Genomic DNA, 72,089 nt, shown 5'->3' on the forward strand with positions numbered 1-72,089 from the left:
TCATCACATATCAGACTTATAATAGCGCTGATCGTGTCCCTCTGTGTTTGAAGCACAGCGTCAGTCAGGACTCTGCTGCTGCTGGAGCTGCAGCCGCGGTGAGTGGGCTTGCCACCCGTCCCTTGAAATACGGAATTGTTACGTAATTGGGAATTAAAAGTTGCGTTCCGTATTGAACCAATACGGAATGCAGTTTATTCCGTATTTCACAATTGTCCCATGCACGTCTGTCACACACGCACACACTAGTTATGTCACGGCTCAGACAGGACAGAGAACCCACATGCACAACACCAGGCAGAATCAGAGTCCAAGAGGCTTTATTCGGGTCCAAGGCAGGCAGGGGTCAAAACCGGGCAGACAGGCAGATCAGGCAAACAAGTCCAAGGGGACAGGCAAAAATCAAAAACCGAGAGTCATACCGGGAGTCATGCAGGGTTACAGGCAGGAACAGGACAGAAATCAGGAAGGCTGGAAAGCGGAGCAAAAGCACACGACAATCTGGCCACAGGTATGAGGGAATGGGCAGGTTTAAGAAGGGGAAACTGATGAGGGAAACCAGGTGTGGAGCTGGGCCAGGGAAGCACAGGTGAAGGGAATGAGGCTGATGAGGGTGGCAGGATCCAGATGACAGGAGAGTCAGTAACACAGCAAAAAAAACCATGAACTGTGATCATGACAGAACCCCCCCCTCAAGGGACAGATTCCAGATGTCCCAAAACCCCCCCACCCAGGGTGGGCGGAGGGGGTCCGGAGGAGGGCCCCGGCCAACACATGGCCAAAGCTCCGGGGGCCGTCCTCGGTGCCGGGCAGACCAGCGAGGCAGGTCTTCCGGGGGTCGGTCTGGGGACTTGGCAGGCGGATCCGGGGGTGGGTCTGGGGGTTTGGCAGGCGGGTCCGGGGGTCGGTCTGGGGGCTTGGCAGGCGGGTCCGGGGGTCGGTCTGGGGGCTTGGCAGGCGGGTCCGGGGGTCGGTCTGGGGGCTTGGCAGGCTGGTCCGGGGGTCGGTCTGGGGGCTTGGCAGGCTGGTCAGAGGGTCGGTCTGGGACTGCGGCAGGCTGGTCAGGGGGTCGGTCTGGGACTGCGGCAGGCTGGTCAGGGGGTCGGTCTGGGACTGCGGCAGGCTGGTCAGGGGGTCGGTCTGGGACTGCGGCAGGCTGGTCAGGGGGTCGGTCTGGGACTGCGGCAGGCTGGTCAGGGGGTCGGTCTGGGACTGCGGCAGGCTGGTCAGGGGGTCGGTCTGGGACTGCGGCAGGCTGGTCAGGGGGTCGGTCTGGGACTGCGGCAGGCTGGTCAGGGGGTCGGTCTGGGACTGCGGCAGACTGGTCAGGGGGTCGGTCTGGGACTGCGGCAGGCTGGTCAGGGGGTCGGTCTGGGACTGCGGCAGACTGGTCAGGGGGTCGGTCTGGGACTGCGGCAGGCTGGTCAGGGGGTCGGTCTGGGACTGCGGCAGGCTGGTCAGGGGGTCGGTCTGGGACTGCGGCAGGCTGGTCAGGGGGTCGGTCTGGGACTGCGGCAGGCTGGTCAGGGGGTCGGTCTGGGACTGCGGCAGACTGGTCAGGGGGTCGGTCTGGGACTGCGGCAGGCTGGTCAGGGGGTCGGTCTGGGACTGCGGCAGGCTGGTCAGGGGGTCGGTCTGGGACTGCGGCAGGCTGGTCAGGGGGTCGGTCTGGGACTGCGGCAGGCTGGTCAGGGGGTCGGTCTGGGACTGCGGCAGGCTGGTCAGGGGGTCGGTCTGGGACTGCGGCAGGCTGGTCAGGGGGTCGGTCTGGGACTGCGCCAGGCTGGTCAGGGGGTCGGTCTGGGACTGCGCCAGGCTGGTCAGGGGGTCGGTCTGGGACTGCGCCAGGCTGGTCAGGGGGTCGGTCTGGGACTGCGCAGATCCATCCAGGATCGCCTCAGGAAGGGGAACAGAGACCACCTCCAGAACAGAGACCGGCGGGACCGCCTCAGGAACCGAGGGCTGCGGGACCGCCTCAGGAACAAGAGTCGGGGCAGACAGGAGGCGGGGAGCCGGAGTCAGGGCAGACAGGAGGCGGGGAGCCGGAACCGGGGCAGACAGGAGGCGGGGGGCCGGAACCGGGGCAGACAGGAGGCGGGGGGCCGGAACCGGGGCAGACAGGAGGCGGGGGGCCGGAACCGGGGCAGACAGGAGGCGGGGGGCCGGAACCGGGGCAGACAGGAGGCGGGGGGCCGGAACCGGGGCAGACAGGAGGCGGGGGGCCGGAACCGGGGCAGACAGGATGCGGGGGGCCGGAACTGGGGCAGACAGGATGCGGGGGGCCGGAACCGGGGCAGACAGGATGCGGGGGGCCGGAACCGGGGCAGACAGGATGCGGGGGGCCGGAACAGGGGCAGACAGGAGGCGGGGGGCCGGAACAGGAGCAGACAAGAGGCGGGGGGCCGGAACAGGAGCAGACAGGATGCGGGGGGCCGGAACAGGAGCAGACAGGATGCGGGGGGCCGGAACAGGAGCAGACAGGATGCGGGGGGCCGGAACAGGAGCCGGAGCAGGAGCTGGAGCTGGAGCTGGAACAGGAGCCGGAGCAGGAGCTGGAGCTGGAACAGGAGCCGGAGCAGCAGCTGGAACAGGAGCCGGAGCAGCAGCTGGAACAGGAGCCGGAGCAGCAGCTGGAACAGGAGCTGGAGCAGGAGCAGGAGCCGGAGCCGGAGCAGGAACTGGAGCCGGAACAAGCTGGGGCTGGCGCTGTCGTCGTTGCCTGCCCTGAAGGCTCCTGGGCCCACCCAGAGCCAGGCGTGTTCCCCAAAAGGGGTCCCAATACTCCTCCTTGGCCCAGCGCATGTTATCAGCCGATTCTCGGGGAGCAGGAACAAGCTGGGGCTGGGGCCGACGCCGTCGTTGTCTCCCCTGAGCCTGCAGGCCTCTGGGCCCACCCAGAGCCAGGCGTGTTCCCCAGAAAGGGGGAAGAGACTGGGGTGTGTCCGGGGCCACCTCGGGAACAGCAACAGGCTGGAACTGGGGGCATGTCTCTGTCCCCTTCACCGTACGGTGGTAGAACGCCACTTGGTCCCCATAAAAAAAATCCCACAAATCCTCTTCCTTACGTGGTAGGTCCATGTTGGCTGGGTTCAGTCTTGGCCAGATTGTACTGTCACGGCTCAGACAGGACAGAGAACCCACATGCACAACACCAGGCAGAATCAGAGTCCAAGAGGCTTTATTCGGGTCCAAGGCAGGCAGGGGTCAAAACCGGGCAGACAGGCAGATCAGGCAAACAAGTCCAAGGGGACAGGCAAAAATCAAAAACCGAGAGTCATACCGGGAGTCATGCAGGGTTACAGGCAGGCAGGCAGGAACAGGACAGAAATCAGGAAGGCTGGAAAGCGGAGCAAAAGCACACGACAATCTGGCCACAGGTATGAGGGAATGGGCAGGTTTAAGAAGGGGAAACTGATGAGGGAAACCAGGTGTGGAGCTGGGCCAGGGAAGCACAGGTGAAGGGAATGAGGCTGATGAGGGTGGCAGGATCCAGATGACAGGAGAGTCAGTAACACAGCAAAAAAAACCATGAACTGTGATCATGACAAGTTAAGCCTAATTATGGTTCCACGTTAAATCGACGCAGAGCCTACGCCGTAGGGTACGTGGCGACGCGCACCTACGCCGTAGGCTCTGCGTTGGTGTGACGCGGAACCATAAATCAGCCTTGAGCAGCACTGAGAGGAGAGGAGAGGGGAGGAGGGGGAGCGGGGCTCCGTCCTGTCTTCGCACAGAGGGCCTGATTTACTAAAGGTTTGCGTGCGTAAAAACGTGTGCAAACTTGACATCACCCGCAAACCAATGTGCAAGCTGATCTACTAACAGCGTGCAAAGAGGACTGCGCCTCTCAAATGAGCAAAATAGCACACGCTTTTCATTTAGTACTTTTGCCCTGATGAATAATCAATATGGGGCGTACCCGCCAGAAATCGCTAAATACTGGGAGGGGAAAATGCAAATATGTCCATTTACCACGTGCAATGAGATTTACCAAGCCTGAAAGTTTTTGCGGGGATTGTGATTGCGTCTGTATTTAATACGTTCAAAAGGAAGGTGCTAATCTGCCCAGCATTACGCAGGGATGCTTGTTGGTGCCTGATTTGAGGACTGGGGTGGGGATGGCTCAACTTGTGGTGAGGATTCTCCACATGCAAAAGGAGAAATATTTTATTTGAATGTTAAATCGAGTATTATTCAGCAAAAGGTTGCCACAGGAGGCACATTCATTTTTTTATTTGTGATAATAAATAAATCACGTGTTTTCATGGAGAAAAAAGTGTTTCTTATTGTGCGCCTATAGGCTACTTGTTCTGCAGTTGTCATACCCCGGTGTTGTGCCGTATTCAGCACCCCTGCCGTGAAAAGCACCCCCTCGTCTGACAAAAATGATATTCTCATTCCGTGTCACGTTCTGTTTAGCGTCCAGTTTTGTGTTAATGATTCATGTTTAAATGCGCTCATAGATTCCACAATAGTCATACTTTCCCACAATCACAGTCACAGATAACAAAAATCGGGTAAATGGTTATTGATGTCATTAATTAATAGCCTGCTTACTGTGTTGTCTTCCATAATATTTGTAAATATATATAATATAAACCCCTAAGTATGTGTTTGTGTGAGTGTGTATATTTAAATATATTGAAGTGTCAGTGTGTTGTTTTTTTTCTTGGTCTACTTATCATTGAATATACAAGGGGGTGCTTTTCACGGCAGGGGTGCTGAATACGGCACAACAATTTGCCTCTTCCACTAATATCTCTAACTCCAACTCGTCAAATTTCATTTTGCGCTCGCAAACCGTAAGACACGCAACACCTCATTTAAATACTGCGGTTTGCACCTGTTATCAATTGCGCACGCAATCTTAGTTGATCACCCGCAAAACACACAACAACAGCACGTGCAAACTTTTTCAGTGCACACGCAATTTAGTACTCTTTATTTAGGATCTTAGTAAATCGGCCCCAGAGTGTCTTGATGATTTGTAATTACAGGCTGAGCCTACCGTTAGTTCTTAAACTGTAAAAAGTGGGGGGGACAAAAACATGAGTTTGAAAAGTGGGGGGGCATGTCCCCCCTCTTCCCAGTGGAAATTGCGACCTTGCGCCTCACAGCGTTTTATTTTCACTCGCTTTATTTAATACTATTTATATACTATTTATACTTTTACTGTGACCACCAAATAATGTAGTTTTCCTGGCCTCCACCTCATCCACAACATCTCGTTCCCACTTCCCAGTCTCCGTGAAATGTAGTGGCACGGTGGCTCGACACGTCTCATCATGCGTCTCATTCATCCTGACCCAAACAGGCTGCAGGAAGCCACTGCGCATGCTCAGCAGGCTCATTCATATGCAAATACTACTTTGCATTGCCCATTTATGGTCAAAAGTGGGCGTGTAGAGGGCGGGATATGAGGCGAATTCAGCTGCGCAACCTTCCAGCTGGACTGTGATTTATAAAGCGAACATTGCATGCAAGTGTGCGTGCACAGGGTTTTATAAATCCGGATTTTTTTTTTGCGTCCGCCATTTTCGGCTTTTGGCTTTACGTGCACTTTTAGTATGAATCCTACGCACTCTTTTATAAATGAGGCCCCAGAGCTTTATATAGTTCCCACACCAGAAGAGAAGCCACACCAATTCAAAATTGACTTATTTCAAGATGTATGCGAGAGTGTTTTCTGAGGTCAGAACTAGAACAGAGCTTCTGGTACTTATTGTAACAGAAGCTGTGATGAAAAGGAAAGAAAAAGGGACATTACTGTGTTTTTAAAAACTAACTCTTCTTTGTCATCCTAATTGGCTACAAATGGAGATGTATTATTTATCCAGTCATGTTGCATTAAGAAAATGTACATAAGAATTACACAATCCCGTGGACTGGTTTGATATTTCATTTTTGATTTCTCCTCCTGCTTTTCTTGGATCTCCTCTTTTTGTACTCCTGTACCTGTTCCTGTTTTTATTTTGATAGCCATGCCTGGTTTCTTAAGTTCCACATCGACATCCCTTGTTCCCATCTGTCCTGATTATTTGCACCTGTGTCCCGTCAGCCCCATCTATATCATATTGGGTTCTTTTCCTCGCCGCTGGTGCATCTGTTTGTCGTCCCGGTCTGCTTGGCTTCCTGACAGTGGTCCTCCTAGTCTGTCTGTTATTCTGGTTATTTTGGTGTTTCTTGAAGTTTGGAAGTGGAGGTTATAATGAGTTATATCCTGGATTACTGCCTGAGCAGTGCTTTGTTACAATATGGGACTCTTGTTTGTACTCCGGCCATTTCCATTTTCAGGATTTGGGTCCAACAACTAAATTTGTAACATTGATATACTACCAATTCACACCAAATATAATGACATGGCAGAAACTAAATTCCCAGCAGTCTAAATAAATACATTAAAAAAAAACTTCAATCATAGTGCAATTCATTACAATTCAATCCAATTTAAATTCATATAATGCCAATTCATTAAAAAAAATCATCCTAAAGAGGAATTGCAGTAGTCCAATCTTAAATCAACAAATACGTGGAATGTGCTTTCTACCTAACTTTAAGACAAGATGTTTCTTGTTTTGACAATATTATAAAAGTGAAAGAAGACAGTTTGGAAAACCCGTTAAACCGAAAGACAGATACTTGTCAAGAATGGATAACAGGATAACAGGCAGCTCTCTGCTGCGGACTCGGACTCGACATGCCTGGTTTTGAGCTGAATCAGCGGGACAATCCCATGTAACAAGTCGTCAAACGAAACAAAGGAAATGCAGAGATATCACCGCTGTTTCTAATCATCAGTTACTGCATCGGCAAGACGAACAAGGTCTCCAGTCTCCCGATGGCTCTGGTTGAGCGGCCTGACAAACCATTTTTGATCGCGCTGTTTTCTTTACCGGGATCACAAGAAAAGCAGAGCAGTGATCTCCTCTTCATCCCATGTTGCCATCTTGTTCATTTATCTTTATTCCACCAGCTGGTTTATTAAACCACTACGAAATATTTAATCAGTTTTCTAAGCGAACGGATGCGAACGCAGGCTCGAACAGCAAGTATATCCACCCCTTTAATCTGATTGGTTTATGAGTAAATCGTCCCCCACGTGGGGTGCGCTCTTATGATTGGCTGAAAAAAAGGGAGATATCTGATTGGTTGCAGATCCTTCCATGTTTAAAAAAAAAAGCATTTGTGGCTTGAGGCACGTCAGGGGAGTCTCAAAAGTCACCCACAAATGCAGCGCAGCCCACAGACAAAAAAACGTTTTTAAATCAGGTTATATTTGTGTGTGCATCAGAAATACATTTGTGTATCTTGTCCTACGCAAGTGTGAATTGTTCCATGCATTTGCAAATCATCCCGTGCATTTGTGACTCTTGTCCTGTGCATTTGTGAATCGGTCTGTGCATTTGTGACTGTTGTCCTGTGCATTTGTGGATCTGCGTGTGCATTTGTCACTTTTGAGACTGTTTTAGCTCCATAACTTTCACCCTTGATGCTAGACAGATGGAGCTGAAATTGTAACATTGCAAAATTAAATCCATCTCAAAGCTTATCATGGTGCACCAAACGTTTGGGGGCTTGTTGACAGAGAAAAGTACAGTGGTGTATGTACAGCAGCTTTGAAGGTTGCAAGCCTGTTTGGTTCAACCTATCTTTCAACCTATCAGGTTACACAGCAAAGATGGCCTTCACCATGGCCCTGCAAAACCTATTAATTCCTATGTGGCACATGAAAATAAATGCAGTACAACCAAAACCCCCTCAAACAGAACCAAAACCACTTCGAACATAACCAGAGCTGCCCTGAACACAACCAATACAAAAGAAAAAAAAAACAAAACACAGGCAGCAGCACAAGGGGATAAATGGGCAGTAGTGCATGCACATATCAAAATTTCCCGGAATTTTCTAGTTACTAATATATCTTGTCTTGTGTACTTTTGACAGTATATCTGTGTCTCTCCTCTCTCTGTTCTTCATAATCTCGCTCTGGTCTTAAGCAGTAGGGTCCCGTCTTGTGATCCATGTCATGCTTAAGGTTTTTTCCCTAATATAAGGGAGTTTTTACCTGCCAATAATTATGTAATAATTACTCGGGGGGGTCATGTTCTGGGTCTCTGGAAAGATCCTAGAGACAACTTGTATTGTAACAGACACCATATAAATAAAATTGAATTCAACACAGTCCAAACAAATGTGGCACTTCCAAATGTTCCCTCCTAAGAACGTGTAATAAGTGTCACCTTAGAAATTATGTTGCGTTAATGGGATATAAATGCTTTCCTTAGTCACTAATGAAGACAGTCTGGACTGACGGGCAGCTCATCAATTCCTTTTTCTCTGAATGTCAGAACTGCTGATAAGATAGGTTAAAGAGAATATACTAAACATACACTTGAAAAGTGGCAGACAGGTTTAGTGTGCTCAGAAACCTACAATTATGGCTGCATCTGAGTCATGTCTGATTTGTAACAAACACATATTTGCTGTGATATTTGGAATAGATAATTAACTTTAGTTATGAATGAATCATAACTTTGAACTTTGTTTAAGCCATTTTCCTGACTTTTCATCTAGTGACCACAAACTATCAAAGTTTATGTATGCATTTTCTCATCTGATGTGTCTTTTTTGCAGTAACCTTTGCCATGACATTTGAGACACATCTATTAAATTTGAAGCAGGTCAGCAAAAAGAAAATAAAAAGAAACCTGCTTTTCTTGAGATCATTGACCTGTTGCATGACCCTATCTCATTCAACCTAAGCAGTGCTGCCATGGTCTTTTTAGACAGAAACTCTTTCTCCTAAAAACCCTCCAGGCAAGTAAATATTCTCAAGTTTTTTTTCTAAATAGTACTGCCATGGTTTATCATGATTTTTGTATTTTTTTTTTCAAATCCTCTGAGGCTCACATACTCTGGTGAATTTGCTAAAATGTATTTCAAACTGATTTTAGTTTTTGTCACAATGATTGTTCACAAATTATTTTTTAGGTTTACAGCTGCAAATTAAATATTGTCATCCTGTCAAATTGGAAGTGCTGTGGTGATAATATGTTAGCAGATACAAAGAAGAAAACTGCATATAAAACTGAGGGTTCAACCTTTTAACATGTTCTGTTAATACAACATGTATAATATATAATATGTATAATTTAGACTATGTTTTTGTACCTTAAACTTAAATAGTGACAATTCAATCATTAAGCAGAGTTAAAGCAACATCAGTAATCGCTACGTGGGAACAATTCAAAAAATTTATTTTATCATGAAATATCTAGCATGGTTGATATATTAGAGCAGTCTTTGAGGGTGGAGTTGTATAGTTTGACGTCAAATTGATCTAAAGCCATTGGTTGCAAGAAACAGTGTGAAGAAACACAAGAGAGGACAAAGAAAAAAAAACGTATGCAAGGATTGCATAATTATTTCAGGAATGATAACACTTGTGCCTTCCCATCCTCTAATCAATCTGGGACATTTCAGCCTCTTAGATTATACAACCCTAATGGAAATGGTTTCAAAATTAAAGCCCACAACATGCTGTCTTGATATTAGAGAATGGATAGATAGTTTAATTTAGAAAGACATTACTTCAGATCTAGGGCTATATAGCTACAAGAAGATATGAAGTTACAGCACTCTAGAACCTCAGCTGCTATTAGCAGTCTGTAGCTGAAGTTATTTGTGTCTGGTGCTTAGTAGCTGCATTTTCTGAGGTAAACTAATCGCCCGAGTTGCCAATAACATTAGCTATTTTGAGGTACATTTTTGTTCCTTCTGCATAAATACCATAAAAGATGCAATTTCAGGATCTCTCATTGTTTTTCGTTGGAGCTGAATGGTACAGATGTCCATGTTCTGGTCCCTGTGGAACTGATGTTCAACAGCCATTTGTTTGAGGGTTGGGTCTTACCTACACCACCAAAAAGAGGAGGCCTCCACTCAATTCAAATACCAAAATCTGGTGTGGTGCTCCTTGTGAGAATGCCCCCCAAACAAAGATCGAAAGCGTAGAATTTTGGATGTTGAATTAAGCATGGACTTTTGTTACTGTAGGATTATCACAGAGTTTTATCACATAGTTCACAGTCTTGGATGGTTCATACTTCAAACACCTATACTGTTTTGCTGTGAGCCTTTAATGACCACAATTTGAAACTTAAGAGCAACCCCAGTGGGAGAGTGATAAATATCTCTGACATGAAAAATTACCACGTTGACAACCAATGCAGTTACGCTGACTTTGTCATAAAGCAAGCAGTCACCGGCATGTTGTACAACATATTATTTTCTTCCTTTGGTCGGCATATCTGATAAACAATCAACAATCAACTATTCTTGCGAAATCTGAAGTAGCACATTTTAGACACACGCGTAAATCTGCCTCTATGGCAAAGAACCAAACTCAGAGGAAAACAGCAAAGTTGACAATTCCATCAAATGAGCTGGAATAGAAAAAATAGACTAAGTGATGGTCCATTGTCAACAAAAAAAAAAAAAAAACACAGAACTGGAACCCCTTTTTCTTTATAGTTGGACACTGCAGATAAGACTTTTGTAGCACATACCCTGGATATTTGTATATCATGTGCTCTCTTTTCCCTTCAGTATTAAAGCACCTTTCTCAAATGAGTACTGAGGTGAGTCATCTAGTGAGTAATCATTTACAGTGATGAGACTGGCTTCTTCATGGCTAGACTCAGCTAGAACACTGCAGACATTAGCAAACTGGATGGAAATTCAAGTGAAGGCTGGTATGCGTCAGAGTTGAGGTAGAACCGAGTGAATGACATCTTTCTGTTCCTGAGAGCTGCTCATTATAGGAAGCCAGAGGCTGATGACGTTGGTGTGAGGGGAAAGGATGCAGCTCACACTTTGGCTTTGTTGTTTTTTTTTTCCTCTTATTTTTTGGGGGGTAAATCCGGAACTTTTGTGATTTAAAACTGTGTTTTCACGAGTCAATCGTCATTGGGGAACAAAAGAATTATGGAGGCCATGCTGAACTATCAACAGAAAGCAGTGTTTATTATCTTAGTCCCACCTTAACCGGGTTATTAAATGAGCGCATAAAAGGACCAAAACAAAGTGTGTTATATGATTGGGATTCTCTGATGGCCTGAAATGTTCCATCAGCAGACAGGGCTAAAACATGTATACTTTAATCACCTGCATTATAATTCATATTTTCTAACAAAGGTCTCATCATTAAAATATATTTCAATGGTCTGTGAAAATCTGGTTGAATGTGTTCTGACACTTCCACACAGGAAGGGTTTAGACATACTCAGACCTGTGTCATGAGCGCTCCAATCATGCACAACAAATTAAGTATCAGTTAGAGTGAACGGTGATTCATAATGTCAGTTCTGTTATGGTTTGATAGTTCCTGTTTTATTTTGAAGCCGGTGTCTAAGTCCTGGGTTGACATTCGGCTTGACTTTCCTGCTTTCCTGCTGGTCCATATTGTTTCAACCCTCCGTGTTTCCACGTCAGGTCTTTCGTAGTTTTTGATTCTCGTTTAAGCTCTAGTTTTTTGGTATCCTGCTCAGCAGCGCTTTTGTTTGTTTTTGTTAAAATAAACACATTTTTTGGAACTCCTGCTCTCCTACATCTGGGTCCGACTCCAACCTCATTCCTAACAGAACGGACCAGCCATCATAGACCCAGCAGGAGAGACACTTGATCTGTGGGAGTTTTTCTACCCTAACAGAGTGGAGTTCTTCCACCAGATGGTGAAGAGGACAGGGACCTGTCGGCAGCCCCAGCCTGTTCCGGTGGTGGTCGTCGACGCACCTCTTCCTGTTCCCGAGGTGGTCCTGGACACACCCCAGCTTGTTCCCCCCTTCTGGGGTACACGCCTGGCTCGAGGTGGGCACAGGTGTTTTCAACCTCAGGGGAAACGCCGACGGCAGCGGCGACAGCCACAGCCCGTCCCTGTTCCCGAGGTGGTCCCGGACGCACTTCAGCCAACACCCGGGCCCCTGCCAAGGACCCGGTGTTCCCCCTTAGCCGGCGCCGAGGACCCGATGTGACCCTCAGCCGGCCCTGCGGATCCTGTCTGCCCCGAAGCCAACTCCGCGGATCCTCAAAGGCGGCCCCCTGGACTCTCCCTGCCCCAAGGCGGCCCCCCCGAACTCGGTCCACCCAGTCCCTAGAAACTGCCCAGTCCCGAGACCGCCCATCTGCCCAATCCGCCTAGTCCCGGTCACGAGCTCGGCCCCCTGAGCTGTCTCGCCAGTCTGCCTGGCCCCGAGGACGCCCCCCTGAACTTTCTCGCCAGTCTGCCCGGCCTAGTGCCCAGGCCCGCAGGCTCTGTGTTGGCCTGGGTTTTATGTAGTTTTTGATTCTTGTTTAAGCTCTAGTTTTTTGGTATCCTGCTCAGCAGCGCTTTTGTTTGTTTTTGTTCAAATAAACACATATTTTGGAACTCCTGCTCTCCTACATCTGGGTCCGCCTACAACATCATTCCTAACAAGTTCTTTTATTTCAGTTTTTTTTTCTGATACACATACTATTGCAGTTTTAATGTTCATATGCCATTTAAGATGTCTAAGAGATTCCTTCAGCATGCGCCCCAACCCTAGGTAAAACCTGGGCACGCCTCGACAGGCATCAATCTGCAAAATGATGCTGGTGATTAAAAATGACCTGCTGTTTTTCTTTAAAGGAGTATACTACAAAATATGACTCTCTCTGTCTTTGAAACGGAAGTGGATAGAAAAAAAGTATAGACAGTTTTATTCAATTGCAGGTTTGCACAGAAATAACATCAGTGTCAGACTTTTTACACTTTTAATGCATCCTAGCAAAGAGGAACCAGGGAAAAAAGTTCATCTGAAAGCCACTGCATCAGCTATGCTTTAAATTGTTTGCATGCCAGAGAAGATGTGGCACCCAGAGCAGCCCTGCTATCCACCGGGTGGTTGGGGCAGTAGCAGACTTCACTCAGCCGTCGGGATTACTCTAGCAGATCGCATGAATGAGGCTAAGAGAGTTTGTAGCTGCCAGGCATTATGACGTGAACCAGTCTGGTTGAGTGGAATATTGTTGTTGTTTACATAATCCAGCAACAAAACACATACGTAACTATAAAAGAAATGCAGAAAGGTGCATGTTTTCTCTTTGTGGTCAACGTTAAATATTAAAAATCTTGTTTACCTGCTTAACACATCAAGAACGATAATATATTGTAAAATAAAATCAGTTCGTTGGCCTGTCCTCAGTCCAGCATTTGGCAAATCTGATCATTCCTCATCCTTCTCCTTTCCACATACTGTGTGTTCAAAAGAGTAGATTAGCAAAGCCAATAATTCAGACGTTCAATGTTGGCAAATTTCAATTACAAGGATCTTGATGCCACATACTGGATTGTTTTCCTCTGAGAAGACGTGGATAAATAGTGTGGTGCTGTCCCTGGACATACAGTATTAACTTCTGTATTGATTTGTGTTTTCCCTCACGTATAAAGAAAATTTCCAGTCAGAAACATTGGATTAGTTCTGAAACTGAAAGAGCCAGGGCCTTTAAATCTGGCTACGTAACAGCTTAGAAGAAAGCCAGGTACGCACTGGAACGGCCTATTAACGCTATGAAAACGGCCTTATGGGGACTGGATTGAAGGGTATTTATGAGGATAACCCACAACGCATGTGGATGGGGCTGAACACTATTACCTCTTGGAAACCAAGTACGGTAGGGTATTAGAGAAATAGGAACTTACTCGCATACAATGTGGCAATGCCGAGATGTGGAGTTTTTTTTTGGTTTCAACTAGCGTCCCGGATTGGTGATATAATCAGAACCAGTATACCTTGTAATCCAATTATTTTGCTAAACGATGACTTCCCTGTATCACTTAATTTCTCTCAGATAAGACTTTTGTTTTTAGGCTTGACAGCCGCAAAGAAAATGTTGATAATGAGGTGGAAACCCCCACACTTACTCCATATCTCTCAGTGGATTGCCATGCTGTATGATATGTTGACCATAGAACTTTCTATTGCTCGTTCTAATGAGGCCAAAGCAGAAAATGTTGAGGGTTTGTCTAAGGCAATTGAGAAAGTTAAAACTATATACATAAAATAAATTTACTTAAATGCATATGGGATTGTAAGGAATGAAAGGAGGTAGTGGCCTCCTAAATTCTTACTCATTCTGCTGCCCTGTATGTCATTGAATGAGAAAGAAAAGACGTTTTTTGCTAGGGATGCCCTGATAGGCCTACCATTTTTTTCACACCGAGTACGAGTACGAGTATTTTAATTTGTGTACTCGCCGATACAGAGTATCGATACGATACTTCTACCACAAAAATAACTAGGTTAAAAATGCAATGAAAAATGCAATGAATTGGAAGACAGGTTTTATTTGCAACAGAAATTCACCCCCAAAGCCGCGCCACGCCGGCAGTCTGCCTTGCTTCTGTCGTCGTCCCTTATTTTGTAATATGTCCACACTGCTGACATCGCATTAATTGTCGCTATCTTGCCTGAAATGGCGCTGGCAGTCTCACTCATGGGTATCACTCTCTTCTCATCACCATGCTAAGCTTAGCTGACTAGCGGCTAACCGGAATGTAACAGTGGGATTGTTTATGTTGTTTCACACGGACGGCTTCAGGTGAAGCACCGCAGTTGATGTACCTGCGATGAGACTACGTTGTAGTGTGAGTTACGTGGAGTGTTTAATAAAGTTCCCTGTGAGTAAGGGTAATACTCAACTGTCCAGTTTGTATAATTAGCAGTGTTGTGCTAGTTACTGAAAAATAGTAACTAGTTACCGTTACTAGTTACTTCATTAAAAAAGTAACTCCGTTAGTAACTCAGTTACTTAGACCAAAAAGTAATGCGTTACTATGAAAAGTAACTATTAAGTTACTTTAAATAAAAACATTTTTTAAATGCTCCCATTAATGCCCCTCTTCATTTCAGCAGCTACTGTATGGATTTGCATTGTGCCTTGTGTTCTGCATTCTGATTGGCTAAAGACAGTCTCCCCGCTTCTTCACTTCCTGTATCAATAACGTTGGTTGCTTAGCAACAAGCTGAGAACGGCGAACGAGCTTCAGCAGCAGCTCAAGAACGGGAACTTTGATGAATCGTTCATTACAGTCTCAAATATAACCAATGGTGGCATGTCGGTTTATAAGAATCTTTTTGCCCAGAAGGAAAAAAAAGCGACAAAACGACCTATAGCTATTTTCTTCTCTCGAAAAAACACACCTGCACCGCGGGTTTAGGCGAAAAAGACGCTACAGGGTCAGGATGCAGCGGCTCAGGAGAGCAGTGGAATACGTGCGAGGCGGTGCTGATCTCCGCAATTTGAAGCCTTTTTAATTGTAAAAAGAATTTCACTTACCACAGGTTCTTTTTGGAACGTAACCGCTGCGAAAAACGAAGGATTACTGTAATGACAATATCTCCACGTTACGAAACTCGCCGTCTCTCGGCTCTCCATGACCGCAGTGAAGTAAGTTTTATGTTGGATATTCGACAGACATTCGCTCTGGGGGCATTTCTGTCGAATATCCAATGAATATCCAACGTAAAACTAACTTCACCGCGGTCTCGCCATGACCGTCATGTTTTTGAAAGCACACACACATCCACACTACATTTCCTCCAGTCTCCGTGTGCGGGGAAAAAAGGCTTCACTGTAGCCAGAAATAACGGAGTAACGCACCTTTGGTAAAGATAACTGCGTTACTGAATTTAAAAAGTAATGCGTTAGAGTATTAGTTACCGCAAAATGAACGGCGTTACTGTAACGCGTTACTTAATAACGCGTTAGTCCCAACACTGATAATTAGTGGCCGGTGAAATTAAAAAATGTTCAATTCGGGCAGGGTTTGCGCAGCGCAAACGCAGCGGCAGGCGGCCTCTCGCCCGCAGTGTGGTCCGCTCTTGCACCGGTAGCACATAAATGAATGGGATCACCGGCTGCGGTCTGCGCTTTACGCTGTGAAAGGGGCTTGTTGTTTATCCCGGGGTGCGGAAGAGGAAACTCCTCCCACATTCATTTCCGACCAATCAGAGAGCAGCTGGTTCGCGCATGGCATTTGTTAACAGCTTTGAACCGCTACAGACGCTTACCTTGTGAACACAAACCCCACAAACGAGAAACGAAACAACTGTATCGATATAGCCCCTGAATCGGATGCAAAGAAGAGAGCATACCCTTATTTATTTCATAGAATGAGTATAAGTGGCAGATGAGTTCTGCTAATTAAATTGCCTTGAGTAGCTGACGATCTCTCTCTCCTCCACCACTGACCAGATGAGGGATGCACTATACAGAAGAGACCACGGCGCTCAGCCTGAAGGTCAGTTGGGCAAAGACCAAGCTCATGCATGTAGGTGATGGACTGGATCTACTTCGGTCTTTGCTGGAAGTAACACCATGAAATTCAGTTATCTACCTCAGCTCCACCTTTGCCAACAACAGTTACCTGAAGCCAGAGATAGACCACAAAGGTGTCATTGCTCAGGGGCCATGGAAGCACTGTGGAAACCATTGCTCCATCTCTCACAAGAAAACATGTCCATATCTACATCGCAATGGTTCTCTCAGCCCTCATCTATAACTCAGACACTTGGAGAATGGAGGGTTTCAACAGAGTGCTGAGGACGGAGGAAAATGCCCCATTGTACCACCACGTGTCCTACTCTCACTACAGGAATGTATTCAACAGCCACCAGCCCTTCCCCTTCAACCTGACCACACAGTTACAGCCATTCTCTCATTCAACCCAAGTGTTGGCTGTGCCCACTCCTGCTGGATCAATGTCACTGGGGTATAACATCAAGGAACTACAGTGGTTGTCACTGGAGGAAACCAAACCACTGGCCCAAGATCACCAGGAGTGATGCACAGAATAAACTGATTCTGCTATATCCGTGAAAATTTCATGTTCGTAACTTCTAGACTAGATTACTATAATGTGTTCTTAGCAGGATGTCCAAGTAATTCTCTGAATATCCTCCAGCTGATCCAAACTGCAGCAGTGTGAATGCTGACAGGAATCAACAAGAGAGTGCATATCTCTCCAGTGTTAGCTTTGCTCCATTGGTTTCCAATAAAATTTACAATCCAATTAAACGTTTTATCACTTGCATATAAAGTATTAAATGGCCAAACTCCTGGTCATCTTATGCTCCTAAAAGAGCTCTCCATTCTCAGAGTGCAGGTTTACTCGTAGTTCCTAGAGTATCCAAATGTAGATTTGGAGGGCGGGCTTCTGCTATCAGGAACCATTACTATGGAACCAACTTCCAGTTTGGGTTAAAGAGGATGACACCTCACCTTTAAAACCAAACTTCAAAAGTTAGTGTTTAGTAAAGCTAGTTAGTGTAAACTATAGTGTCCTTGGGCCAGTAGTCGCAGCTGCAGCTACAGAACAAGACTAGAGCAGACTCAGGCTCCTAGTTTTTCTGATCTTCCTCTTTTTTTTCTTCAGCTCAATCCACAGTCATTAAGTAAGGGATAATGCCCAATGAGTTGTACATTAACATAAATATATGGACGACGCGGGGGCATGAACCGTCCGAAGCGGAGGATGTTTAATGCCCCCGCGTCATCCATATATTTATGTTAATGGACACCTCGAAGGGCATTATCCCGCTCATACCACGGTCACTTACCAAAAAACATAAATATTAAAAAGGTTATTCATGCTTTAATGTGTTTTCAGTTGAAATCATTAGTTTTATAACAAGCCACAGCTGAGCAGCTGAGCGGATCCCGTTGCCGCTCTGACCGTCCAGTCCATATTCGGTGCACACTCAGTCCAAAATTTACAAAACTAGGTCATTTACAACTCTTACAAATCTTGTACAAACCTTACAAATCTTGCTTAGAAAGCTAAGATTCTTGTGATTCCAGCAATAGAAACCATTTCAGGATATAATCATAGCAGCTGGTACATATCGACACGACAAACAAACAAAGAAAGATTTGTGCAGATGACGCAACTTACCGATGAAGCCTCATAATCACCTCCAGGCAAAAATATTCCCACAAAAATGGTCTGCTTACATTCAGAAAGGTCCAGTAGATCCAACCCAGTAAAGTATTTAGTCAAAAATACATGGTGCCATTGTATAGCCAATGAAATGCTGAAAGCAACTATATATAACTTGTGGGATCGTGATGAATCCTACAGCACCAAATTTCATCAGAATGTTAAAATCGCTGCTCGGATCAGACGCGCATCCGTGTTTTGACTCTTTATATGTATTTATATATATTTCAGCAATATTTATAGTGAATCTGGATATATGATAGGATACCTCTATGTGTCAGCTTTCATTAGATAGCGAAATTATGATTGTAGGTTCAAAGATTCAAGAGTTATGCCCATGGGACATAATCTAATGTCTAATAGTTATAAAATTTGTAATAAAAGTCTTTGTAAGACATAGTCTTACAAAAACATTTGTAAAATACTAATTTTTGTGGTATTGTTATCAAATTCGAAATTGCACTAGATAACCCTTCAGGCTGTGATCTCAATGTGTTTTCAAGCCAATAAGTCACAAATTCACTCATCTGCAGACATCTGATTACCAAACAAATTTCCTGCTGAAATAAAAACCTTCTATTTCAGTGTGTTCAAACTGAGATTACTGAATTGTAGTAGTAGTTACAGTGATTCTGACAGTTGGGGAAAGAACTTCAGAGTGTTATCTTTCAAAAGATAGCAGAACCATCCATGTACTTCAAACGGTTCAAGAACAGCTTTCAATTTAGGCCATGTTTACACGTAGCCGGGTATTTACAAAAACGGATATTTTCCCCTCTCCGTTTTCAAAAATATCCTCGTTTACACGGACTCGCATGAAAACGCTGGTAACGTCATGCCAGCCAATCAGAATCCTGGAAAAAACATCAACAAATGACACGTGTAACTTCCAGTTAAGGCTGATTTATGGTTCCGCCTTACACCGTGTCCACACTGCATGCGAGCGAGCGTCAGCGTCAAAAACAGTTCCATTGCTTTTTTATTTGCACTGTCTACACTGGTTGCGAGCGACGCAGCATCGTTTTGAGCTGGACTTTTGTCGCACGCCCTGCTTCTATTTTCTTCCTGTCGCTCGGTTGAAAGCCGGTTGAAAGTTGAAAAAAAAGTTGAAAACGCTGTAGGAAACAGTCATTTCAATACAAGAACCTCAATAAAGTGGCAGCTGCTGAAGGGAGATCGCCAGGGAGCTGGAAGGTTCTGATAAAATAATAAGATATAATAAGAATTATCATCTTATCATCTTATCTTAATCTTATTAGGGCTTAATTTGTGCCGGATCCAACAAGATCTGGTACCTATTGGATCATTTCTCGTGTCCTCTGCTTTTCCCCCACATCCCAGTAATGATCTGACATGTTTGCTGCTTTAACACCACGAACACGCCGGTCACTCCACGCTGTTCGCTGTTTCATTGCGTCACCACACGCCGTTATTTTGTTCGTTTTTTCCCCACTTTGGTCGGACGTTAGACCTGCTTCTATTTTCTTCCTGCCGCCTTGTCTAGGAGTTATTTTAGGAGTTTCTTTCAGGAGCGCCCGGCGGTTGGTGGAGCGAATAAAAGGCGAGTCTCGGGCGGGTGAATAAAGCGTATGGCGTAGGGTACGCGGCGACGCGCGCCGTTCGGGGAGTGCGCCGCGTACCCTACGCCGTAAGCTATGCGTCGATTTAACGCAGGACCATAATTCAGGCTTTACTTCCAAGACAGAGAGTCTGAGAGAATTTAAAAACAGGTAAAATAAAAGAAAATATTGACGGTGGCCAAACAAATTGTAAACACAGGTTGCACTCATGACGCTGCTGGTGACGTTTCTGTCGCATAATGTGACGTAAATCTCGGTTTTTCTCCGTTTTATCTGTTTAGACGCAAACGTGAAAACTGAGTTTTTGAAAATCTCCACTTTGGCCGGAGTTTTCAGAAATTATCGTTTTTGGGGGCTTTGACCTCCGTTTCCGTGTAAACGAACGGCCAAAACGCATGAAAACGCCTCCGTTTTTGCCCCGTGTAAACGGGGCCTTACTTTGGGTATGCCTTGGATAGGCATTTTGGGCGACTTTTACAAGAGTGGGATCTTAATCTCTTGTCTGCAGCCGTTGCAACCAAGTAAGTTACAAAGTTTTTTAACAAGCCATAACTCAGTTTCCTTGGTAACACCTGAGGGTCTGACTAATACCTGGAACAATCACTACCGTCCCATAAGGTCCTTATGCAATAGACACAGTGTTGACTTCTCCAGTAACTAGGACGGACCTTAGATACGACTTTCTAGTCCGCTCAACTCCACTCGGCTATTTTCTTTTCTCTCCTCTTCTGCATCCCAGTCATCAATATTGTTAAATTCACCAAATAAATTGAAAGAAATGACAAAATCTCTCATGTCGCCGTCCTGCGGTAGCCAGCTCTTCTTCTCTGAATCTCAGTTGCCGTGGTTACCACCTGGCAGTTGATCCAGCGCAATGATATTAAAGATATCAGGCAATTTGACCAAACTTGTTTTATAGGTGTAGGTTATCACTTTTAATGTACACCTGCCAGCCAATCAGCATCGAGTATTCGGACAGACTGGTATAATTATAAGTATTTCATCACCATAATTGTTTTCCATTGTTCTTGTAGTTTGTTGTGCTGGTCATCCTCTCTTTTTTCTCTTCTACACATGTTTGCTGGCCAGAGCTTCAGGAGCTGCATCCTGACCTGCAGTCCCCTCCTCTGACCACCTCAGTGTCTGCTATCTATACCTGTTTATGTAGTGGTCTCTGTACTACACCAACTAACCTTGTATCAGTCATGTGTACATAAAACTCTTAGTTCTCAGTTAACAGATAATGAATGCAAATATATTTTGTCTTATGTACCATTGACAATATATCTGTCCCTGATTTTCATCCTCAGTGGACATTTTTATGATATGGTTTCACACATTCAGGTGCAACAATTACATAAATTTAACCGCACCAACAGCGCAACTCAGTCTACTTGATAATGTGCCATATTAACAAGCTATTCATGACTAACACCCTTAAGTATTTGAGTAAATTAGTGAATTAGCATATTTTAATTTAAGTTAAATTAAAAAAGAAAAAAAAAAACTTGTTACAGAAAGCATTCAAGTTAAATGAAGAATTTGTTTTACAGCCATGCAAATTAGACACAGCAGGATAGAGAAACACAAATAAGACATTATAATACCGAGCGATACTTCACGAAGTAATCTTGTAACCTCAGTGCCCCCTCGAATGCCCCTGATATGTGCTTTCTTTTAGGTGACTCACACTAGGCTCTGGTGCTTGGTATGTTTGCAGCCAACGGGTTTATTCTGAGAATGAACATCAACCCCCCTGCCTTGCTGTAGGAAGTAGCTTAATGATGCGGTTTCCTGTTTATATTTAAGGCGATAACCTTCCCTTCAGCTCCTGCTCAGACTTAACTTTGTAGAGATTTGTGGAGTTTTTATATATAAGGACAAAGATGACTGTGGTGCAGGCAGTCTCTCAATTTTTTTCAGGATTATAAATATATTAAAAATAACTCTTGCATCAATGCAACAATTGCATCTCACAAAAAAAACTGTTGATACCAGATTACCACATGTGATTTGAGAGAAGAAGCCTTGTGGGAAGTGAAGGGTTAAATGCTAACATGGTCTTGCTCAACTCCATGTAAAAGATGTGCAATGAGAAAGTATTAGCAAAGGATGTTATAAAACAAATTTTTATATTTTCATATTTCAAAATTTGTATAAAGGTAAACATTGAGGTAAATTTCTACCTTATTTTCCTTTATTTGATAAAGAAATAAAGAATAAAAATGTTTTTCTTTCCCATTACAGTAGATTGGAGTAGAGTAAATGTTAAAGTACAGGTATGCTATTGTGTGGTATTATTTTGTAATAGCTCACACTCTTACTGCGACCCGTTAATTTGAAAGAAAAATGTGCAGCAATTACTTTTTTTAAATTTGAAGTTCAAACACCAATTATCAGAGTTTAGTTGAATACCCACAAGAAGTCCAAAACCAACTAAAGAAAACAAAAACTAAACTTGCAGATCCAGGGAAATAAACTTTTTAGTCTATACAGAACTGAGACACACGTTTTAGGTACATTTAGACTTAATTCAAACAGAAATCAGTTTTCCATTAATGTGTTTGTGACAGAGATTATATTCACTCAGAAAAATGGGCATTCTATCTATAGATATAATAAGTAGTATAATAAAGAGAAACAGGATCACAAATGGTTGAATGATTTACAGTATTCGACCAATAATACTTAGAAAAGGCTGCATTTCCTTTGAAAATACAGGGTTCACTGCTGTGATGCTGAATGAGAGCTGAATGAGAGCTAAAATTGCTAAAATTGCTAAAAATGTGAAGAAAATGGCAAATGGACGTAGCTGAAATATTTGAAAACTCTTGAGATGATGGAAGAAGAAAGGAGTTGTAGACAGGAGATGAAACTTAAAAGATGAATATTTGCTAGAGAAGAAGATGCGCTTAAAAAAGCAAAACGCAAAAAAAACTAAAATGGGCATTCCCAGCTTCTCCACAGGCTGCAATGTCTCTACATATATATACTGTTTACATATATATACCATATATATATATATATATATATATATATATATATATATATATATATATATATATACACCATATGTGTGTGTGTGTGTGTATATTGCATATTAGTGCATATTATTTCTTTTCCATTTGAAATTGTAACACATTTGTAAGGAACATGCATTTATGGGGGTGAGCAGAGAAGATTTGGCAAACTTTTCATGGGGACAACCCACATATGCATATGCCTTACAAATGTGCAACGTGTGATAATTATGCTCTGTTTTGATTCACTAATGTTTAACTAAATGTCCAGTTTGTAAGCAGTTGTTAATAAATGAGTGAACAGTCTGGTTCGAAACACTGTTGTGGTTTACATTGCTTGAGTTCATGTCCAGGACAACTCCGGGGGGTTGACTTTTTTATACCATACCAGCTGAATTGATATAAAGCAGTAATTATTTTTTTCTTACATGGGTCAGGGAAGGAGCTGGGAGCCTCAGCAACTGTGACTGACATATGGTGGGCATGTTTCCGTCTGGTTTGCGTCGGGTTACCATGCAACATGGCTGTGGTCAGTACAAAGAATGGGCCACGAATGGATCACGTGACTTAATGCTTTTACAATCTATCTTTCAAAATGACCCACTTTTTGCCAGCCAGGTGTACGGATCCATTGGCTCAACTCGAGCTGTGTAGCAACATCCTGATTGGCTGATGCATGTGTTGACGCAGCAACTGATGACATCAACCCATTCAAAGTCCGGAAGAACAACTCATTGAGAAAATCCTATTTTCAAACATGTGGAGTATGCAGGCACCTTACCATGCACCTAATAAGTTCACACTGATTCTCTTGTACCAAAATTTTTTTTTGTTTTGGTTTTGTTAATAGTAGTAAGAATGTAGAACACAATGATCAGCTGGAAGTATGTAATGAGTTCTTTTAATTGCTTTAGAAAATGAAAATGATGGCCTTATGAAGACGTGTCTCTTCCTGTTGGACATCGATTTGACGACTCATTGTGAGACGTGGTTACTGAGTTGTTTGGAATTCAACATTAATACTTTTGACAGTGTTGTGCATGAACGAGTTCAATTGAACGCGTTAAATGAATACGTTCATTTCTGTGAGAACGTTGAACTGAACGATATATATTTGCAAATAAAGAACTTGAACGTGAACTTGTTCAGATTTGCATATCGCGAACTGGAATTTTAACTTTTCAGCTTCACTGTTTAGGGTCAATTATTAGGGAATACATTTCACCATTCACCGCGGGCGGCACATTTAAAATACTCGACGAGACGACGACTTCACACTACATTATCCACGACGCGGTGCACACTAGCATAGCAACAGGCACCAGCTCCATGGCAACGGCGGCCCGAGCCCGGTGCAGTCTTTACATGACCAGTGAAGAGAGAGACGTTGTGGACGCAGCTTCAGCGAGCCGTCAGATGATGATCCACTTATCATTATCTGCGGGAATTTTACACATTGTCTCCCAAAAAATCAGACGGTAAAAATCTAACCTTTTTGTGCAAATGATGTCCACCTGCACTGAGAAAACAAGTCTGAACGCCTGCCTCGTCAACTTCACATTTGAAACGTCATGTTGAGTTAAAGCATCCGTCCATGTGAGAAAATATCTGTAAGTCCTTGACAATCAAAAAAGGTCATCAGGAAAGAGCAAGAAGACCCAACAGCCCCAAACGACCCCAGTCCCACTGCTGCACCTTCAGGGGGTTGATTTCCCAGCAACAGGTAGACAAACTGATAATGGACTACATTGTTGGAGATTTACAGCCTCTGAGTAAAGTTGAAAAGCCACCAGAGCAATACATGATTGTATACAGTGAACAGTTTTAGGATAGGGGGGCGTTTCATTCGTACTTCGCACCTAAAAATATTGAAATGAACTGAATTTGAACTAGTTCAAAATGAAAATGATGAACTATGAAGGTGAACTATTCATTTTTAAACTATGGGAACTGAACTTTGAACTAGTTCAAGAGGAGTAAGAACTTGCACAACACTGACTTTTGAAAACAGTCTTCAGAAAGCAAAGTAGGCAGAAGAATATTTGCTTCATCATGATAATGTTTACATTGAAATAAAGTCAAGTATATGTCACAGTGTTGTCCTGGCTCAGTGGGGCCCAAGGAACTGGAGTATCGTTTGGTCCAGCTCACTGCTGACATATTTTTTCCTTAAAAATCTAAAGATCGATTTTTTTTTCATCATTACATTACAACTTTTGGTATTTTTTTTGTTTATGTCCAGGAGGAAAGGAAAGGAAAGGAATGTTTTGTTTGACACGAAAATAACTATTGCCATGTTTTTGCCTTTACAGTAAATATGTTTAAAGGTATGAAAACATTAAAGTTTTCAGATATAATTGCATAAACTGTCCATATTTAATTTCTTTATATCCTGTCTTGGGGTTACCTTTGCATAAAATGCTAAAAATCAAATTCTCAAAAATTAAAAACCGAAAATGGAAAAACAAAAAGGATGTGGGAAAAGATTAGATCGGATCGAATCAAATCGAATCAAATCTTGATAATCGATTCCAGCCCTGGGGCCTCATCTATAAAGCTTGCTTGCGCAGAAAAAGCGCCTGAAAGTTGCGGAAGCCGCCTTCTACGCAAAGCCTCGGATCTAAAAAGAAAAAACTAACCGAAAAATCTGCGTATCTTTACGGCAACCCTGACCCTCCCGTAAGAATTTACTTAAGACACGGGGAACTGGCGACGCAGGCTGTGAGGTGGTGAAATGAAGATTCATGTCATACTCTTAATAATGTCATCACATATGTTGTGATATGATATCACAACATATATCAGACTTATAATGAAATAGTGCTGATAACGGAGCAGGCGGCGGCAGGGGGGGGGGGGGGAAGAAAGTGTTCTGATTAAAATAAGGAAAGTTGGACTATATACCAATTGCGTTCATAAGGATAAAGTTTTTAAAAAAATTAAAATTAAAGAAATAGTCCCTTCTCCCCATGTGTGTCTGCCTGTCATGCACGGGTACGTGCGCTCATGTTGTTTACTTTTAAGCCGGAATTATGGTTCTGCGTCACACCAACGCAGAGCCTACGCCGTAGGGTCCGGCGTAGGTGCGCGTCGCCGCGTACCCTACGCCGTAGGCTCTGCGTTGGTGTAACGCGGAACCATAAATCAGCCTAGAGCAGTTCTGAGGGGAGACGGGAGGGAGGAGGGGGAGCGGGGGCTGCCGGGCCGCCGTCCCGAGTGTCTTGATGATTTGCTGAGCCTACCGTTAGTTTTTAAACTGTAAAAAGTGGGGGGGACAAATACATGATTTTGAAAAGTGGGGGGGACATGTCCCCCCTGCCCCCAGTGGAAATTGCATCGTGCGATCGTGGCACTAACGGGCAGCAACGACGTGCTGCCACTCACTCGCTTTATTTTATACTATTTATATACTTTTCCTACTTTTACTGTGACCACCAAATAATCTCGTTTCACTGTCCTCTCTCCACATCATCCACAACTTCTAGATCTCAGATCTCAGCGAAATTCAGTGGCACGGTAGCTCGACACGTTCATTCATTCTGACGCATTCATCCGGATTCATCCCCAACAGGCTGCAGGAAGCCACTGCGCATGCTCAGTAGGCTCATCCATATGGATTTATGGGCGTGTTGAGGGCGGGATATGGGGCGGAGTCAGCTGCGCAGCTTTCCAGGTGGACTGTGATTCATAAAGGGAACATTGCGTGGAAGTCTGCGTGCACGCGGTTTTATAGATCCGGATTTTTTTTCGCGCCCGCCATTTTCGGCTTTTGGGCGTACGTGCACTTTTAGTATGAATCCTACGCACTCCATTTTAAATGAGGCCCCTGGTGATTAATACTTAAATTTCACTACTGAGATTTGTTTTGCCTTAACGGTTTCTGTAGTTTGGGCCTGTGGGGCTTCCGTAGCGGGAGGAAGTGCGGGACTGTGTTTTTTGTGAGTCATTGAATAAACGAGTGACGGTGGAGTAACACAGTGTTTTACCATTCTGTTGACGTTCTGTTGACGTTCTGTTGCCGTACTCAACGCGTAAACAATCTCCTGTCGTCATTACCTTACAGTCATGAAGTGAGTAACAAGTGTAGCAAAAGAAGAAAACAATAATTGTAAAGATAGTCACTACATGCTCAGTGATGCCTGCAGGGTCTGAGACGTAGCTGGTGGGTGTTTTGGGGATTCCTATGAGCAAGATCTTTGATCTTAAAGCCAAACTCTACACACTGTAAGCACCGTGTGTTAAGTTGTTCCTATGACAATATGGTTATATAAATGACAAAGATGCAAGAAAAGCTCATTAAATAAATATTTTATTTGAAAATAAATACATTTTCTTAAAATAGAATCAATAACATTACAAAAGCTTTGAGGGAAGTGGGAAGAAGAAGGGAGGATTGGAGAGAGGTAACCCAAACGAATGATGTGTAATTTGGAACAAGGAGTACAATCTCACGTTTATCTACCATCTTAAGACAAATTCCCACCCAGTGATGTTCTGTACATTCTCAGCAGCTTTGTGGGAAGGTGGTGGCATCCCTTATGCTTGCTTAAACATGCAGTGTACTTAGTCTTAAAGCTTTAGGCCTTGCACCCAAAGACGTTGGTATACAGTATCTACACACTGTAAAAATGAAGGATATAAACTCTTGTCAACACATCAAAAATAAGCCACTGATTTACATCTGACAAAGGTACCTTAATTGTGTTTAGATAAACTTGTCCTCTAGTCTACAGTACAAAGATAGAATACACAAAAAGGATGCTCTGTTGTAGCAGTGATGTCTGGAGGACAGAACCATTCCATCTCTAACTGTGACTTTGCCTGGCTGCAGTTCTGCCAGACTGAGAGATTAAACGAGCTAGTCTTCACATCAGCGTTTCAATGGCTTGTTGTTGGACTCAAGAGCCTGGTGATGTCTGATCTAGGAGACACTTGGACAGCAGCCCAGTTGTGATGACGCTGCACCGACCCCTCCGACACAAATACCATCATGATCAGAGCCATTTCTTGCTTTACGAGGTTCCTCCTCAAGCTTCAAGGTCTGTCAGAATGATCTGTGTTCGCTCTCGCTACCCAAGTCAGCATTTTTGACTGCTCATTTAATGGCTCAGATATGCAGTTTATGATGTGATCCAGAAGAGTTTTTTTGCAAAAGTTTAAGTTTGTAAAGTCATTTGGGTGTGTGTGTGTGTGTGTGCGCGCGCGTGTGTGCGCGTGTGTGTGTGTGTGTGTGTGTGTGTGTGTGTGTGTGTGTGTGTGTTTGTACGTGTGTTTTAAACCCCAATCTTTGTTTAAATGAATGAACTTGGACATCATATTCACAAGTCTAGCATTTTTCTTAGCTTAAAGTGTAACAGATGAATGCTACACCATTATCTTAAAGGGTCTGACCTCCCCCAGTTTTCCAAAATAGGGCTCCGATGAGACAGTCTTGCATCAGGCCCCTCACAAATGCTAGAAACGACCCTGATTATGAATGCAGTAGAGGTTTGCTGCACAGCTGGCCTACAGGAGTAAAACAACAACTCTGGCATAAACCTAATTACCCAACAGTGCTTAAAAAAAGATGTGGTGAAAAAAGAAGCACCACGGACATGTCCATTTCAGAATGACCGAGTCATTGGGAAATGTGCAAGCCTCAGTTAAGACAAGTGTGTGAGGACATGTCATTGAAATGGAATCACTAGAAAAGCAGCAGACTAGGTTAATCTGTGGCAAAAACAACAACAACTTTGCTCCATTTTTGATGTTCCAGCTTAATTAAATCAATTCCACACGTAGTGGCAGCTTCAACAGTGAGTAAACTACTGTAAATACTGCTGGCGAAAGCTGTGTCCAGACCAAAATATCTCCAACTGCACAGAATCCACTTCCAGCACACCACCATCATGGCTTTATGGAGGAGCATGTCATTTGATGGGATTTATTAATGCATCGATGCACAGATGTAAGAAAAACAATATAAAACAATCCTGCCTTTTTGTTTGGATATTCTTAAGTATTTTGTTTGGTTATTTTCCCCTGTTTCTCATATGCCTATATTATTGAGCCTCCATCAACTTGTAACACAAGATGCCTTAAGTCTTACCTGTGGCACATGCATGCTTGTTTACCAAAGATGGATCGTGTGTAAGATAAGAAATATTTTATCAGAATCAGGTAAAATAAAAACGTACTGATTGATGTTGCACATTTCACCCAAATAAGTCAAAATAAACTCCACCAAGTCAACCCAGATATGCTGCATAACCTCAACATCCTCATTAGCTCTTCAAGAAAATGCCATTTTGGTAAGCAATCATTTTGAAGAGCCAGTCTTCAATTCACAGACAAACAAAAAAAAGAAACCAATTCTCCACTCTAGTTACCCTTGTCCTAAATATCCAACAATGTTTGCTACCAGTTAAAGGTGTCATTAGAGATAAAATACATTTACAGAAGCCACAGAATCTAGCGGAGCCAGATGGACAGTCTTTTCGGGTCACCTTCCCCTATTGTGTCTGCTGAATTTACTGTTATCCAAAAGCCTTGGCACTGTAGGCACGTGTGCTGGGGGCCAGATTGGTGCAGGCAGAGCCTGCTACATCAGGATGTCTCAATTTGGCCAAAGGTGGCAGATCTCACTGGCACCGGCTCAAAAAGAAGAAACCTGCTGCTTTTTCTGCATTTTTGCTAAATACAGTTCGTCATCCGTTGCAGGCAGGTCAGTGTGAAGGCATACTGGACACGTTCATCTACACAGAAACACCAAAACAGAGAGGAAAGATTGTCTCCTTTTGCTGTGCTACTGTGACCGCTCAGTCATTCTTTGGGGGGCCCAGTCCAAGCAAACCAAATCAGGTTTGCTTGTTAAACTGCTCAACAGCTGACCGTGCTTGGCTGCTGTTTGCACACAAAGTCCGGGATGAAGTCGAACTCATTCTGTCCCAGGAAGAGCTCGGGCAGCTCCTGAATGCGATCCAAACCAAACTCCAACACCAGTGAAGTCAGAACCTCCTCGTCGATCAGATCCATGTCCATTCCATTCTGCCCGAAAGGCCCACCAATGTGTTGCATGTTTGAAAGCTGGGCCGGGCCCATTCGGTACTGAGCCCCGTTGGGTAAGTGGTGCCCGTTGGGCGAGCTTAGCGAGTGTCCATGATACTGAGTGTTGAGTTTCTGCAGGTGCATGCTGGCCATGAGCTGCTGGGAGGTGAGGTTCCCGTGATGGTACTGCTGCTGGTGCCCGCCCTGCTGCTGCTGCTGCTGCTGGGCGTGCATGTGGTGGTGCGGCTGCTGTGGGCCCTGCCCATTGTACATCATGTTCCCAGACATCATCTGGTGGTGATGGTTGTTCATGGGAGCTCCGTTCACAGGGCCGCCCATCCCCCCTGGTCCCACCATGTTTGGTCTATGTCTCATGGTGGCTTCCATGTTATTCTGTGGGGTCCTGCCGTAATGCATCATCTGGCCGTTGGACACACAGCGCAGGCCGGGCTGGGCGTTGTGTTGCGGGGGTCCGTTCATGCCCATCCTGAAGCCGTGGGTCATGGGCATCATCATGTGTTCAGCCATGGCTCCTTAGTCTCCCCTAAAAACAAACAACATATGATCTACATGAAATCACAAATATTCCACATTGGCCACAGTTACATGCTGTTTTTTAATTCGGAATTAATTATTCCGATTTAAATATTTCCGAATTAAACTATTTTCCTTCAAGTTTACATGGAAATACTAATTCCGAATTGAGGTTGACATGGAAAACACATTTGATCGGCTTTATCAAATTCCGCTTAAGGTCTGGGGGTTGGGAAGGTTCTGATTGGATAGGGGGGCGGACCGGAAGTTACGTCTACCGGAAGAAAAACAAACTTAGCCACTACAACTTTGAAAAGCTCACAATTTTTATGTTTCCTGCCATCTGTTCTTTTAATTATTTCCAGGTCCTCCAAGCTATTTATTAAATAAATCATCTCTGCTCTTGACCACCGTTTACTGCGTGCTGCCATCTTGAAACTTTGTTTGGAAAACAAGCCCAGCGTGGAATATAAGCGTCATCGTGACAGGCGGGCAAGGGAACGAGCAGCGCAGAAAGACCGGAATTAATTTAAAGCAGAATGAGTGTATACATGATCGTGGAATTATTCTATTCAGATTTAAAATCGGAATAAACCAGCCACTTACTTCGGAATTAAGTGTAATTTGGAATGGCTATTTTCATTCGGAATTAGGTGTTTACATGGTAATTTTTACTCATTTTAAATCGGATTTAATTTTAATTCTGAATTAAAGAGGAATAAAACTTCCCATGTAAATGCACCATGTGTTCTCACTTTTGATTTTCAGTCTGTGCATGAATTTGGCATCCATGTTGAAAGCTCTGTAAATGGCGTCTAAGGATTTGCAAATGATTATCATCTTTAGCTAAAAAGTTATGATACCAGTCTTGTATGAGAATGTCCAACTCGACACAGTTTTTAGTCCACCATCTAGATATGTCCAGTACCTGATCCAGCTGACATTTAGATGCTGTCTCAGCTTGAACACATTTGGGATATAATAAAAAAGATGAGGGATAAAAGATAAGATAAGAAACAAATCACACATTAAAAGCTGTTCGGAAGAGGTGTGTTTTGAGATGCGATTTGAAGGTGGCATCTCATGATGACATTTTTGAGGAACATGTGCCATCTTCAAGACCACATGTTTGACAAGAACATCCATGCCTTTTTTTCTACAATATATAACTATAAAAAATAAACATTAAATGGCTGAGAAAGAGGAGGGTTTAGGTACTGGACCAGTCTGCCTGCCTGACCTGTCCCCAAAGGGAGACAGTTTTTTGTTTTAAATTTTTTTACACAAAACAAAAATAATTCGCCTACATCTTTGGAAGATCCTAAATTACAAATTCCATCATATCCAGCATCACGGTTGATTTGTGACACCCCAAATTACATCATACTCCTCTGGGATATCACAATTTAAAAAAACATGCACTTAACTAACTTAAACAATGCTGTTACAGGGCAGTTTACATTTACAAGAACACAGGCACGCGCCCAAACTGACTTATCACGAAAAGAAACACTTAAGGATCTTACAGATCATCATTTAATCTCAAACTCTTAATACACATACTCAAGAGCATTTGAATAATGAAGCGGAAGTTACCATGGCGATCTAACAGGTTGGAACAGAGCCACCTACATGTCACAGGAAGTGTGGGCTTGAGACAAACCAACAACAAACCGGATTATCCTAATTATCTTGTTTCACAGGAGACTCCTCAAGTGAAGAGTGAAGAACGACATTATCAAAGAGGTGGCAGTAGTTAATCATGTTACTTAAAGTTAGATAAAACCGTTCCAACAATAACACTAATGACACAGCAAACTAGCAGAAAAGCCTTTAATTCCTCCATTCTGCCCTTAGCTGGTACATGTTAAACAGTGCTCTTTGATTTCTGTCCAATCTCACACAGAATGGCATAAATCATGCTTCTATGAGTCTGTCTCAGTAGAGGATATGTCTAAATGAAAATGCCATGGCCGTTGTTTTCAGTCCACTGAATCTCTAAAACCAGTTAAATGGTGGACAAGATTTGTCCAGCAAATCGTAGGTACTTCACTGGAGCTCTGCAGATCAGACACCCTGCACCGAACGGCTGAACGGGTTGTGATTTGGCTCATGATTCCCAGCTTCAAAACAGGGTTTCCTCATAAAAATCCTGACATTGTAAAAGTGTTTTAGCTTAATGTTCAGATGCATGCTGGTTTTAAGGGATTTTTATGATGGAACAATCCGCTTGGACTCGTTCAGCCTGATCCTGGCAGTGCAAGACTCACATTCACTGTTGACTAATATTACGTTCAGTTATTGGCTAATCCTTCGGTAAATGAAGCATTGATCCTGACAGCTGCAGCTGCACCAACGAGACGCTTTCCTCCGTGGCATTACAAGACAGCTTATTTGATTTGATGTGTTCACGACAGGAAGCTAGAAGGAATGTGTTTGGGACATTGTAAGTGTAATCATGTCACGCAAATGATTTCAGATGAACTGGGATTGTTTCAGTAGACAAGCTCAGACAACATTCAGTGTGTTCAAAATAGTTTTTCATCCCTGATGATCTATATCACCTCATTGAAGAAATGGAGCTATAACGTTTCATCTACAATGCAACGAAGTGGAGCTTTCACCCCGACGTTGGAAACGGGAAAGATTTTTCTGCAGGCGAGTTGAGGCCTGGGGAGTTACCATGTTTCAGCCTCCAGGTCTGGCTCATGGTGGGAAAGTGGCCAATGAGAAGCAATGCAAAGAAGAATGGACCTAAATCCCTTCACATCCATGACTACGTTTACATGCAGTCAATAACCTTTTTCTAACCGGACTATTAGCAATAACCTGGTTGCGCACGGCCATGTAAACACCAATAACCCCTTTTTTTCCTAACAGGATATCCCCATCAAAAGGAACAGGAATTTGTTTTCTGCACATGTTCTTTTCACAAGGAATCTTGCTCTTTTGAGTCCAGGAAGTTCTTATAAACATGGCGAAACGCAAGACCAGGAGGAGACTAATCACTTCATAAATGTAATGAAAGATATTAACATTTTGGCATTTGTAGACGGTAGAAAGTACCGGGATAGCGAGATTTACAAAAAGGTGAGCGAAAGGTTGCGCGAAGCAGGATTTGTACGAACACCAGACCAGATCAAGCACCGCTGGAAGACGCTGAAAAAGGCAAACTACAGGGCCGAGAAACAAAACGGTACCAGCGGGTCCGATTATCCGCCGTGCTGCTGTTATTGTTGTTGTTTTGGATTTGGATCAAGGAAGAAGAAGCGGAAATGACAGGAATTGCTTCATGACGTTCTCCGTGCGTCGCTGATTTGATGGAGATAACCCAAATGATTACAATTACCATGTATACAGGGATAACCCTGTTTGCTCACGCATGTAAACAGATTCCGAATGTTTCAGTAACCAGAATATTGACCTTAACCCGAATTTTGAATGCATGTAAACGTAGTCCATGTGAAAGGCTAATAAAGTCTTTTAGAGATGACTCCTTCAACGTGTTACTGATAAAGCTGGCTGTACAAGCTACCGAATCACGGGGGTACTTAGTATTGTCCACTTTATTGGACACTGTGGGAAGTGTTATATATTGTTGTTCTAAGGCTGTATTTGTCTAATAGCCCTCTGCAATAAAATGGTTTTAACTAATTTTCATTTTTTTTTATTAAAAAGCCACAGAATTATAAAAAAAGACACTAACTCTTGGGTACGACAGTCAGGGGGTGGAGGCAGAGGCTTGTCTAATGATTCAGGAAGCTGATAAATGTCACTGTTTTCAAAAATACGGAAATAAGAGGCATCTACCATGACAAAAGTATTTTCTTATTTAGTCAAAGGTCAGTTCTTGGTCATGACAGGTGGAGTCTCCAGGCCCCATTCTGGCTTTGTCTCTACATGTCCCCTGTTTTGAGTGTCTTAAAAAAAATAAATAGCCCAGGGGCCCTGGAGAGCTCAGTGGGTTGAGTGGGAGCCATCTGTAGAGGCTATAGTCCTTGTGCAGGCAGCGCAGGTTCGAGTCCCGGCTTGTCCTTCTGTACTGTAATGCCCCCCCTTCTCTCTACCCATTTCCTCTCTACCGACTGTCTCAATAAAGGCCACTAGTGCCAAAACACCTTTAGAAATAAATAGCCCAGGTAAATGTTTTTAATAGTATCTTTATAGCTTTTTTTTCTACATTCACACTAGGCTTGTGTTGAAAAAAATGATTTTCCGATTCTAAAGATCGATTAAATTTCTTTTTCATCATTACAACTTTTGGTATTTTTTTGTTTATGCCGAATATTTTGTTGGACACAAGAATAACTGGTGTCATGTTTTTGCCTTTAAATATGTTTTAAAAGTATGAAAACATTAAAGTTTTCGGTTATAATTGCATAAATTGTCTATATTTCATTACTTTATATACTATCTTGGGGTTACATTTGCATAAAATGCTAAAAACTAAATTTTCAAAAATGTAAAACACCAAAAATGGAAAAAATAAAAGCGATTTCATACGGCCTCTGTTTGCTGCCCTGGATCTGTTTGATAATTCTGACCAACGATGTTTCTGAAAGCAGTTATATCAGCATTCTGGGAGGTGATGGGTCCTTACAGCATCATTAGCTGCCAATACTTGCTGTTGAATCTCAATATAATACTAGTATTAATATGTTGCAGAACTACACAGCTCAACAACTCAAAAAACAGTTTTAATAACACTAACCCAAATAAAATATCGGAATCGAATCTAATCAAATCTTGATAATCGAGTCTGAATCTTAAGAATCAGAATCGATTCTTGACATTTGAATCGATCCCCAGCCCTAATTCACACAAACACACTCCTGCAGTGCTTTGTTTCAACATCTGGAAAAAGACAGCCAATTTTCAAAACGTTGAAGCTACTTCCCTTCCCTCCTCCCCCACAGTTTCAGATCCTGTTCTTGATTTCAGCTTCTCCACTCATGTCGGGATCATCACAAATATCTCCCAAATGGCATCAGTGAAGAAGGACGAATAGGTTTCACACGGACGAAGGAGGGCAGCAGTATCCTTGCAGCCAAAAGGACACAGAGGAATGCCTGACCACAACACACACACACACACACACACACACACACACACGCATCTCTAACACCCAACTATCAAAACACAACACAGTCCCTCCGTCTTCACAGCAGTGGCGCCACCATGGGGTGGCCAGGGCTGGCCACGGCCCCCTCTACAAATTTGCTGGCCACCCCACTGGCCTCAATAAATAAAAAAATTTAAAAAAAATTAAATAACGCTTGCCGGTCACATAGATTCTATCGTCACCGTCATCCCAAATCATTTGGGCCAAATGCATATCAGTAGGCGTTTCTCTAAGTATTTCTGAGCCTGTACTACAACAGTATAATAAAAAGCTGTTATGATGGCTTTTAGTTTTGGTGTCCACCCCAATAATTTAAGTGGCCCCATCTGTCCCCCCTCCTATGAAACATGTTTGGAGGCGCCCCTGCTTCACAGTCAGATCCTGCGTGAAGCATCTCCGCGCGTGGAGATCCTCTGGTAACTGGATATGCTGAGGCTGCTGTGGAGAGGGATGCCCTGGTCGGAAACACGCTCACCAAGCACCAGAAAAACAAAGACGCGCAGACACCCCGGCACTGGAATAAACTGCCGCTTCCGCCGGCTGTTTCTGAATATTCACACCATGTAATGCTGGTAAAAGACTTTCCCGAAGTAACCACTGAAATATTCTGCTTTCTAACCAGGTTCCACCTTGCACAAAGCAATTCCACCTACAGTAAACTGCACTTTTGGAACAGATGGACTAGAGACGGATGATTTGTGGAAGCATTATTATTATTATTATTATTATTTATTATTTTGCATCCCATGAAGCTCAACCACATACAAAACATAAACAAAGATAAGACAAGGTTTGTCCATAACCAGGTCCGATGTTGTAGTGTAAAGGAAAAAGGAGACAGTCCACGGTACAAAAGGGGAGCCAGCGCGTAAAGGAGCGCGTACATACCCGCTGCGTGGACGTGGAATGCGCTCCGAGGAGAGTGTGCTGTTCCTGCAGCTGGTGCTACATGCAGACCTGTCCGGTCCGAACCCGAGCCGAGCCGTGCCAGTCACAAGAGTTGGTTTTCTGGGTCAACTCCGGGATTATATACTTGCAGGCGCAAAGGCAGAGAGAAAGGGAGAGAGGGAGGGGAGGAGCCAGCGTCCTCTCCGTCTCCTTTGTTGCCATTGGTCCTCCCCCCTTAATCACCGTGCAGAGAAACAGTCAGCGAGCACGTCCTCGCATCCACGGAATGACACGGAGCCGCACGTCCTCAACGTGCGCTGCGTGGAGACGCTTCATTACCATCACGCTATTATTAGCGGTGATCCTCAGTCTCCCTGCAGGATCCTGCCGGAGAGCAGCGGGGAGGATGGGTCCTGCTGCAGTATGGAGTAAAAAGATGTGTCCATGTTATAACCAGTACTCGAGTTGAAGGGGTATGAGGGGGGATGGCATCCCCCCCTGAAATAAAAACGGTCAAAATCATCCCCCCTGTAAAACTGCCATCCCCCCTTTCCATCCCTTATGTCATTTCATCAATGAATGTGGTTTTACTGCTATTTCAACATTTAGTCATCACCAGAAAAATAACACTAGAAAAATAACTTATTTGACAATTTTCACCTGTTTCAAGTAAATTTTCACTTGAAATAAGTAGGAAAAATCTGCCAATGGGATAAGATTTATCTTCTCATTACAAGCAATAAAATCTTGTTCCACATGTAGATTTTTCTACTTATTTTAAAAGGTATTATCCATGATTTTAGAGAGCTAGCAAGATTTGAAAGTGGCACCTCCTCTAAGCCCCGCCCCCTCCTTCCCCTCCCGTCAGCGCTCCGTCCAAAGCCACGCCCCCACAAACTTTGGGGAACGCGCATTTGCAGGAGTCGAGTTTTCCAGGGCATTTTGGACAGCACATTTTCAACAAAACTACCCCATGTCTCATTCACCTGTAAGCGAGGCTGGTTTTAGGGGGGGGGGGCAGGGGTGGGCTGTGCCCACCCAAACATGCATCCTGCCCACCGGTGTCTCCATCCCGGCGAGAGTGGAGAGCAGAGAGCGGAGAGCGGGTGGCGGTGCGCTGCAGGCTCTAGAGCCACAGCTACGCCGTAGCCTACGGCGTACCCTACGGCGTAGGCTACGACATAGACTACGGCGTAGGCTACGGCGTAGGCTACGGCGTAGGCTACGGCGTACCCTACGGCGTAGGCTACGACATAGACTACGGCGTAGGCTACGGCGTAGGCTACGGCGTACCCTACGGCGTAGGCTACGACATAGACTACGGCGTAGGCTACGGCGTAGGCTACGGCGTAGGCTACGGCGTACCCTACGGCGTAGGCTACGACATAGACTACGGCGTAGGCTACGGCGTAGGCTACGGCGTACCCTACGGCGTAGGCTACGACATAGACTACGGCGTAGGCTACGGCGTAGGCTACGGCGTAGGCTACGGCGTACCCTACGGCGTAGGCTACGACATAGACTACGGCGTAGGCTACGGCGTAGGCTACGGCGTAGGCTACGGCGTAGGCTACAGCGTAGACTACGTAAGTATGAATCTATCTTACTCCATACCTGCAGAAGCACCTCAGCTGATGACTAAACCCCTATCAGTTTTAACTTTCAACATAACAGCTTGGTTCTGATCTTTATCTAACATTCACAGCAATCCATTAAACAAAATTGTTACATTGAGCAGTAAAATAATTGGACAAAAGCAGGAATCACTGATCGGCATCTGTAACACAAGGACTAAACGAAAGGAACAAAGCCTCAGATATCACACACACACACACACACACACACACACACACACACACACACACACACACACACACACACACACACACACACACACACACACACACACACACACACACACACTCTACAGTCAATAGAGGGTATGCATTGACGTCACTTTCCCACTGGACCACGCCCACTTACTCGCACTGAGTGGCAAAACATCAGCAAAAATGGCTGCAACTAGTGGAGAAGACGGGATAACAGACGATTATTGGCTTAAATTAAAGTCAGTTGGACTTGACAGTGACCCGTACAGTTACCCGAAGAACCAGTGGTCCATGGACATTAATATTTGGCCACGAATCCAGTTTCCTGATATTTATATGTACTTTCTACGCCGGGGAAATACATGAAGCAAAGCTTGAACGCTTACAAAAGTCTTGACACTTGGTCCTACTTCAAGGCAGGATTTGTTGTAGAAATTAAAGTGATGAGGACACCGAACCTTATGATTTGACCGTTTAACGTTAGCTACCCAAAAATCCAACATTAGCTGATACAAAATGGGAACCGCAAATCCACGTTTCGGTGCCTGGAATCCAGTTGTTTCTGAGAATTGCGATCCATTTGTCTCTCTTAAGCTTATTTTTCAGCAGTCTGTAAAACAATAACTCTGATTTCTTGCTAAATCTATGAGTACAGTCGATCGCACAACAGCTCTCTCCCATTTTAGATGTTTTCCAGTTGGTCAAACTGAAGGTCTACGCTGCCACTCAGTCTTTCTGCCACTCAGTGGGCATAACCCGCTGTGAAGTCTCATCTGTGACGTCATGCGCATTCCCTCTATAGAAGCTCCTCCCCTCAGGTCACAGATACAGATCACTAATGGCGCTTTTATACTAGTACCTACTCAGCGCGACTCGACTCGTCACGCCTCATCTCGCCTTGTCCTCGTTTGTTTCTAGACACCCAGATGAGAAGTAGGCAGGTTGGAGCGAAGCTACTTTGACGTATTTGATTGTGTGATCTAAACGGAGAAGACAACAACACTAAAAATGTAGAACCTGGAGGAGATGATATATGTGCTGCTGGGTCTGTGACTTCTGTTCGATATCAAGTTAAAAAATGAGAGTGAGAGAAGCTTCAAGCGGCAACGCTTCATTTTTGTTTGTTTGTGTCGGCGCTGCTGAAAAGTCAGCTAGAAGCCACGAGCGGCTGAGAAGGGACCAAGCGCCTGGTAGATCTGGTCGTTCCTTATCACCCGTCTAGATCCCTTTTTAATTCTCTCCTCAGCCACCAGGTTTATGAACATCTGCACATCTGACGTTTGCGCTGCCATTGCCTGTTGAATAAAATCGCTGTGAGCCGCTCTTGCGCTGATTTCCGCTTCCTGATTCAAACGTCTGACGGCCCCGTCCCCTGACCAATCGGTGGCGTGTATTGTGATGATGTCAAATACAGGGCCGACGCAGCAAGCTTAGAACCTACAGAAACAGATACAGATACAGATACAGAAAAAGTATCTACTTGGCACGCCTCCACCCGTAGTGTAAAAGTGCAAAACTGGGGCGTGGCGAGTCGAGTCGCGCTGAGTAGGTACTAGTGGAAAAGCGCCATAACATTCAGGACAAACAGAGCCCTGTCAAGCTTTGTGCCCTCATCTATCAGACTCATAAATAGCTGATTTACCTATTTATTTTTTGTACCTGCTTTTAAACATATTTTTAAAATCATTGCCTTTAATGTATTTATTATGCACTTAATGGGGGACTTATTTTTATCTCTTTGTTCTCTCTTATTTTATCTATGCTATGGTTTACAGCATCTAAGTCTAAGCAGTATTGTGATTGTCCAATGGATGTTGCTTTACATTGATTGTGTGGTTTGTTTTTGTATTGTCCTGTCACATATGTTAACTATACTATACACGCACTGATCTTTTACACAAACAAAGTTCCTAATGGATAAATAACTTCATTTGATTGATTGATTGATTGATTGATTGATTGATTGATTGATCAGTAAAATGATTGATAATAACGGGTTTATTTACAGAGCAAGCAGGCGAGTGTTTGCTTTAATGGTGTCAGAATGTTGGATTTTGAATTTGGTATGTGGGACAAAACATATTTGTGGACGAATCTGATGATTGCTCCACTGAAAAAAAAACAACCCACAAAACAAAAACTATTCCTGAAATAAGAGAATGGAAATTATTTCATTATAAAAATGCATTGCAAATGATGGAAACTGACATCCAGAGACTTTTTCTGACATCATTTTTTCAATTTTTTTCCTTAATTCTGTTACTAGTTCTAAGCTTTGTGTTCATAAAAATGCAGATTATTTTTGTAAATCTCTAAGAAGTATATTTATTCAGTTACATTTTAAATTGTTGAGTGTATTTACAACACAACCCTTCCAGTGTTCAATGAGGAGTAAAAATGAATCAAGACTGAAATAATCATGGATTAATCCTATTTGTGGTAAAATGCTCAATTAATTGTGATGTTGATATAAGCCCATATCGCCTAGCCCTATTTTATGATAATAGTAGATACCTAGAAAAACAACAAACTGCTAGAGACTGTTTGTATAACAGGGAATGAAGGAATTATGAAGCTGTGTCAGAAATCACCCCCTACACACTATATAGTGCACTACATAAATACAGAGTATAGTCAAAGCCCATCCAACTATCCATTACCTGCTTAATCCTGTGTAGTCAAAATTGTTATACTGATATACTGTAATGCAATCACTAGCCCCTCTTAGAGCCCAGATATACTTGCAGTTCAGAACGCATACGCGTACGTATCATGGCCGCCACGCGTATCCTGCGTATATTTGACGTGTCGACGTGCACGTTCTCAAAAAGACACTGAACGCGTACGCGACCTGCATTTCTGGCTCTGCCCGCGAGTGGCCCTGGTCCCGGTCAGATACCAGCTGATTCAATGGTCTAACATACCATCTCCGATGGCGCTGGCGCCGTTTCCCTTGCTGAGATCGCAACCAGGGCAATGTTATAATCTCCTCTTCATCCAATGGTGTCATGTTAACTTGTTTTGTTGTTCTAATATGCCACTGCTACTACGGCTGCTAGTACCGCTACTACAAAATATTTAATCACTTTAGTATATCTGGGGCTTACTTAGGTGGACCCCCGGCGTTCAACGCGCGGATCCAGCGTGTCGTAGTGCTCTTACATTGACCAACACGGGTCATGTGAGGGGTTAGTAGATCACGTAACCTGAGTACAATCCACCAGGGAAGTGGTGGACATGGTAGTGGTTCTGCCCTCAGTAAAATGTGTTTCAGTAAAATATGTTTCAGTAAAATGTTTTTGATAACAGGTTGAAAAAAGTCATTATTATTTTGTGATAAATGTTTCATAATTGATTGGATGTATTTTATGTTAAAAGTATAAGCTAAGAACGATTATTCAGTCAGTATTAGTTCACTTGTATTTTACTCTAGTGGCATAATCGGTTGTTGCATTGTATTCTGGGTAGCAGGAACGCGTTGTCAGTAAGTCTGTCTACTTATGTCCATGTTGCTCCTGTGTCTTACATCTCGTCCAAACCTTCGAAAGCAATGACTGTAAGTTTAATAAGTGTATAATAGCTTACAGCGTCCCACTATTTGGTGCAACAAATTAGCATATTAATGCGGCTATTCATGTCTGTATCTAATTTGCATACCAATGGATCGATATAACTGGTGTGAGTCTCATGCTCAATGTGTGAGACTTGAGAGCCGTGGGTAGTGGTAACAGTACAGGTGGGACGTTTTCCATTTAAAAGAGGATGACAGCAAAGCTTTATCCCTCACTAATTAATAATAGTGAGGGATTACACAAATAACAAGGGTTCAGTTTGTGTGGACTTTACGATTGATGAAGGGTCCAATCTTTCTGGTAACATGGCGGTGCAGGTGATGCAGTCAAGAAGAGAGTTAACCACGGTCCCTTCTAGTATGAGCACAATAACACTGATACGTGTATATCAGGACTGCACTCATTCACACATACAACACATGCAAAAGCCCAGTGTATTATGTGTGAGCCTTGTCATGAGAGTATCCCATAAAGATCATAGTAGTGGTTTAAACTTCCTCATTATTGTGCTCTTTTTTTACTCCCGTTCAACTTCCTCAACATATCATCTTCAACCCATCTGGATTTGGGTATCACATGAGCTTTCAGACAGCTCAGTCAGCTGCTCACAGATGTAAACAGCTCTCCCCTGATTTGGTTCCTCGTCAGAACAGATGTTACAAAGTGCCAGAATTACCATCTTGTGTCCTTGCAGCAACACAAGCAAGAGTGGAAAAATCTTTCAAAATACTTTTATTGAAAAAATAAAAATCTCAGCAGAAAATATCAACATGTTACAAAGAAAAACACCAGATGACCAGAACCACTGCAACAGGTTATCACCTTGTCCACAGAATGAGGAATCTGCCTGAATGATTTTGGATAATGAAGAATGGAAAATACTAACTTGGTTTACGAGTTGTTTTTTGAGTTCTGAAGCTGATTCATTGAAAGGACTAGATGTTAGAATCCCTAGTGCACCGCTTCTGATTTCCCAGGGGAGTTTGAAGATGGCTGCTATGAGGCTTTATCACCAGGACACTCAGTTGTGTACCTCAGCATCACAGGGTGTTTCGGCCATTTACCACAAGACACCCTCCATTGAGGCAGGCCCACCACAGGTTGATCAAGCCTGGGTTTGTGTCCCGTGGTTAGGGGGAACCCTAGCAGCCCAGATGGTGTCACTCCTCTTCAGCCAGAGCCAATGGCTCCTCGTTTCGGCAGTGTTGGCCAGCTCTTTGATGGTCTTTCTGTACTCCTGTCCCCTGATTCTAACTTCCCTAAGGAGCTTTGCTGTTGTGCTGGCTACAAAGCCCCTACACCACCTCCAACGGGGTGCACCTTTACCTTCCAGCCTCTGCCTTGGCTGCTAGGTTGGCATAACGCAGCTTTTCCCACTCAAACGCTTCCTCGATGGCGTCCTCCCAAGGAACCGTTAGTTCGATAATGTAGACTATCTGGCAGGAGATAAACCAGAGGATGAGGTCTGGTCGCAGGGTGGTCATTGCGATCGCCAGGCGGAAGGTAGGCCTCTGATCTAAGTTGACTCACATCTGCCAGTCTCTGGCTGCGTTCAGTGGACCCAGATCAGGGGTTGAGCTCAGAGCTCAGCTTGACCCCTCCTAAACAAACGATGGCGGGCGTCGGTGCAAATCCTGGTTGCTGAAGTGTTGGGTGTTGATGGATACCCTCTTACGCTCCAGTTTATCGGCCAGACAACTTGTTATGTCTCCATGTGTATCTACCTTGAGTGAGGCTGGTCCTACAGCCAACCAGGATGTGCTTGAGTGTTACTGTGGTTGTACTCAGGGGGCAGGATGGGTCCTTTCCAAGCCAAAGCCGCAGATTTACTGGAGAGGGCAGCACATCATATGGAGCTCCGATGCTGAAGCTCAGTCTGTTGGACTCCATGCTCTAGAGTTTGCTCCATGCGAGTTTCCTCTTCTCAACACCTTCCCACCTCATCCAGTGCCCCTGTTTGGCTTGTGCTACGGCTTTGGAACGTCTGGGTACTTCCTCCTGCGCACCTCCTCTACCACTATGGTTCGCTGTTCGGTTCCCGATGCCTTTTGCTAGAGAGATGTTGAAGCCCCAAGGCCGAAGCCTCCTCTATCTTGTTGGATGTGGCCCACTACGTCACGATGGAGGAGCGCTGATTTGGCCTGAAGCACAGCTGTGGCTGGGGTCCACTTTTTCCCCGTCACCAGTGTAGGAGCGGGGTCTCTGACCTGGGTCCAGCCTCACCTTGGCACACTTGAACTCTTCAACCAGGCTAGAAATTGGCAGTGACAAGGCTCCGTTGCTGTAGAGTCCAACACTTGCTGAGGCATTTGGGAAGTCCGAGCCACTTTCTAACATGGGAGTTCAATAGGCTTTCCAATCGATTGGCATGGCTTAGCGAGACCTTGTACATGGTCCACAGCCACAGGAGTCTAGGTAGCAGCCCAAACTGGAGGCACCAGTGCTTCAATTTCCCTGGTAATGCAGTGTTGTTGATCTGCCTGAGACCGTTAGCCGTATCCTGCCGGAGTTGTTCAAGTTGCTGGTGTCTTTGAGGTCTGCATTATTTCATCGTCCTTGACTCTTGATGGGCTTCTCTAGAACTGTTGGGATTGGTTCTTCACTGATGTCGAACTGCTTGCTGGAAAGTTGGCCTTTGACGATTGAGTCATGCCAACATACATCTATCCATCCATCACCTGTATCTGCTTCATCCTATTTAGGGCCACAAGGTTCTGCTGGAGTCTTCAGGTGAAAAGCAGGGTACAGAATGGGCAGGTCCCCAGGCAAAAGGCGTTGGCATCCTTAATTTGATATTATGTTGTACAATCTATAGTAATACGCAATTCTGCAGCTCTTAATGAGACCTCTGCAGCTGCCAGCAGGTATTTTGGTCGACTGTTCCAGTGCAAACAGCAGTGTCTGTCTAAGGTTTGCAATTTTTAAATCTTTCCACAGATGTTCCTCAAGATTAAGATCAGGACTAATAGAGGAACATTTGAGAATACACCCATCCATTATCTGTACCAGCTTTTTCTTGTCCAGAGTCCCAGGGATCTGCTGGAGAACTATCCCAGCTCCGTTCATGCAAAATGCTGAGGTGCACCATGGACAGGTGCTTCTGGTCTTTGTTCCCTGTAGTACACAGCATATTACCAAGCTACACAGTGGTGAGTTTTTACACCTTTGAAGGGGTTGAATGACTGGCTGAATGTCTATTACTAATATTGATGACACACATGATACTGATTAAAAATAAACAGCAAGTTTGAACCATGACTATAATGTAATAATTAATGATCTTTTTATAAGCTTAAATCTTCGGTGTTATTATATTTATTTTATAGCAGATGGTTAGCACTGAGACCAGAGTACAATATTTCATTTACATTATGGTTAGGGTTACTAACTTACCTCAAGCAACTTTCTTGGTGACTTTAATTTTAATGATGAATGTCAACTACAAGTTTCACAATCACAGGTGCTCAGTTTAAATCTGCAATGTAATTTGCATAAGTGATGCCTGATGACAAAAAATAAATCTTAGAGAAGTTGGACATCTTAATTGAAGAAGCCAAGGAAGAAACGAGAATAGTCCAGTGTTTTTGTTCAGTGTTTTTAGTTGTGTGTTTTTGGTCATACTCAGTCGAAGGACTCATGGCCTGTAACTGAGACCAAGCTTTCTGACTCTGGGCAGCAATTTTTGCTCCAGAATAGTCTTGAGATTTCTTTGTAGTCACTCCCTACTCCACCGAATCCACCAACCCACCTCCCTGCAACTCAACACCCCCTCCACCTAGCATGGTGCTCTCCACAGCTCAGGTGGAGAAAGGACTGTCCAGGCTCAAGGCGAAGAAGGTGACAGGTCCAGATGGAGGTGTGGAGGTGGTGGAGGAGAGGAGGATGGTGGCTAAGCTGTCATTCATCATGGACAATGTCTCCCATCCCCTTCATGAGACTGTCAGAGCTCTGGAGAGATCCATCAGCGACCGGCTTTGTCCCCCGCGATGTGTCACTGAGAGGCATAGCAGATCCTTCCTCCCTGATGCCATCAGACTCCACAAGCAGGCCTGATCACTGTAGCAACGGACAAAAACAACAAGATGTGCAATATCTGTCTACCTCATAAACACCCTACCTGTTTGTTTTTTTGCTGTTTTTCTTTCTTTCCCGTACTGCACTACTTTTTTTTTCATTACAATGTATATACTGTTTATATTTTGTAATTATATATTTTTTTTACTTTTTTTTACCCTTTCCCTGCATGTGTGTATTGAGTGTACTGCTGCTGCACAAAGTGAATTTCCCCATTGAGGGAGAAATAAAGGACAATCTAATACAGTATGTCCAGGACAACCTCTGAAAGATGCAGCAAAGCAGCTCCGGAAGATAACTGAGCCTCCCCCACGCTTCACTGTAGCTATGGTCTTATTTTCATTTTTGCATCCGTGATCATAGACACACTTTGGTTCCAACAGTGATGAATGGTGTGGTCTGACACTGATGGACCTTGTCCTTGGAGTTCACGTTGAATCTCTTTAGAAATTGTTCTCAGCTCTTTGTTAACCATTTGTATTAGGTCATTTGCAGGATGTCAGCAAGCATATAGCAGACATTCACACAGTCAGGTGGAAGCAGCAGTGGGATGATCAGAGGGGGGTACTGCAGTTCAGCATGCAGCTCCCGAAGTTCCGGCCTGCAAACTTACACAAAAGAGAAAAAGGGTGGGGGGGGCAGACCAGCATAACAAACTACAAGAACGATGGACAAAAAGAGGAGAAGAGAAGAAGGGAAGTGGAGAAGAGAAGAAGGGTGAGGGGCACCGCCCAGTGGATCATGTCGGTGCCCCCCCTGCAGCATAGGCCTATAGCAGCATATCTACCACGAAGCTATGTTTGAGGCTAACTATTATAGTCTTGTTCTATAGCTGCAGCTATGACTACTGACTCTAACACACCGGCCACACAGAGTTTACACTAACTAGAGGTTTACTTACACTAACTAAAGGTTTACTGAACACTAACTATAGGCTTTACTAAACAGAAAGGTTTTAAGTTTGGTTTTAAAGGTGGAGGTTGTGTCAGCCTCCTTAACTCAGATTGGAAGTTGGTTCCATAGTAATGGTGCCTGATAGCAGAACTCCCACCATCCAAATCTACATTTGGACACTAGGAACTACGACTAAACCTGACTTCTGAGAACGGAGAGCTCTGTTAGGAACATAAGGTACTGTCAGGTTGTGCAAATATTGCAGAGCTAAGCCGTTTTGGGCTTTATACCCAAGTAATACAATTTTAAATTGGATTCTGAATTTTACGGGTAGCCAATGGAGCAAAGCTAACACTGGAGAGACGTGGTCTTTCTTGCTCATTCCTGTCAGCATCTTGGATCAGCTGGAGCCTATTCAGCAAATTACTTGGACATCCTGCTAATAACACAGTAATCTAGTCTAGAAGATACAAACGCATAAATTATTTTTTCTGCATCACTCTGTGAGAGGATTTTCCTAATTGCAATATTACAAATTATTTTACAAAACTGATTAATATATGGTTTAAACGACAAATCCTGGTCAAAAACAACACCAAGGTTTCTCGTAATACCATCTAATCCCTTCCTAAAATACTTTGGACCAAATATGATAACCTCTGTTTTATCTGAATTTAGAAGCAAAATATTTCCGGACACCCAGTCCTTGATGTCCCTAAAACATGCCTGAAGAAACAGTTCTGTTTCATCTGGCTTCATAGACAAATAGAGCTGCGTATCATCAGCATAGCAATGAAAATGTATGCCGTGATTCTGGATTATACTTCCCAATGGCTGCATGTATAAACTGAACAAGATTGGCCCTAGCACTGAACCCTGCGGAACACCATAACAGGCCCTCGGCTGTTCTGAAGAAACCTCATGTACATGAACAAACTGGAATCTGTCAGATAGATCTGATTTAAACCAACATAGAGCTGTCCTTTTAATCCCAACAACATGCTCTAACATGTGCAGTAAGATGTCATGATCTACATTGTCAAAAGCAGCACTGAGGTCCTGTAGAACCATTATGGACACTAATCCCTTATCTGAGGCCATAAGAAGGTCATTCGTGACTCGAACCAGTGCTGTCTCTGTGATTTGATGCATTCTGAACCGTGACTGAAAATCTTCAAACAGATCATTTCTACACAAATGGTCACGTAACTGACTTGCAACTACTTTTCCCAGAATTTTAGATACAAATGGAAGATTGGAAATTGGTCTATAATTAACCAAGATGTATGGGTCAAGAGAAGGTTTTTTAAGTAAAGGTTTAATTACTGCAACTTTGAAAACCTGTGGTACACATCCTAAGCTTAGGGATAAGGTGATCTGGTCCGGTATTGTCGTGGCTATAAAACAAAAAACATTTTTGAATAGTCGAGTCGGGATGGGGTCTAACATACACGTGGTTGATTTAGCTCTATTGCCGAGTGAGGTCAGCTCAGGGAGGTCTACAGGATCGAAACAGTCTAGAGTCAAGTCAGAGTCTAGAAAAATGCTAAAGCTGAAGAAATGCCCGCAACCGACTGGTTGATTTCTTCTCTAATTCTCATGCTTTTACTGTTAAAGAAGCTCATAAAGCTGCAGGAATGCACGGCTCAACAGAGTTGTGACTCTTTGTCAGCCTGGCTACAGTACTGAACAGAAAATGTGGGTTACTTTTATTATCCTCTATCAACGATGAATAATAAGCTGTTCAGGATTTGCTAATGGGTTTTTTATATAGTATTAGACTATCTTTCCATCACGATAGGAGTCTACAGACTTACAAGAGTACCATTCCTTTCCATTTTACGCACTTTTTGTTTCAACATGCAGATATCTGAATTATACCAGGGAGTTAAGCTCCTATGGTTGGAAACCCTTCTTCTCAAAGGAGCAACTGCATCTAAAGCTGAGTGCAGCAAATCAGCAGTGTTACTAGCTAGGAAATCAACTTGTGCAGAGGTAGAACCTAGGTCACCACACAGAACACACACATACACCTCCTCCCCTCCCTGCTTTCCAAATCGATCACACACTCACACACACACACACACACACACACACACACACACGCACACGCACACGCACACGCACACACACACACACACACACACACAGTCCGACTGCTGCTTATTGAAGTTATGTGTTTGCACTGCTGCACTGTTGCACATTTTATATACTGTGATACAGAGTCTATTCTATTTTATTTTGTACTATTTTATTTTTATACTTCTACTTTTTTAATTACATTTTTTGAAGGAAAACACCACTCCGTGCTGCTTTAATTTCGTTGTATGCCTCGTATAATGACAATAAAAAGTCTGAAGAAATCTGAAGTCTGAAGTCACTGGCCTCGAAACATCTGTTAAAATAATACCTCCTATTTTGCGCTTCAACATCGATAATATTAAATTCAAACGTTATTAAATAGTAGTCAGATAAGAGGGAGTCTACAGGCGACACCAACAGATCATCAGTTTCAACACCGTAGGTGAGATCGAGATCCAGGGTATGATTAAAACAGTGTGGCGGTTTGTCCACTTTTTATGAGATACCCATCGATTCTAGAAGAGAATTGAAAGCTAATTTAAGATTATCGCTTTCAACATCCATATGAATATTAAAGTCACCCACTATGATGAATTTATCTGTACTGATCAATAAACCAGATAGGAAATCTGAAAATTCAGACAGAAACTCTAGATAAGCACCAGCAGGGTGCCGGTAAACTACCACTAACAAAACTGGCTTCTCTGATTTCCAGCTCGGGAGTTTCAGACTAAGTGTGAGGCTTTCAAATGTATTATAATCGCATTTAGGTTGAGATTTTGTTTGAAGACTGGAGTTATAATTTGCTGCACCTCAGCCCGTGCTTCGAAGAATATGATGATTAAAGTAGCCGGGCGGAGTCGATTCATTCAAACTAAGATACTATTCCTCCTGTGGCCATGTTTCTGTTAAACAGAAAATATCACTCCTGGTCTCTGTAATTATATTGTTTACTAATAGAGACTTGGAGCTTAACCATCATATATTTAGTAGTCCACATCTAATTTTTCGGTCTCTAATTGGTACCAAATGCGCATTGGTTTTAATTTTTACAAGGTTATTTTGATTAACGCCTCTATAACGCTGCAATTGGTAAACTTTTGGAGGGCGGGGAACTGCAACCAATTCTATTTTGCTAGGCACCTTGTTAGAGTCGCCAATTGCATAATGCAATCCTCAGTTTTATTGGCAGGCGTTGGTCCTGGTCAGCAGAGAAGTGTGTAAGACTGCAGCTCTGGCCTGGACCCTGGATTGTCAAGGGGAGTGTCTAATAATATTGGCTAGATTTCTAGAAATAAGAGCTGCACCATCCGGGGTGGGATGAATGCCGTCTCTTCTAATCAGACCAGGCTTTCCCCAAAACGTCTTCCAATTGTCAATAAAGGCCAAGACAAATAGATTGGAGTTGTCTTTTTTGTGCACAGCCATTTCAACTGAGATCAAAATATGGTTTTCATTAAATAAAGAACAAAAGTGTATGCGATTATCCTCAGAGAAACTTGCAACGCTAACAAGTACAGCTGAGTGCATTTTATCGGAACCAAACTGCTTAGAAGGAAAATTACAAACCCAGCTAACTGCACATACCGAATGAATAGAAAAAAGTAAAGTGCCACAGCATAAGATACAACAGTTACAGTACATTTGTCAGTCTGACAGCATCAGGGAAGAGGTTGTTCTTCAGTCTGGGGGACTTACAGTGTTAATGGGATAGAACACGACTCTCACATGATGCACATCATTAATGTCAGTAGGCCCACAAAACTTTATCTTCGCTCTTCACAAACTCATACCGCTTTTTCTTATCCAAGTAAGATGATTTCTGTCATAAAGGAACCACAGTTACAGCAGGTAGTCACTTTTAGAAGGATGTGTTTCCTCATCTGAGTCGACAACATTACAGCAGGCCTGTGTACAGTATCATTACAGAGTTAGGGCCAGGGTTGGCTTTTGTTTGCATTAATAACCTATTTCTGCTTATTATGGAGGTTTTATTTCATACTTTCTCTAAAGCCTCTGAACAGAAATGTCTTTACAGTCAAGCTCCCCAGTTCAGTAAAATGTAGTTTAGAGACTTTCAACATGTTTTAAGCAACTTTGTGTAACCCGTTAACTAGTTTCCATTACAACCTTTTGAATTTCAATTTACTTGGACCATAAACTTTTGCAATACATTTCAGTTTAATTGATTTCATTATATTATTATGGGCATGCCAAGTAGTGGCATGACCATATTGCAATTGTCCAAAACGGCCCAATGGGCAATGTTGCTAGCATTTCTTCTTCTTCTTCTTATTCCGCACGCTTTTTCGTACGTTAATGCGGCCCGAACCGCAACGTGCACCCATGCATGGCATACATCGTTAGATGCGTCTCCATCGATGGGCATTACTTTTCTCAGTCAAAAGGGTTACCGTGGAAACACTAGTGGCTAGCAAGCAAAAATGAAGGGCAAAAATTCTGTACCTTTTTTACTCGGCCATACTTTATCGTAAAGACATCATTCAAACGTTCAAACACTCGGCCCGATTGGCACTAAAGGACTATATGCCAATTACTACAGTTTTTGTGATTTTTAACTTCCAATTTAAAAAAAAATTCCATTTGACTTTGGACGCTTGTTGCTACGCAACAGGTTATCGTAGAGACATTGACAAATGTTCCCCGAATCGGCACGCTGTGGACTTCAACATATTCACACAGGAATGAATGCAATACAACCATAAACACCGCAAACTGACATAGAACCACCGCGAACACAACCACTACAGCCCCAAACCAAAGCAGCAAGAGGGAACGAATGGGCAGTAGGGCATGCCCATATAAAAATTTCCTGAAATTTTCTAGTTATAATTACGATTATTATCGTTTACTGAAGCATTGAATCTACGTAGAAAGATCAAGTTCATCTGTTTTTGTTACAGATGTGATGGCGAGCTCTTGGCAGCTTAACTTAAGGCAGAGCTGTCCAGAGCCGGTTCACACCGGTCATTCTTTTTGTTTTGGCCTGCCTCCCTGTTGTGGAGAAAGTCAACCCCCCTCAGCATGACCCTGGAACTGTACGGTTATTCTTGTTGACATACACACACATCCTCTGCTGTAGAGGAATGTGTCCTATTTTGGGGGATGAAAGTCCAGACTTTCTCTAATGCTTCATCCACTTAACTATTGTACTTGTGTTTGTGGGAGGACACTGTGTTTCCTTCTGAGGTTTTATACTCACACTCATAGACCGGACTTGTAGTGTTGTACATTATGTTCAACATTTTGTGCAACATCCTTTTTGCAGCTGCCAGGGATTTCAGAACAGTCCTCAGCAGAGAGTTACTGTTTTTAACAGTTTGTACTGTATGTCTGAGTCACTGATAATGCTTCAACACATGACTGCAGCTAAAACTGAGCTCTTCACCAAAAACGTACACAAAAAACCTACAATACTTTGCAAACTCTTCAACAACGCAGCTCCCTCAAGAAGTCTGCTCTGGCCTTTCTTGTGTTGGATGTATAGCCCAGTCTATTGTTCAAGTGACCACTGAAATATTTCGGATATTGTTTGGCTTATTCCTGCTCCTCCTAAAATCCAAAAGGATCTCAGGGGCCATGTTCAAGATGAGGTGCTGCTCCTGCGCTATCCCAAAACTGGTCTACCAGTTCTCTGTACTCAGTCTCCTGTCCACTACAGACCACAACAGGACTGGAGACCTTCTGGAGATGGCAGACTTCTCTGACTCTGGAGGTTTTGGAGAGCGTCAAAGAGAGATGAGAGTGACATCCTTTTCCAATTAATAATCATAAACCAATTTATTGTCGGCTGTTAAGGAGGAAAAATTAGGAGGTCATTGGCAATTGTTGCAACACATCCATCTGGAAGGATTTAAGAAAGCATTGCCACACTATTGTAGGTTGTGTCTTAAAATGTATATTTATTTTCACAAGGTGCATGTTATAACAAAATATATAAAGAAAAAAAATGCAAAGAAAGAAAACTTAACTCAGTCACTTTTATTAATTGAACATAACTGAAATCAAACAAACCAAAGCAATCTCACATGCAACCTGCTGCATCATAAAAGCTCGATCTCAAGAGCACACACCACACCACACACAACTACACTAATGCAGTTTATCTTTGGAGATTTAGAAGGAAAAGGAAATATCACCATCTGACTTAAGAGCAAAAGCAATGAGTAATAAGAACATTCATAAAAATGGAAAGGTGTCAAAGGTATGATATTTGTTTTTCAAATATACTGCAGTAAAGAAGTAAACACAGAAACTCAAAAAGATTCCTACGTACAATACTTTAGTGCATTTACTTTGTTCGACCCAGCACAGTCGGGTGATTTACAGACACACACATACACACACACATTTCTCAGGCCATGTAATGGACACTTGACGACACGCTTTTGTAAGATGTTGATAAAATCGTTACTCTGCGATGATATTGTGTCCCTTGCTACCTCGGGACAACACATCCCTTATTCCAGCTCTGTTTTGTGCAATGTCAGCTGTTATCAGATGAAGCTGTATTTAGTAATGTGACAACCTTTCAGAGTACTGCTTATTTGACCTCACGAGCCTTTCAGCAATTACTTGCCGGACTAGTCAGACAGGAAATGTGTTGTGACAGTTAACCAATGAAACAGCTGCTTTTTTATTGATCACTGCTCATGTATCGTCAAGGTATAGACGTGCACGTAGTGGTCCAACATAAAGTGCTAACATTTCGCAGCTCATAAGGAGAATTTATTTAGCGCATTCTGAACATTGTTTCCCCGTTTATCTCACCACCCATGTCCAATCACGCTCTCTTTTCTCTGCCTATTCCAGAAAGGACTGTGGGTGTCACAACATGATTAAAGATATTTTTGCAACAGGCAACTTTTGTTTCCATTAAGACAGAGCTGCATACGAGGTAATCACAACAGAATGCTGCTCTGGCTGCACCTCGAGCTCTATCACTTATCCTCATCTACAGGGAAAGGGTGAGAGAGATTTGTACAAAGGTCACCAGAATAAATTGCCTCTTAGGTACAATGTGCCTCTATGTGCCATGTGCCATTAAAACTGCTGCTGGAGTCAATGAACCATAAGTATGTCATATTTATCAGGCAGTCCATTCATTGACATTTAAATAAAATCAATATTTAATGTTTTACAAAGTGAGAGCTACTTAAATATTGGACATCTGCATGGGCATGTTTTATTATCTTATTCTTTAGAGAAACATCAGTTGCAATGAAATTGTCCTGCACTAACTAGCTTAGGCAACGACTGGGGTGGAATGAGTGGAATGAGCTGGAATGAATATAACCCACACTTCAAACTAAACGAGAATGCATAATATTAACACGATTTGGCAAAGTACTCGTTACCATGGCTGCCTTTTTAGATCAGTGTTTCTTGACATAGTTCACACCATCTGTGGTGTTTTTGCTGGTTTCTTAGTGTTTGCATTGGGATTCAATTTATTTTACATTGACTATTGTATTATTAGGACCTAAGCACTACAGTGCGAAGGCCCTACTGTATCTGTAGGAATTGTATTTATTTATTTTTTCTCTCGTTTTTCTTCTGACGAAATGAGGGCCTTTTTGCCCCCCTAAACGTGCCCCAAAAGTCACCAAATTTTGCACGCAAGCCAGGCCTGGCGAAAAATTTGATATCTAATGGTTTGCATTCATGGGCGTGGCCTAATGGCTCAACAGCGCCCCCTAGAAAACGTTGTGCCTCAAGCCCCACAATACGGTTTGACGTACATGCACGAAAATCGGTACACACCTGTATCATGTCACAACTTAACCTTCGTCTGTTGTTAGGGTCGCCACCGACCCGTTCTAAGGTTTTAAATTCATAAAACTACCACAAAAATGCGTTTATTGCATCAAGGCTTTTTGACTTTGTCAGGAACCTTTATTTCAACAAAATAAAATCCAACATTTTTTTTTCACTAAATTATAAAATGCTCTGGTTGAAATTGTTACCTTTTACTTTTTTTCCATTTCCTTGAAGTAAATGGGTCGAAATGTACCCATAACACCATAGATGTTACTATAGTTAATAATATTAAAATGAAAAAATAAATGAAACAAATTTATTTAAGATATGTGTTCTAATACCTCTCCGTAATAGCCAGGTAACACAACAACCTTGTATTTATTCATATGATTCTCTTGAGGCTCATTTTACCAGTTTTTAAAATTGAAATCAAGGGCTATACTGACAAAAAAAAAGGCACAGAGTCCCATACCAAAAATATTAAAACCAATAATTTCATGGATAAGGAAGCCTAACAATGTAACCAAGAGATGAGAAACAAACTGGATGATGGATAATTGTTTTTAGTTTATTTTAGAGATAATTTAAAACACGGGTCAAAACCGACCCGTTAACATCGGAGATGGTAACGGAAAGCTAACACCAGACAAAGGTTAAAGAAAAGTCTCTTGGCGCCATGGCCGAAACCGAACAGGAAGCCGGCCATTTTGAATTAATCATGTAATTTTGGCGCAAGTAATGCCATTTCTTCGGCCGTTAATGCGGCCCGAACCGTACTGTGCACCCAGGTGTGTTATACATCAAAATGTGCGTCTTGATCCTGTGGCGATGCGCATTACTTTTCTCAGTCAAAAGCATTACCGTTGCGACGAGAGATGCCAAAAAGTGCGCCCTCCCTTCATCTGATTGGTCCATATTTGATAGTTCCTACTTTCTGCCATAACTTTTGAATGGTTTCCCATAGAGAGTCGTGGGTGGTGTCATCTGACTCAGTTTTGAATACTTGACCTTCTTTGGCATGAATTAGCCCCGCCCCTTCTTCTGATTGGTAGATTTTTGATAGATCCTATTTTCTGCTATAACCTTTGAATGGTTAGACATACAGAGTCGTGGGTGGTGTCATCGGACATGGTTTTGAGTTCTTGACCATAATTGGTGCAAATTAGCCCCGCCCCCTCATCTGATTGGTCGATATGTTATAGTTCCTTTTTTCTGCAATACGTTTTGAATGGTTTGACATAAAGACTCGTGGGTGGTGTCATCGGACATGGTTTTGAGTCCTTGACCATAATTGGTGCAAATTAGCCCCGCCCCATCTTCTGATTGGTCGATATTTGATAGTCCCTATTTTCTGGCATAACATTTGAATGTTTTGACATAAAGACTCGTGGGTGGTGTCATCGGACTCGGTATTGAGTACATGACCTTCATTGGCCTGAATTAGCCCCGCCCCTTCTTCTGACTGGTCAATATTTGATAGTCCCTATTTTTCTGCTATAACTTTTGAATGGTTTGACATAAAGACTCATGGGTGGTGTCATCAGAGATGGTTTTGAGTCCTTGACCATAATTGGTGCAAATTAACCCCGCCCATTCTTCTGATTGGTCGATATTTGATAGTCCCTATTTTCTGGCATAACTTTTGAGTGGTTTGACATAGAGAGTCTTGGGTGGTGTCATCCGCTTAATGTCAAGGCCTGAAGACATCTACATGCAACTCATACAAGCACTTCCACTGCAGCACGCCTGAACGTGTACAAGGGTGCGAGGGCCCGTTCATCGCTGCTTGCAGCTTTAATTGTAATTGCACCTGAAATCCAGCTGTTAACCAAAGTTATGGTGGCTTTAAAATCTCAAATCCCAGAGGCCCAGGAGCTTGAGGGTTCTGCGCAGTATTTTCACGGTTCCTAGGACTGTGCTCTTCTGGACCAAGATCTCTGATGTGGTTCCTCGGATCTGCTGGGCCCGGTTTTTCAAAAGGTTTAATCCGGATCAAATTGATCCGGATTTAGTAACCCTTTTTTTTGCTATCCAGGATCACGTAATCCAGCTTACTTTTGAGCCGGTTTTTCAAAGCAATATCGGATTGGATCAATCTGATCCGGATAGAAACTTTTCAGGATCACCAAATCTGGATAACCAGTGCTCAAATAGGGTAGGAAACACAATGTAGAACTATAGATATGTAAAGAGCAACAAGTAGAATAGCCAGTGTGGGGTCAATAAAGTTTATTTGTATTTGAAACGAATAGTTAGACACTATTTCTGATTTGGATTTGTTTTGGATTTCAAAAACCAGTGATGCCATTGCCATTGCTTTGTTATTAGGGCCCGAGCACTTGCAGTGCGAAGGCCCTATTGTATTTGCAGGAATTTTTAGGGCCCGAGCACCTTCAGTGCGAAGGCCCTATTGTATCTGTAGGAATTTTTAGGGCCCGAGCACCTTCAGTGCGAAGGCCCTATTGTATTTGCAGGAATTTTTATTATTATTATTAGGGCCCGAGCACTTGCAGTGCGAAGGCCCTATTGTATCTGTAGGAATTCTTCGCGTTATTATTATTATTATTATTTTTCTGACGAAAGGAGGGCCTTTTTGCCCCCCTAAACGTGCCCAAAAAGTCACCAAATTTTGCATGCAAGGCAGGCCTGGCGAAAAATTTGATATTTAATGGTTTGCATTAATGGGCGTGGCAAAATGGCTCAACAGCGCCCCCTTGAAAACTTTGTGCCTCAAGCCCCACGATACGGTTTGACGTACATGCACGAAAATCGCTACACACCTGTATCATGGCACAACTTCAAGAAAAGTCTCTTGGAGCCATGCCCGAAACCGAACAGGAAGTCGGCCATTTTGAATTAATTGTGTAATTTTGGCGCAATTTATGCCCTTCCTTCGGCAGTTAATACGGCCCGAACCGTAACGTGCCCCCAAGTGTGTTATACATCAAAATGTGCGTCTCCATCCTCCGACACCACGCATTACTTTTCTCTTTCAAAAGCGTTACCGTGGCGACGCTAGACGACAAAAAGCGCGCCCACCCTTCATCTGATTGGTTCAGACCGAAAAAACTTTGCGCCTCAAGCCCCATAATACGCTTTGACGTACATGAACGAAAATCGGTACACACCTGTATCATGTCGCAACTTAAAGAAAAGTCTCTTGGCGCCATGGCCGAAACCGAACAGGAAGTCGGCCATTTTGAACATTCTGAATTAATCGCATAATTTTGGAGCAATATATGCCATTCCTTCGAGGATTAATACGGCCCGAACCGTATCGTGCACCCAGATGTGTTATACAACAAAATGTGCGTCTCCATCCTGCGACTACACGCATTACTTTTCTCTTTCAAAAGTGTTACCGTGGCGACGCTAGACGCCAACAAGCGCACCCCCCCTTCATCTGATTGGTCCATATTTGATAGTTCCCCAAAAGGCACCAAATTTGGCATGCAAGCCAGGCCTGGCGGTAAATTTGATATTTTATGGTTTACATTAATGGGCGTGCCAAAATGGCTCAACAGCGCCCCCCGGAAACCTTTGTGCCTCAAGCCCCACGATACGGTTTGACGTACATGCACGAAAATCGCTACACACCTGTATCATGGCACAACTTCAAGAAAAGTCTCTTGGAGCCATGGCCGAAACCGAACAGGAAGTCGGCCATTTTGAATTAATTGTGTAATTTTGGCGCAATTTATGCCATTCCTTCGGCAATTAATACGGCCCGAACCGTAATGTGCACCCAGTGTTATACATCAAAATGTGCGTCTCCATCCTGGGACTACACGCATTACTTTTCTCTTTCAAAAGTGTTACCGTGGCGACGCTAGACGCCAAAAGGCGCGCCCCCCCTTCATGTGATTGGTCCATATTTGATAGTTCTCCAAAAGTAATCAAATTTTGCATGCAAGTCAGACTTGGCGATACATTTGATATTTCATGGTTTGCATTAATGGGCGTGGCCTAACGGCTCAACAGCGCCCCCTAGAATACTTTTATCTGCCATAACTTTTGAATGGTTTGACATAGGAAGTTGTGGGTGGTGTCATGGGACTCAGTAATGAGTCCTTAAGCTTCGTTGGCCTTAATTAGCCCCGCCCCTTCTTCTGATTGGTTGTCCCTTTTTTCTGCTATAACTTTTTAATGGTTTGACTCCCGCTTCCTGATTCAAACGTCTGCCGGCCCCGCCCCCCGACCAATCAGTGGCGAGTAGGGTGATGACGACCCCGCCCCCCGACCAATCAGTGGCGAGTAGGGTGATGACGGCCCCGCCCCCCGACCAATCAGCTGTTGTAATGTGGTGACGTTAGAAATAGTCCCGTGCTCAGCCCGGTTAGAACCGCGGTAGAATTGTTACAGAAAAAGTAATAATAAAATAGTAGTGTTTTACTAATATTTATACTTTACAAATATTTAAAAAATTAAGAAAAAAAGGTTCCAGATATTATTCGCTATCTTGGTCTCTCCTAACCCAGTAAGTCAATGTGAGGTATCAGCTGAGATATAGCTCAACCAGATCATTGCGATCTTTGGTGCCGGTGGTTGGGAGTTCGAGCCTGGCAGGATGCTGAAATTTTTGTAAGCAAATTTTGTGTTTTTTTTACATCAAGATGTGCGTCTCTTTCCTGCGACGACGCACATTACTTTTCTCTTTCAAAAGTGTTACCGTGGCGACGCTAGACGTGAAAAAGCGCTCGTCCCCTTCATCTGATTGGTCCATATTTGATAGTTCTCCAAAAGTCACCAAATTTTGCATGCAAACCAGGCCTGGTGATACATTTGATATTTAATGGTTTGCATTAATGGGCGTGGCCTAACGGCTCAACAGCGCCCCCTAGAATACTTTTATCTGCCATAACTTTTGAATGGTTTGACATAGGAAGTTGTGGGTGGTGTCATGGGACTCAGTAATGAGTCCTTAAGCTTCGTTGGCCTTAATTAGCCCCGCCCCTTCTTCTGATTGGTTGTCCCTTTTTTCTGCTATAACTTTTTAATGGTTTGACTCCCGCTTCCTGATTCAAACGTCTGCCGGCCCCGCCCCCCGACCAATCAGTGGCGAGTAGGGTGATGACGGCCCCGCCCCCCGACCAATCAGTGGCGAGTAGGGTGATGACGGCCCCGCCCCCCGACCAATCAGCTGTTGTAATGTGGTGACGTTAGAAATAGTCCCGTGCTCAGCCCGGTTAGAACCGCGGTTGAATGGTTACAGAAAAAGTAATAATAAAATAGTAGTGTTTTACTAATATTTATACCTTACAAATATTTAAAAAATTAGGAAAAAAAGGTTCCAGACATTATATCGCTATCTTGGTCTCTCGTAACCCAGTAAGTCAATGTGAGGTATCAGCTGAGATATAGCTCAACCAGATCATTGCGGTCTTTGGTGCCGGTGGTTGGGAGTTCGAGCCTGGCAGGATGCTGAAATTTTTGTAAGCAAATTTTGTGTTTTTTTTTACATCAAGATGTGCGTCTCTTTCCTGCGACGACGCACATTACTTTTCTCTTTCAAGGCTGTATGCCGAAAATTTTGTAAGCAAATTTTTGTGTTTTTTTTTATCAAGATGTGCGTCTCTTTCCTGCGACGACGCACATTACTTTTCTCTTTCAAAAGTGTTACCGTGGCGACGCTAGACGTGAAAAAGCGCTCGTCCCCTTCATCTGATTGGTCCATATTTGATAGTTCTCCAAAAGTCACCAAATTTTGCATGCAAGGCAGGCTTGGCGATAAATTTGATATTTCATGGTTTGCATTAATGGGCGTGGCCTAACGGCTCAACAGCGCCCCCTAGAATACTTTTCTCTGCCATAACTTTTGAATGGTTTGACATAGGAAGTTGTGGGTGGTGTCATGGGACTCTGTAATGAGTCCTTCACCTTCATTGGCCTGAATTAGCCCCGCCCCTTCCTCTGATTGGTTGTTCCTTTTTTCTGCTATAACTTTTGAATGGTTTGACATAGAGAGTCGTGGGTGGTGTCATTTCTGATATGCTTATGGGGGGCGGTGGACGTGAGTGCGAGGGCCCGTTCATCGCTGCTTGCAGCTTTAATTATTATTATTATTATTTTCCTGACAAAGTGAAGGCCTTTTTGCCCCCCTTAACATGCCCAAAAAGTCACCAAATTTTGCACCCTAGTCAGGCCTGGCGAAAAATTTGATATTTAAAGGTTTGCATTAATGGGCGTGGCAAAATGGCTCAACAGCGCCCCCCGGAAAACTTTGTGCCTCAAGCCCCACGATACGGTTTGACGTACATGCACGAAAATCAGTACACACCTGTATCATGGGACAACTTAAACAAAAGTCTCTTGGGGTCATGCCCGAAACCGAACAGGATGTCGGCCATTTTGAATTAGTCGTGTCATTTTGGCGAAATTTATGCCATTCCTTCGAAAGTTAATTCAGCCCGAACCGTAACGTGCCCCCAAGTGTGTTATACATCAAAATGTGCGTCTCCATCCTGCGACAACACGCATTACTTTTCTCTTTCAAAAGCGTTACCGTGGCGGCGCTAGACACCAAAAAGCGCGCCCACCCTTCATCTGATTGGTTCGACAGAAAAAACTTTGTGCCTCAAGCCCCATAATACGGTTTGACGTACATGAACGAAAATCGGTACACACCTGTATCATGTCGCAACTAAAAGAAAAGTCTCTTGGCGCCATGGCCGAAACCGAACAGGAAGTCGGCCATTTTGAACATTCTGAATTAATTGCGTAATTTTGGAGCAATATATGCCATTCCTTCGAGAGTTAATTCAGCCCGAACCGTATCGTGAACCCAGATGTGTTATACATCAAAATGTGCGTCTCCATCCTGCGACTACACGCATTACTTTTCTCTTTCGAAAGTGTTACCGTGGCGATGCTAGACGCCAACAAGCGCACCCCCCCTTCATCTGATTGGTCCATATTTGATAGTTCCCCAAAAGGCACCAAATTTGGCATGCAAGCCAGGCCTGGCGATAAATTTGATATTTCATGGTTTGCATTAATGGGCGTGGCAGAATGGCTCAACAGCGCCCCCCGGAAAACTTTGTGCCTCAAGCCCCACAATACGGTTTGACGTACATGCACGAAAATCGCTACACACCTGTATCATGGCACAACTTAAAGAAAAGTCTCTTGGAGCCATGGCCGAAACCAAACAGGATGTCGGCCATTTTGAATAAATTGTGTCATTTTGGCGAAATTTATGCCATTCCTTCGGCAGTTAATTCAGCCCGAACCATAACGTGCACCCAGGTGTGTTTTACATCAAAACGTGTGTCTACATCCTGCGACTACGCGCATTACTTTTCTATTTCAAAAGTGTTACCGTGGCGACGCTAGACGCCAAAAGGCGCACCCCCCCTTCATGTGATTGGTCCATATTTGATAGTTCTCCAAAAGTCACCAAATTTTACATGCAAGCCAGACTTGGCGATACATTTGATATTTCATGGTTTGCATTAATGGGCGTGGCCTAACGGCTCAACAGCGCCCCCTAGAATACTTTTATCTGCCATAAATTTTGAATGGTTTGACATAGGAAGTCGTGGGTGGTGTCATGGGACTCTGTAATGAGTCCTCAAGCTTCGTTGGCCTTAATTAGCCCCGCCCCTTCTTCTGATTGGTTGTCCCGATTTTATGCTATAACTTTGGAATGGTTTGACATAGAGAGTCGTGGGTGGGGTCATCAGATTCTTTATGGAGTCCTTGACCTTCATTGGCCTGAATTAGCCCCGCCCCTTCTTCTGATTGGTTGTCCTTTTTTTATAATAAAATCGCTGCGAGCCGCCAGTTGCTCTCGCGCTGACTCCCGCTTCCTGATTCAAACGTCTGCCGGCCCCGCCCCCTGACCAATCAGTGGCGAGTAGGGTGATGACGGCCCCGCCCCCCGACCAATCAGTGGCGAGTAGGGTGATGACGGCCCCGCCCCCCGACCAATCAGCTCCCTGTAATGTGGTGACGTCAGAAATATTCCCGGCTCAGCCCGGTTACAACCTTGGCAGAATGGTTACAGAAAAAGTAATAATTAAAATAGTAGGGTTTTACTAATATTTATAACTTACAAATATTTAAAAAAATTAGAAAAAAACAGTTCGAGACTTACATCACTAAATATCGATATGTTGGTCTCTCCTAAGCCAGTAGGTCAAATAGAAATAAGTAGCTGAGTCTTAGCTCAGCCAGAGCGTTCCCGTCTTTGGAGTCAGATATCCACAGTTCGATTCCAGCAGTATCCAGATATTTTTGTCAGCAATTTTTTTTTTCTACATCAAATATGTGCCTCCCTGTCCTGCAACGACGCACATCACTTTTCTCTTTCAAAAGTGTTACCGTGGCAACGCTAGACACCAAAAAAGTGCGCCCACCCTTCATCTGATTGGTTCAGACGGAAAAAGCTTTGTGCCTCATGGCCCATAATACGGTTTGACGTACATGAACGAAAATCGGTACACACCTGTATCATGTCGCAACTTAAAGAAAAGTCTCTTGGCGCCATGGCCGAAATTGAACAGGAAGTCGGCCATTTTGAATTAATTGTGTAATTTTGGCGCAATTAATGCCATTCCTTCGGCAATTAATACGGCCCGAACCGTAATGTGCACCCAGGTGAGTTATACCTCAAAAGGTGCGTCTCCATCTTGCGACTACGCGCATTACTTTTCTCTTTCAAAAGTGTTACCGTGGCGATGCTAGACGCCAAAAACCGTGCCCCCTTCATCTGATTGGTCCATATTTGATAGTTCTCCAAAAGTCACCAAATTTTGCATGCAAGCCAGGCCTGGCGATAAATTTGATATTTCATGGTTTGCATTAATGGGCGTGGCAAAATGGCTCAACAGCGCCCCCCGGAAAACTTTTCTCTGCCATAACTTTTGAATGGTTTGACATAAAGAGTCGTGGGTGGTGTGTCATCAGACTCTGTATGGAGTCCTTGACCCTATTGGCCTGAATTAGCCCCGCCCCTTCTTCTGATTGGTTGTCTCTTTTTTCTGCTATAACTTTTGAATGGTTTGACATAGGAAGTCGTTGGTGTTGTCATTTCTGATATGCTTATGGGGGGCGGTGGCTGTGAGTGCGAGGGCCCGTTCATCGCTGCTTGCAGCTTTAATTATTATTATTATTATTTTCCTGACAAAGTGAAGGCCTTTTTGCCCCCCTTAACATGCCCAAAAAGTCACCAAATTTTGCACCCTAGTCAGGCCTGGCGAAAAATTTGATATTTAAAGGTTTGCATTAATGGGCGTGGCAAAATGGCTCAACAGCGCCCCCTTGAAAACTTTGTGCCTCAAGCCCCACGATACGGTTTGACGTACATGCACGAAAATCGGTACACACCTGTATCATGGGACAACTTAAAGAAAAGTCTCTTGGGGTCATGCCCGAAACCGAACAGGATGTCGGCCATTTTGAATTAGTCGTGTCATTTTGGCGAAATTTATGCCATTCCTTCGAAAGTTAATTCAGCCCGAACCGTAACGTGCCCCCAAGTGTGTTATACATCAAAATGTGCGTCTCCATCCTGCGACAACACGCATTACTTTTCTCTTTCAAAAGCGTTACCGTGGCGACGCTAGACGCCAAAAAGCGCGCCCACCCTTCATCTGATTGGTTCGACAGAAAAAACTTTGTGCCTCAAGCCCCATAATACGGTTTGACGTACATGAACGAAAATCGGTACACACCTGTATCATGTTGCAACTAAAAGAAAAGTCTCTTGGCGCCATAGCCGAAACCGAACAGGAAGTCGGCCATTTTGAACATTCTGAATTAATTGCGTAATTTTGGAGCAATATATGCCATTCATTCGAGAGTTAATTCAGCCCGAACCGTATCGTGCCCCCAGGTGTGTTATACATCAAAATGTGCGTCTACATCCTGCGACTACACGCATTACTTTTCTCTTTCAAAAGTGTTACCGTGGCGACGCTAGACGCCAACAAGCGCACCCCCCCTTCATCTGATTGGTCCATATTTGATAGCTCCCCAAAAGGCACCAAATTTGGCATGCAAGCCAGGCCTGGCGATAAATTTGATATTTCATGGTTTGCATTAATGGGCGTGGCAAAATGGCTCAACAGCGCCCCCTAGAAAACTTTGTGCCTCAAGCCCCACAATACGGTTTGACGTACATGCACGAAAATCGCTACACACCTGTATCATGGCACAACTTAAAGAAAAGTCTCTTGGAGCCATGGCCGAAACCGAACAGGATGTCGGCCATTTTGAATACATTGTGTCATTTTGGCGAAATTTATGCCATTCCTTCGGCAGTTAATTCAGCCCGAACCGTAACGTGCCCCCAGGTGTGTTATACATCAAAATGTGCGTCTACATCCTGCGACACCACGCATTACTTTTCTCTTTCAAAAGTGTTACCGTGGCGACGCTAGACGCCAAAAGGCGCGCCCCCCCTTCATGTGATTGGTCCATATTTGATAGTTCTACAAAAGTCACCAAATTTTGCATGCAAGCCAGACTTGGCGATACATTTGATATTTCATGGTTTGCATTAATGGGCGTGGCCTAACGGCTCAACAGCGCCCCCTGCCATAACTTTTGAATGGTTTGACATAGAGAGTCCTGGGTGGTGTCATAAGATTCTGTATGGAGTCCTTGACCTTCATTGGCATGAATTAGCCCCGCCCCTTCTTGTCATTGGTTGTCCCTTTTTTCTGCTATAACATTTTAATTGTTTGACATAGGAAGTCGTGGGTGGTGTCATCAGATTCTTTATGGAGCCCTTGACCTTCATTGGCTTAAATTAGCCCCGCCCCTTCTTCTGATTGGCTGTCCCTTTTTTCTGCTATAACTTTTGAATGGTTTGACATAGGAAGTCGTGGGTGGTGTCATGGGACTCTGTAATTAGTCCTTAAGCTTCGTTGGCCTTAATTAGCCCCGCCCCTTCTTCTGATTGGTTGTCCCGATTTTCTGCTATAACTTTGGAATGGTTTGACATAGAGAGTCGTGGGTGGTGTCATCAGATTCTGTATGGAATCCTTGACCTTCATTGGCTTGAATTAGCCCCGCCCCTTCTTCTGATTGGTTGTCCCTTTTTTCTGCTATAACTTTTCAATGGTTTGACATAGGAAGTCGTGGGTGGTGTCATTTCTGATACTTATGGGGGGCGGTGGCCGTGAGTGCGAGGGCCCGTTCATCGCTGCTTGCAGCTTTAATTATTATTATTATTTTCCTGACAAAAGGAAGGCCTTTTTGCCCCACTAAACGTGCCCAAAAAGTCACCAAATTTTGCACCCAAGTCAGGCCTGGCGAAAAATTTGATATTTAATGGTTTGCATTAATGGGCGTGGCAAAATGGCTAAACAGCGCCCCCTTGAAAACTTTGTGCCTCAAGCCCCACGATACGGTTTGACGTACATCCACGAAAATCGGTACACACCTGTATCATGGGGCAACTTAAAGAAAAGTCTCTTGGCGTCATGCCCAAAACCGAACAGGAAGTCGGCCATTTTGAATTAATCGTGTCACTTTGGCGCAATTTATGCCATTCCTTCGAAAGTTAATTCAGCCCGAACCGTAACGTGCCCCCAAGTGTGTTATACATCAAAATGTGCATCTCCATCCTGCGACAACACGCATTACTTTTCTCTTTCAAAAGCGTTACCGTGGCGGCGCTAGACGCCAAAAAGCGCGCCCACCCTTCATCTGATTGGTTCGAGAGAAAAAACTTTGTGCCTCAAGCCCCATAATACGGTTTGACGTACATGAACGAAAATCGGTACACACCTGTATCATGTCGCAACTAAAAGAAAAGTCTCTTGGTGCCATGGCCGAAACCTAACAGGAAGTCGGCCATTTTGAACATTCTGAATTAATCGCGTAATTCTGGAGAAATATATGCCATTCCTTCGAGAATCAATTCAGCCCGAACCGTATCGTGAACCCAGATGTGTTATACATCAAAATGTGCGTCTCCATCCTGCGACTACACGCATTACTTTTCTCTTTCAAAAGTGTTACCGTGGCGACGCTAGACGCCAAAAGGCGCGCCCCCCCTTCATCTGATTGGTCCATATTTGATAGTTCCCCAAAAGGCACCAAATTTGGCATGCAAGCCAGGCCTGGCGATAAATTTGATATTTAATGGTTTGCATTAATGGGCGTGGCCTAACGGCTCAACAGCGCCCCCCGGAAAACTTTGTGCCTCAAGCCCCACAATACGGTTTGACGTACATGCACGAAAATCGCTACACACCTGTATCATGGCACAACTTAAAGAAAAGTCTCTTGGAGCCATGGCCGAAACCGAACAGTATGTCGGCCATTTTGAATAAATTGTGTCATTTTGGCGAAATTTATGCCATTCCTTCGGCAGTTAATTCAGCCCGAACCGTAACGTGCACCCAGGTGTGTTATACATCAAAATGTGTGTCTCCATCCTGCGACACCACGCATTACTTTTCTCTTTCAAAAGTGTTACCGTGGCGACGCTAGACGCCAAAAGGCGCGCCCCCCCTTCATGTGATTGGTCCATATTTGATAGTTCTCCAAAAGTCACCAAATTTTGCATGCAAGCCAGACTTGGCGATAAATTTTATATTTCATGGTTTGCATTAATGGGCGTGGCCTAACGGCTCAACAGCGCCCCCTAGAATACTTTTATCTGCCATAACTTTTGAATGGTTTGACATAGGAAGTTGTGGGTGGTGTCATGGGACTCTGTAATGAGTCCTTAAGCTTCGTTGGCCTTAATTAGCCCCGCCCCTTCTTCTGATTGGTTGTCCCTTTTTTCTGCTATAACTTTTTAATGGTTTGACTCCCGCTTCCTGATTCAAACTTCTGCCGGCCCCGCCCCCCGACCAATCACTGGCGAGTAGGGTGATGACGGCCCCGCCCCCCGACCAATCAGTGGCGAGTAGGGTGATGACGGCCCCGCCCCCCGACCGATCAGCTGTTGTAATGTGGTGACGTCAGAAATAGCCCCTTGCTCAGCCCGGTTAGAACCACGTAGAATGGTTACAGAAAGAGTAATACATAAAATAGTAGTGTTTTACTAATATTTATACCTTACAAATATTTAAAAAATTAGGAAAAAAAGTTCCAGACATTTTATTGCTATGTTGGTCTCTCCTAAGCCAGTAAGTCAAAGAGAAAAGAATGGCTGAGACGTAGCTCAGCCAGAGCATATCGGTCTTTGGTGCCAGAGGTCGGGAGTTCAAGACTGGCTGAATGCTGAAAATTTTGTCAGCAATTTTTGTGTTTTTTTACATCAAAATGTGCGTCTCTGTCCTGCGATGACTCACATTACTTTTCTCTTTCAAAAGTGTTACCGTGGCGACGCTAGACGCGAAAAAGCGCTCGTCCCCTTCATCTGATTGGTCCATATTTGATAGTTCTCCAAAAGTCACCAAATTTTGCATGCAAGCCAGGCCTGGTGATAAATTTGATATTTCATGGTTTGCATTAATGGGCGTGGCCTAACGGCTCAACAGCGCCCCCTAGAATACTTTTCTCTGCCATAACTTTTGAAAGGTTTGACATATAGAGTCGTGGGTGGTGTCATGGGACTCAGTATTAAGTCCTTGACCATAATTGCTGAAAATTAGCCCCGCCCCTTCTTCTGATTGGTCGTCCCGATTTTCTGCTATAACTTTTGAATGGTTTGACATAGAGAGTCGTGGGTGGTGTCATCAGATTCTGTATGGAGTCCTTCACCTTCATTGGCCTGAATTAGCCCCGCCCCTTCTTCTGATTAGTTGTCCCTTTTTTCTGCTATATCTTTTGAATGGTTTGACATAGGAAGTCGTGGGTGGTGTCATTTCTGATATGCTTATGGGGGCGGTGGCCGTGAGTGCGAGGGCCCGTTCATTGCTGCTTGCAGCTTTAATTCTGTTTTATCATTGCATGCATCACTAAAAAATCATCTAAAAACAAAACAAAAATATTTTTGATTGTGATGAATTATAATATTATAATTAGTGACAGAATGATATATATTATTTGTGGTCAATATTGACAGCTGTTTGGGGGATTATTTTATGAGGCCAAACTGTTTCTACTTTGCTGTAGGCCTATACTGAAAGGCTGAATACGTTATAACCTACCTAATCACTGTAGCCTGACGGATGAACAAATCAAATTAAAACCTTATGAATAAATAGGATATCTTGTAGGCTATACTGCATGATCCAAATATAGTGTTATTTGATACAATTTTAAAGTTTCATTACATTTTGGGCCTGAAATCTACGCTGAATCCACCCTTCTGATGGGATCAGTTTAATCCCGATTTTTTGGATCAAAGTGATCCCAATCCTACTAAAAAGTTTTGAAAAACCCAAACTGAAGGTTTGATCCAAATCAAAACCAGGATTGGATTACGTGATCTAATCCGATTACGTAATCCGTTTTGTCTTTTGAAAAACCCATTTTCATGATTTGATCCAATCCCTTATCCAAAATCCGAGCGGATTACTTTTGAAAAACCGGGCCCTGGAGTCACTCTCCCAGCTTGGAGGACACAGCTCCAAGTGCTCCAACTATTATCGGGACCACTGCTGTCTCCACCGTCCAGATCATCTCTATCTCCTCTTTCAACCTCTGGTACTTCTCCAGTTTCTCGAGGTTTTTCTTCTTGATACTGCTGTCAGTTGGGATTGCCACATTAATCCCCATGGCTCTCTTCTGGAGTTTATCGACCACTGCTATGTCCGGTTGATTAGCCATCATCAATTCTTTGCCCTTTCATTCTCCACCACCCGTGGAGGTATCTCCCACCTTGACCTTGGGACTTCAGGTCCATATTCGGGTGCAGATTTTTCTATACACTATAACCTGATTGTGCCGTTCCATGTATGCTTTACCTTCCAGCATCTTGCATCCCGTTATTGTGTGCTGGATTGTCTCTGGGACATCTTTGTACAGTCTGCAGTTGGGGTCTTATCTGGTGTGATAGATCCTGGCCTCTATCACTCTTCTGCTCAAGGCCTGTTCTTGTGCTCAAGGCCCCGGTGCTTAACTTTGATAGGTAATTTATTCTAAATAAGGTGTATACTGCAGAAGCAGTATCGTGACTTGGGTTGACTGAAGTCATTTGGAGCAACCCAGGTCTTTGACTGTAAAGGAATACTGTGTTTTCAGTGGTGTAGAGCATCACCACAACTGTAACATCTGTCCGCCAGGAATGCCTATCACATGAAATTTTGCAGAAAAAGAATGCTGGCAGTGTTGCCCTGGATGTGCTGTCTTATGCAGCCCACAGTGAGTGACACACACTTCTCTCTCTCAATTTAGACACAGGAATAAATTAGTCATGGTGTCACACACATGGAACGCCTTTTACACGATGTGAAATGCCACTTCCAGGTGACAGAGGAGAATGTGCGTGTTCTTGGAAACTTTTTGGAACCCTTCGCTTTTAACACGACTTGCTGCTGCGCTGTTGGTCTGTCCGCGTCTCTGAACTGTAGGAGTTACAGAAATGCGGAAGTTCATGGAACTGGTGAAATTGCCATAATACAATTATTCAAATTAAAGTGAAAATCAATTTCAATTTTTTTTAAAAACTATAAATTCAAATTAATTGATAAAATCAATTTATTGCCCAGCTCTATTGGAACCCTTGTGTTTGTTTTTCCAAAGTGCAGCTCTGCATCAGCAGGCTGTGGCTGTACTTCCTCCATACCACATGAACCATACATGCACATACTTTAGTGGATTGCCTTCATTAACTGATTTCATTTTTAATGTTAGCAATCTGATTTCAGGACAACAAATGAAATAAGCCACAGTTTTTTGTACCACTGTTTTATTGTAATAAACATACATTTAACATCTTTCACAAAGGTTCAGCTCTTGTCGTTAGGCTACTCTCAGATTTTATTTTGAATTATCATTGCAAATGTCTGATGTTAGTTAACCTATTTTATATTAACTAGGTATAGACTTTGTAAAAGCTCATTTTCCTCTCCTTATTCCTCTTTTTGCACCAGATCTACTCAATACAGCAGGTAGTCTAAAGTACAAAAACTATGCTGTAAAGGATCATGGGGGAAATCATCTCTGGCCAGGACCAACAGCTGGAGACTGCACTGACTTGTTAGGTCTCGTCTGGAGGACAAGCAGAAGATGGCGAAGGTCTACATTATCCTTAAACATAAGTGATTTCAGGTGTACTTGACGCCAAGCAGTGACAGCCTGCAGGAGAGAGGAGCGCCGATGTACAGACGTCATGCACAGTCCTGGTGTTGCCCTCAGATTTGCACTGCAGAGAAATGAATGGCTTTGAGTGCAGGATGCAATACCCACCACGTTGGTAGGCCCTGTAGCAGGCATGATTTCACACAGCCAGTTGAACTGTAGTTTGGGTAAAATTGTTGTTTTTGAGCACATTAAAGACAAATATAACTTAACTCCAAAAAATTGCAAATAAGTTTGCTTAAATATTGGTGGAGGACAATTTTATCACTCTAAATCATTGGTAGGGACACGTCCCCACCACCCATATTAAATCCAGTACAGACAAAAACATGGCAAGCTTGTGAGGAAAACATGTGGGAGATCACCATAAACTGGACTGGACTGGACTGGACTGTATTTAACTTTGCTTTGTGTGCTCTCTGGTGACTTGGGGGCATACAGGTGACTTGCAATGACTTGTTGAGAAACTTTTCATGGAGCTTTGTGTTTTTAGTTAAAGATTAAGACATTTTTTGAAACTACAGGTGTACTATAACCATCATTTGTGAGTACTATTTCACTGGAAAAGCAACATTGTTGTTGCATTTATTGCCAGCTTCTAGTTTTCCACTTCAGTTTAAGTGGTCCATTGCATTATGGGGTGCAGTATACAAGGCACAGTGCTCAGTTACATGCTGGAGTTGGTTTCTGGAATGAGGACACCACCTGGTTGTCTTCTTTTTTTTTTGAGTAAGAGCCTGCCTCCAAATGTCTTGTAAAAACACAACACCACCATAAGGCAAAGTTTCATTAGCTGGAACTGCAACAAATGGACCTCTTCCCCGCTCGTTTCGACGAGTCTCCATCACAGAGATGAGTCTGGTAGGATACAGAGACGAGTCTCCATCACAGAGATGAGTCCGGTAGGATACAGAGACGAGTCTCCATCACAGAGATGAGTCCGGTAGGATACAGAGACGAGTCTCCATCACAGAGATGAGTCCGGTAGGATACAGAGACAAGTCTCCATCACAGAGATGAGTCCGGTAGGATAAAGAGACGAGTCTCCATCACAGAGATGAGTCAGGTAGGATACAGAGACGAGTCTCCATCACAGAGATGAGTCAGGTAGGATACAGAGACGAGTCTCCATCACAGAGATGAGTCTGGTAGGATACAGAGACGAGTCTCCATCACAGAGATGAGTCCGGTAGGATACAGAGACGAGTCTCCATCACAGAGATGAGTCCGGTAGGATACAGAGACGAGTCTCCATCACAGAGATGAGTCAGGTAGGATACAGAGACGAGTCTCCATCACAGAGATGAGTCTGGTAGGATACAGAGACTTAGAAAACGAACACCCCGTACCAGTTGGTTGTTGCACCTTTTTCACTGTTTGTCAACCATCAATAAGTAAAAGAAGAAGAAGGTGAGGAAGAAGATGAAGAAAAAGAAAAATCTGGAATGACAATCAACACTGATGGATCTGACATGGCTGTTGTGTTTCTGTTTGTGTAGACAACCAAGAAGAAATTACT

At 43.6% G+C, this 72,089-nt stretch overlaps 1 protein-coding gene across 1 annotated transcript; it reads right to left on the reverse strand.

Annotated features, from left to right (window-relative positions):
• Positions 1-26,912: 26,912 nt before the first annotated feature.
• On the reverse strand, positions 26,913-36,334 carry cited4a (Cbp/p300-interacting transactivator, with Glu/Asp-rich carboxy-terminal domain, 4a). Its single transcript, XM_061741186.1, has 2 exons — positions 36,190-36,334; positions 26,913-30,189 (listed from the first exon to the last, which is right to left on the reverse strand). The coding sequence occupies exon 2, from the start codon at positions 30,171-30,173 to the stop codon at positions 29,478-29,480; it is 696 nt and encodes a 231-aa protein (XP_061597170.1). The 5' UTR covers positions 30,174-30,189; positions 36,190-36,334; the 3' UTR covers positions 26,913-29,477.
• Between the last annotated feature and the right edge of the window lie 35,755 nt (positions 36,335-72,089).

The sequence above is a fragment of the Cololabis saira genome, chromosome 15, assembly GCF_033807715.1.
Source record: "Cololabis saira isolate AMF1-May2022 chromosome 15, fColSai1.1, whole genome shotgun sequence".
In the NCBI taxonomy this organism is placed as follows: Eukaryota; Metazoa; Chordata; class Actinopteri; order Beloniformes; family Belonidae; genus Cololabis; species Cololabis saira.

Coding starts and splice junctions, on each gene's coding strand:
- cited4a (XM_061741186.1), bottom strand. CDS start 30,173: ATGGCTGAACACATGATGATGCCCATGACCCACGGCTTCAGGATGGGC.